This window comes from Marmota monax, unplaced genomic scaffold (assembly GCF_021218885.2).
Source record: "Marmota monax isolate L192 unplaced genomic scaffold, Marmota_monax_Labrador192_F-V1.1 WCK01_AAM20220418_F8-fsc00069, whole genome shotgun sequence".
Classification (NCBI taxonomy): domain Eukaryota; kingdom Metazoa; phylum Chordata; class Mammalia; order Rodentia; family Sciuridae; genus Marmota; species Marmota monax.
Genome location: NW_026695243.1, coordinates 7,313,214 through 7,385,302, shown reverse-complemented (window position 1 = coordinate 7,385,302; position 72,089 = coordinate 7,313,214). Strand labels below are relative to the sequence as shown.

The 72,089-nt window shown below is 38.0% G+C and overlaps 1 protein-coding gene and 1 pseudogene across 1 annotated transcript; both read left to right on the top strand.

The window, feature by feature from the left end:
* The first annotated feature begins 26,906 nt into the window (after positions 1-26,906).
* LOC131424042 (phospholipid-transporting ATPase FetA-like) lies at positions 26,907-71,637 on the top strand. The gene is given in 11 exon segments (XM_058578067.1): positions 26,907-26,982; positions 32,712-32,770; positions 41,413-41,526; positions 42,324-42,422; positions 43,936-43,997; positions 48,611-48,683; positions 49,047-49,117; positions 51,853-51,935; positions 52,757-52,915; positions 63,016-63,104; positions 71,398-71,637. Coding segments are annotated over 11 exon segments (1,095 nt in total). The 5' UTR covers positions 26,907-26,936.
* LOC124101454 (mortality factor 4-like protein 1) lies at positions 63,898-64,858 on the top strand (annotated as a pseudogene).
* Positions 71,638-72,089: the final 452 nt, after the last annotated feature.

Below are 72,089 nucleotides of genomic sequence, written 5' to 3'. Positions count from 1 at the left end.
TGCTTTTCACTACACTTTGTTCTCAACACAGTGGTCCAAGTGATCATTGTAAGTAGATCTGAGCACTCCTTTGCTTAAAACACTCCAATGACTTTTCCACATCATTCAGAATAATGGCCTATAAGGGCCAACATTTTCTCCCCCCATTCAACTTCCCTGACAACAAATTTTATTACTCTCTCACTACTAGCCTTTATCTATACAGCCCTCTTCGCTGTTCTTTCAAAATATCAAACAATGTTTCTATGTTTTTAAAGGAGGTAAATATTAATGAGCAGAGCAAGAAGGTGGCAATGTCCTTGCTTCTCCAGGAGTGAGGGACTCCCTTGGGCTCTAGACATTTCAGTGCTAAAACCAGGAAGGTCCTAGACAAACCAGAATGAATTGGTCACCCTAAGAAGATGATTGATAGTAGGTGAAAAGGACCAATAGCACAAAAGAGGGGGTAGGGGGTACTTGAATGTGGAACCAACTGGACAATGATGTACCTAGCTGTATTCAAGGATTGATGGGGGATAAGAAAAGCAAACAGTTCTCTCCCTTTTCAGAGGAATTTTGTGTTCCTCTATTGATTTCTTCCAAGGACAAAAAGGGAAGAGAAATAATCTAAAACAAAAGGTTATACTTTCGAGATTTTGCCAAATGATGTAAAGAAATATTTTTAAAAATTTGGATGTAAGGGCCTTTACACAGCAGGAACACTTGCCTAGCATATTCCCAGCATCATACACACAAAGAACAAAATAACAACAATTAAAATGTAAATGTAAGAAAATAAACAAGCTTTAATGTATTTGGATTAGGATCTGGGAAGTAATGAACACAATGAGACATTGTCTTTTAAATGTTAACCTTTCATTCCATTTAAAGCTCCCAAAGCATCTAAATCCCATCCATTAAGGTCCCACCCATCGTTTCCTTAGAAACGTTCACTAACTGCTGTGATTCAAACTTAAATATTCGGTGTTTGAGACACCATCATTTTTAAAAATGGAAAGTGATTTAAAAACCAGAAGCAGATTGTGGTATTCCAATGCTATCTACTTTCCTCTTTTCCATTCCTTCTTCTTCCCAATTTTTTCTTTGAAAAATTTGAAACTCACTCTCTCTCTTAGTAGTTTTAAGTTTTTGGAGTATCTGCTATATGTAGTATTAAGCTAAAGTAAATATGAAATAAGACACGAAAACCTGTCCTTGAGTGACTCACTTCCAAATAGGTCAATTAAGATCTTCTATTCCTCCCTTGTTTCTTTTCTTGTCTTATATTTTCATTATCAAGCATCTCTCTTACCCATCCTCTACCAGGTTCTGAAGCAGCACACAGAGCATAGAATACATATGGTATATTGGTGCCCCAGATGTCAGTAGAAGTACTCATCCTGTGAAGTAAAATAGAATTAGTTTGAATCTATGTCTTATGCAGTGGGAGCCCTACATCCTTCCCAGTCTTCCTGGAAATTTGAGATAGGGTAGCTTTTTTATTTCTATTAATTTTTAAAAAGCTTCCTCTGGTTCACAGTTTCTGCTTCCTCCAAATTGGTATCAATTACTGGTTCAATCTCTTCATTTTACCTGGTCTGTCATAACTTCAGTTCAGTCTAGGTGATCATCCTGATTTTTTGACCTCCCCCTTCTTTTTGTCCCTCTCCCTTTCCTTTCCTCACTCCCCACCACACATACACAAACACAGGCTTATTCACACCAGTATTTAAAATATGTCACTGTTTTAGTCAGCTTATTCATCACTGTGCACAAAAGACCTGATAAGAACAATATAGGGAAGTAAAAGTTTATTTTGGCTCATGGTTTCAGAGTTTTAATTCATCATCAGCCAACTCCATAGCTCTGCTCACCAGGGACAAAATATAAACCCCAAAGACATGCCCTTAGTGACCCATCTTCTTCAGCCACCCCCTACCTGCCTACACTTACCACCCAGTTAACCCATATCAATCAAAGCTAATAAGGTCAAAGCTGTCATAATCTAATCATTTTGCCACTGAACCTTCTTGCATTATTTCACACATAAGCTTTTGGGGGATACCTCATATCTAAACCATAACAATCACAGGCTTTGCTGAAAGTTTGGGCAGAACAAATGGTATTTATGACATTAAAGCAAGCAAATGAAAACTGAAATCTGAATATTACATATTTGCTCCTTTCAGTCATCTCACTGTGTTGCTCATTCTTTTTCCTATAAGACCCTTCACTGTAGGCTTCACAGAACCAATTCCCCTCACTTTCTTATTCAGAGATATTTAGTTTTTCATCCGCCCCCCCCTCTTAGCTCTGTGACTACCTTTACATATCCAAAGAGTCTTGTGATGTTATCTTTGAATGGATACAAATGCATTCTGGTCCTGAGCTTGGGCCTTGAACAGAGGTATTGAAATATCAAGTTCTTTCTCTTGGACATATGGGGTTGTAGCTCAGTGGTAGAGCACTTGCCTAGTACATGTGAGGCACTGTGTTCAATCCTCAGCACCACATAAAAACATAAATGAATTATTGAGAGGAATTGGGGATACAGAGGGGAAAAAATTACTGAATTTCAAAAGAGAGGTGAAGTCAATATTCAAGTCTAAGAAAAATTAGCACAAAATTGTCTAACCGTGCCTGGACTTCAACTTGAATCCAACCCCTAGCTACTGTTACTAGAGGAGAGGCAAGTCAATGTCTAGGTTCTTGACTTCTCAAAGAATTGAGCAAGACATACAGGAGAAGCAACAAGAGCATAAATTTATTGAAAGTGAATGTACACTTTGTAAAATAGAGTGGGCCTAGCAGAAGAGAATAGCTCTAGTCCCCAAGACCAGGAATATGGTGGTTTGTATCTGCCTTCAGTAGGGGACTTCAGAAGAAGTAGTACTTTGCCTCACTCCACTTCTCTTGGTCTTATTGATGCCTAGAACATGCGAGTTCCCATAGCAACATGGGCAGCACAAGCAGGTACATTGTCCTGTGACTTAGCTGACATCTTAGTATAATTTACCATTTTGTCATCCTTTACCTCCTACCTCATGAGATGTGATCCTGAAATCCCACCAGTACCAATAAAAATTTGAATCCTCAGCAGACAGGCAATTAGGTGCAATCCAATTGCCAGTTCTTTTGTGGGTAGGCTCCCTTGTGCTGAATGGGTTTATATAAAGGGTAATCTTCAGCCTCAAGTTATAATAACAGAGGGGACAAGCTTTATAAATTTTTCTCACCATATCTGTTATTTGAGACCCCAAAAGGGCCAAGTGGCTATTTCAAGGGTGGCTTCTCTTCCCTCATGAAAAGAATCTTGTAAGGACTTTCCATTGTAGGGATAGGTAGATAATATTTGGCCATCCTTTTCCCTACCAATCCCCATGTCTTTGAGCTCTGATCTATTTATCCTCAGGGTTGTAGACTGGGTAGAGCCTTTCTTCATGAAAGAGGAATAAGGCCATGACAGGGATTGTTATTTCCTCTTGAACCGCTTCCTTGGCTGCTTTATCAGCCATTTTTCTGCTGTGGATATATTTTTGTTAATTTTTTTTATTTGTTCTTTTTAGTTATACATGATAGCAGAATGTATTTTGACACATTGTACATACATGGAAAATAACTTCCCATTCTTGTGGTTCTATGGATATTTTTTGACATATTCCTCTGGTGCCCCAGCAATGGATAATTGCTCTTGCCTTGGGAAAGTGTAGTTGTAGAATTTTGTGTTTGATTGGGGATTTTTGACCTGTTAAGAGACCCCTTTCCTTTCATATGACTGCATGAGCATAAAACATCATGAAGGCATATTTAGGGTTTGTATATACAATAATACCTATTTTGTCTCTTTATAAGGACTCTTGTTAGAGGAATGGGTTTGGCCTTTTGAGCTGAAGTCTCTGGGAGCAGAGGGTTAGCCTTTATGGTTTTATGTACACTAACTACTAAATAACCAGTCCTTCTCTGGTCATTTTGGACAAAACTGCTACTGTGAGTAAACCATTCTTCAGGGTTATGGAGGGGTCTATCATACAAAATCAGGTTGACTGGTGTAGGTCTGAAGAACAACCTCTTCACAGGAACAATCTGTTGGGAGGTTGGTGGGCATTCAAGAGGCTGGGTTAAGAATGTTACAAGTCCTGGGGCTGGGGTGCACTTGCCTAGCATATGTGAGGCACTGGGTTCAATCCTTAGCACCACATAAATAAATAAGTAAATAAATAAATAAATAAATGTATGTATTGTGTCCATCTACAACTAAAAAAAAAAAATGTTACAAGTCCTGACTTCAGGATTAGCTAGGAGTATTGCCTGATATTTTGTAAGCCTTTCTCCAGTTATCCACAAGTGATATTTTATTCCTAGGATGTTTTTTTACTTGATGGGAAGTTTGGACCTCAAGGGAATGGTCTTAAGGAAATCTTAATGGCTTCCTCCAACTAAGAGAGCTATGGCTGCCAGTATCTGCAAGTACTCTGGTCACCCTGTTGCCTCTCCATCTAGTTTTTTGTTTTTGTTGTTTTGTTTTGAGAAATGAGCTAAAGGTCTAGGTTAATTGCCCAGGTTTTGAGTTAGGACTCCAGTAGCTATTCCTTTTTTTTCCTGCTGTGTAGAGGATAACAGATTTTGTCAAATTAGGTAATTCTTAGGGCTGGAACCTGGTTTAGAGCCTGTTTTAGAGATCTAAGGCCAAATTCATTTCTGGATCTCATTCTATAGGCTCTGAATCTGGTCCTTTGGTCCCCTCATAGAGAGATTTTTCAGTAAGATGAAGTTGGGGATCCAGATTCTGTAAAAGCCCACCATATCCAAAAAAGATCACAAGTATGGTTTGGTAGCTGGTAGACCTAATTCATAAATGGGTTTTATCCTATCTGGGGAGATTTGTCTGGTTCCTGTGGTAAGTATATATCCCAATTATTGATCCTGTTGTTTGGAGATTTAGGCCTTTTTTTATATACCTGATATCTCCCCTGTGCTAGAAAATTGAGTGCCTTAAAGTATTGTATTTGAAGACCTCTTCTGTCAAACTACATATCAGTAGGTCATCCACATCCTAAAGGATCCCTCCCTGCTCAAGTTGGAGATCCTTTAAGTCCTTTGCCAAGCCTCAGGTAAGGAAAAAAGGTCTATCCCTAAACCATTGAGAGAGGACTGTCCATGTGTATCATTATCTTTCCTTGTTAAATGGGGTTTTCCATTCAAAAGCAAAGAAATATTGGGTTACTAGGTATAGAGGGACTGAAAAAAATGCATCTTTGAAATTCCACACAGTAAACCAGGTGGTCTTTCCTGGCATTTAAGAGAATAAGAAATAGGGGTCAGTAACAAAGGGGTATATAGGGACCACGGCCTAATTGGGTAGTCCTCCACTGTTTTTTTTTTTTTAATTTTGGGAGTTTTGTTTGTTGTTTATTTGGTACCAGGAATTGAATTCAGGGCACTCTACCACTGAGCCACATTCCCAGCCCTATTTTTTTGTCTTTTGTTTAGAGACAGGGTTCTTCTGAGTTGCTTAGCACCTCACTTTTGCTTGGGCTGGCTTTGAACTCGAGATCCTCCTGCCTCTGCCTTTTGAGCTGCTGGGATTACAGGTGTGCACCACTATGCCCAGGCCCCACTGTTTTTTTTTTTTTTTTTAATATTTATCTTTTAGCTTTATGTGGACACAATATCTTTATTTTATTTTTATGTGGTGCTGAGGATGGAACCCAGTGCCTCACGCATGCCAGGCGAACGCACTACCACTTGAGCCATATCCCCAGCCCTTCACTTGCTGCAGTCTGGCTGGGCACAAAATCACGAGCCACTCAAGCAGGAACAAACTTTATTTCTGAAACTCCCACCAATGCCACGCACTCTCCCGGGAAATATGCCAAACCACACAAGCAGCGAATCACACAGGCAGCATTCTCCCGGGCCACACTACACCAACAGACAAATCCCTCCTCCGGAAATCCCTCCTACCGCACTTCCCCAACCAATGGGAACTCTCCGAGAGTCCCGCTAGAGCTCCAAAGTAGCAGGCCAATGCAGACAGCAGGGGTCTAATATCTATTTGAATGCAAATCTTAACATAATCATATCATCTCAATGGCTTGCTGGCGTCACCTTTCAACCAAAAATGCCGTGCATCATTCCTACTTGGCTATGGCTTTCAGCATTCACTGGGTTTTAATACAGGAAAAATTGATTGGCAATGTCTAAGAAGTCCATATTGAACTAGTTCATCTATGATGAACTTTTTTGGATTTTTCTTTTTTTAATATTTATTTTTCAATTGTAGTTGTACACAATACCTTTATTTTATTATTTATTTTTTTTAATGTGGTGCTGAGGATCGAACCCAGGGCCTCACATATGCTAGGCGAGCGCTCTACCACTGAGCCACAACCCTAGCCCTTGGCTTTTTCTTTCAAGGGATATTGTTTGTGTTAAGGTAATTGTGGGGTCTTTTAAGTTTATATATACCAGGTAGGTATAAATTGCCCTTCCCGTTATACCAGGCCAGTGGATTTACTTACAAGTCAATGACATTTGGTGTGGGAGTACTATCTGTAGCTATGAGAATGGCTTGGGGTCTGTATTCCCAGTTGTAAGATAATTCTCAGTTTTTCCATGAAGTTTTTTTTTTAATGGAGAGGGATTGGGGAGCTAGAAACTATTAGAAACTCACACATGAGAAGTTTTTGTCCAAATTGACATGATATAGGGGAGTAAAGAAATTTGTTTTGTTTTTTTTTCTGTCTATGCCTACCACCATGATGGTTTGGGAGGAAAGCTTTTCTGCATGAGTGGCTAGAACTGAGTAACTGGCCTCCATGTCTAAAAGGAATTAAATTGGCTTACCAATGACATCCAAGGTTACCTAGGATTCCTTGGAGGTGATGGTGGTATCTTTGAGTAGAGGCCTCAGCAACGGTCCCAGGCATCCTCAGTTGCTCATAGATTCCATTAGCATCACCTGTGCAGTTAGAGTCTTGTCTGACGGGTCCCCTTTTTGGAACGAGGGCATTCAATCCTCCAGAGCCAGGGGTTATTACAAATGCAACAAGGACCTGGCAGTGGTTTGGAGCAATCTTTGGTCAATGTCCAGCACCTTGCACTTAAAGCAAGAGATTTTTCTTGGAGCCTCTCCAGTTTTCCCTCGAGACACCTTATGGGTTCTGAGGGCACTGCCAATTATGGTTGATGTTCTGATTGCTGCCTTTCTTTAGTGTGGTCCTTTTTACCTTTCTCTAGATCCCTGATGTTGTAAAACATAAAGGTGAAGTCTAATAGTTGGTTCTTATTAGTCTGGGATCCCATTTGAAGTTTTCACCTAATATTTGGAGCTTACTGGCTGATGAAATATTGACCTAATAAAGCAACCCCTTCTCTTGAGGAAGGGTCTATATTGGTATAGTTTCAGAAATTTTCCTCTAGGCAATCATAAAAGTTTGCTGGATTTTTATACTTTTCCTGGGTAATACTCCTTAATTTTCATAATTAAAAGGCTTATTAATGCCTTTTTTCATTCCTACTAAGTGGGCTTCTATCATGTGCCCTACTTATGGCTACTTGAGTGTTATAGTCCTATTTGGGGTAATTGGCTGGGACATTTTTGGCCCTGGGGTAATTTCTAGTTCGGGTGTCAGCAAAGATTTTATCAGCTTCCCTACAGGCTGCTTCAGTAGTTAACTCTTTCTTAAAAAGGGATATATAGCACACTGTCAAAATAAATTGAATGTTCTTCCAGGTTATGGTTTAGATATCAGATGTCCCCCAAAGGCTCATGTGTGAGACAATGCAAGAAAGTTTAGAGGTTATATAATTTGATTATGAGAGCCTTAACCTTGTCAATGCATTAATCCACTTGAATGGATTAACTGGGTAGTAACTGTAGGTAGGTAGGGTGTAGCTGGAGAAGATGGGTCACTGGGACATATCTTTGGTGTTTGTATCATCTCTAGTGAGTGGAGCAGTCTTTCTCTGCTTCCTGGTGCCAAGTTCTGTTTTTCTCTGCTACATCCTTCCATCATGGTATTCTGCCTCACCTTGGGCTCAGAGCTATGTAGTTAGCCATCTGTGCATGGGACCTCTAAAACCACGAGCGCCAAATATAAGTTTTCGTCTAGCAGTGAAAAAACACTCCAGGTTAAATCAAAGGCCATAGATTTTGAAAACCCTCATCAAAATTATCTGGGTCCTTGGAATATTTTCCTAGCCTCTCTTCACATTGTTGGATATGAGCAACTGAGAAAAAGACATGCACTCATACTGACCCTTTGACTCCAGCCACTTCCCTAAGGGGTAAGAGTCCTTGTGTAGTACCAATGTAGGTAGTCTCACTGTGTATGTTGTTTGGACAAAGAGGGGAATGATGATCTATTTCCTTTATTGGGTGGTAAGGAAGGAGTTGTTGGTGTTCCCCCTGAGAGACTTGAGGGTGAATCAGTAAAGGGTTGTGCATGAAATCTGGATCAGAGATGAGAGAGCAAGAGTCTTTTCTGGGGACTGGTGGATTTTTGTCTTTGCATTGTAAAGGGCTTTTGTAGAAGGCCATGAAGGCTTGGATATATGAGATTTCTGACCATTTGTCTTATTTTTGCAAAACAGATCCAATGGAAGGATAGTTTTGGCTACCACTAAAGGGCCACTGTTCAGAGTCTCCTTTTATTGGGGCCAAACAGTATTGTAATAGAAGACGAGACATCTCTTCCTCAGATTATCAGTATTGAAACTATCCCAGGAATGGAGAATACAGCCAAGAGGGGATTCCTGTGGTACAGAGGTAGTTTCTCCCATGGTTGTCTATAAAAAAATTTTTTTTAAAAAAAGGGAACCCTAAGGATCTAGGGAATAGACTCCAAATTCCATCTGTTATGGTCTAGATATTAAGTGTTTCCCAAAATCTCACATGTGAGACAATGGAAAAAAGTTTAGTGGTGAAAGGATTGGGCTGAGAGTTTTAACCTAATCAGCACATTAATCCCCCAATAGAGATGACCTGTAGGCAGGTAGGGTATGTCTGAAGGAGGTGGGTCATTTGAGGTATGGCTTTGGTGTATGTTTTTTGTCTGTGGGGAAGGAGCTCTATCTGCCTCCAGCTGCCATGTCCCAGGTGCTTTCCCCTGCCACACACTTCTGCCATGATATTCTACCACCTCAGGCCCCAAGGAATGAAGTTGGCTGTCTATGAACTGAGACCTCTAAAACTATGAGCCACAAAATAAACTTTTCCTTCTCTAATTGTTCTTCTCAGGTCTTTTGGTCACAGCAGTGAAAAAGCTGACCAGAATACCATCTGAAGTTTCCTTAGGAAGAATGAGATATCTCTGACTTAGTTATCTCTGGGGCATCCTCTGGGGATCCTGGCCGAGGTGACCAGATACCTCTTGCCCTTAGTGAGCACCAGTGCCACTATTGAATGTTTCCTAGAACATATTTCTTCTCTAATATTGTGATTCCCTTCTGGTTCCTAAGTCCCTCACTGAGAAGATGGTTACCTTTATAGATTAGCCTGAGAGAAAAGAATTGATTACAAAATACAGGGAGTCAGATGAAACCTAGGTCTGGGAGATGGATAAGAAGTTGTCACAAAGGACTTGAAAGAGAAAGTCCCAGTTTATTTGTCTCTGGGGTGCTTTCTTAACCTCAGGATGAAGCAGAATTTTCTCCAATGACAATGGCTAACAACAATGCATGGGATTCCTGGATGTAGTACCCAGCTTTGGTAGTCATATCATATGACTATTTTCAGAATTCCAATGAAACTTGACCTCCCTACCCAAGAGGCTAAGAGGCACCCAGCCTGCTGTATCAGGAACTACTTGGCTGGAATACATCCAGGAACTACTTGGCTGTATTCTAGCAATCCAAATTCTGTTTCCACTTTTCTATTAAATTTAAGTAATAAAATATACAATAATCATCATCCTGGTCTAGTCCATGTTCTAATATGTGGGAAACTATCATAGTCAGTAAGCCCCTACCTTCCAACAGAGGTAGGGAGGATCTAATAGTGCAAAAGGGGAAGTCTGTCTCTAGAAGTAGGTATTGAGTATATCTCAGGAGAGAAGGAATTGATAGTTTGGTCATAAAGGTCTGGAGGAATCGAGAAAAGAAAGAAGAGTTTGGACTCATAGGGCCAGGCTTAATCACCACAATAGAAATGGAGATCTGTGGCATGATTTTCCATGGCCGAACTATGCCCTTGGATGGCCACAGAGTTGGGGTCGATGGATGTTTTTTACCATGTGCTTATGAGGATGAGCTTTGTCTTGAGTCTGGTACAGGCTAATTCTAACTATAACTCACAACTGGATTATCTTGATATGGGAGTCTTTAAGCAGTAGGCACCCTCATCAATCTTAACTATCCATCCCATGCCTTCTGATAGTATGACCTTTGGCCTTAGGCAGATTACCAGGAGAAATGTGGTGAAATAGTAGTAGTTGGCAAATATACATTAAAGTAGTGAGGGCAAGTAGACCTTCCACCCCATCAGGCAAATGATTGGTGAACTCCCCTTTTCCCAGATCTTTTACCCAGAGAGTTACCTGAGATCTCACAATTATCTGGGGAGAGTTTCCCATTGAAAGATCTAGCAGAGTCTTGGGCTCTTTACCCTATTGGACTAAAGATTTCTCACTGTCTCTAAAAGAGATGCCTTCTCATTGTCCTCAGGGATACCCTGGGAGACCAACTGCTCTCAGTCTGAGCATAGTAGCATCAGGGATTCTGGTTGAAAAACATAGATAAGGCAAGTAGATCAGTGAAACATAAAGACCTTAGAGGGCTTGGGGAGGGGTTAACCTCTTAGATGGCTTACCAGTTATATTACTGGAGGAGCCTTCAGTTGATGTCCAAGTTCTTGGCCTCTTAAGCAAAGAATTTAATAAGACTCATGGGAGAAGCAACCAGATTATAGATTTATTGAAAGTATTGTCTATAAAACAGAGTGGGCCTAGCAGGAGAGAATGGCTCTAGGCCCCAAGACCAGGAACCTGGTGACTTATATCTACTTTCAGTAGGGGATTTAAAGAAGGGGTGGTACTTGGCCTCACTACTTTCCTTGGTCTTATTGATGCCCACAGTGTGAGTTCCCATAGCAATGTGGTTGGTTCTATAAAGCCAGGGCAGGAGTTACCATATCAACCTGGGTGGTCCTATCAAGCCAGGACAAGAGTTCTCATAGCAACATGGATGACACAAGTTGGTACATTTCTCTGTGAACCAATCAGCATCTTGGTATATTTTGCCATCTTGTCATCCCTAGCCTCCTGCCTCACTACTGTCCCTCTATAAATATTAACAGCCCACATTAAGAGGTAGTTTTTCATTCTTGATACATCCCTTGGCTGGCGCTCTCTCTCTCTTTAAGTGTATAATCCTTGCTTTATTAAATAAATCTATTTGTGCCTCAGTATATGACATGTGCTGAAATTCTTTTCCATCATGTACATCAAAAACCCCACTCAAACTGGGAATGGAACCACCATTTGACCCAGCTATCCCACCCCTTGGTTTATACCCAAAGGACTTAAAATCAGCATGTAACAGCATGTAAAACACAGCCATATGTTTGTAGCAGCTCAATTCACAATAGCTAAACTATGGAACCAACCTAGGTGTCGATGAATGGATAAAGAAAATGTGGTATATATACTCAATGGAATATTACTTAACTTTAAAGAGGAGTGAAAATTTGGCATTTGCCAGCAAATAGATGGAGTTGGAGAATATCATGCTAAGAGAAATAAGCCAATCTTACAAAACCAAAGGCCGAATGTTTTCTCTAATATGCAGATGCTAATTCACAATAAAGCAGGGCGGGGAGCTCTAGAGAAGAATAGCATTACCTTAGATTAGGTAGAGGGAAGTGATGGGAAGGGAGGGGATGTGGGGATAGTATAGTAGAATAAACATACATTATTACTTTATGTATATATCTGACCACATGACCAATATAATTCTGCAACATATACACTCAGAAAAAATGAGAAATTATATCCCATCTATGTATGATATATCAAAATGCATAAATGCATTCCACTGTCATGTATAACTAATTTAAACTAATAATAATAATAATAATAATAATAATAATAATAATAATAAAAGAACTCCACTCATTCTGAGCTGAGATTCACCTCTTTGGAATCTCCTTGGGTGGCATTTTCTCTGGTGACATTTTCTCCCTAACCAGTTATTTGGAAATAAATAAAATGAACATATTTTTTCAAGGATACCATTCCCCATCTCACATCAACTAAGTCAAATAATCCTTCAAAGCTTGATTTTTTTTTAAATTTTGTTTTCCCTTTTTTTAAGAAAGCTTTTTATTGCCAGGTGTGGTGGTGTGGTGCATGTCTGTAATCCCAGTGGTTCAGGAGGCTGGGGCAGGAGGATCACAAGTTCAAAGCAAGCCTCAGCAATGTTGAGGTGCAAGCAACTCAGTAACCTGTATGTTCCTGAGTTCAATCCCTGGTACCCCACACCCCCACACCCCCACCACCAAAACCAAAAGCTTTTTATTAAGGAATATTTTAAATGTACTGAATTAGAATAGTATAATGAGCACCCATATATCTAGCATTTAGTTAGGCTCATCATCAACTTTGCCCTAGAAGGAAGCTTTAAATGAATAGTTTCAAGCGGTTCACTAGGGCTCAGACTGCTCCAGCCCCTGACTACTGCTCCACCACTGAGTACCTGCCAGTTAACTGGTTGAATCCTTTATTGTTCACCTGTCATTGACTCCATCAGATACTACTGGCTTCCCTCTACTTCCTTTTGCATAGATGTTAATACCATACAAACCTTACAAACTGTCCATGGGGCTCATCTACTTACAGTTTGGGACCCAAAGATACTTTGTCATCTAATGTTTGTTGTTTCTAGATTTTGTCAGTGAAATTTTGATTTTGCTATCCTTGTTGCACTCCTTTTGGGGGGATGGTGGGGAGGTATCGGAGATTGAACTCAAGGGCATTTGACCACTGAGCCACATCCCCAACCCTATTTTGTATTTTATTAGAGACAGGGTCTCACTGAGTTGCTTAGTGCCTCACTGTTGCTGAGATTGGCCTTGAATTCATGATACTCCTGCCTCAGCCTCAGGAACCATTACATTACAGGCATGTGCCACCACTCCAGGTGCACTCTCTTTTTTAATTGGGCAATTTAAGGAGAATATAAAAACTAAATCACTGCTACCATCTTCCTCAGTTTGACATATTTCTCTAACTTTATTTTGTGTTGTGTGGTACTGGGCCTTGTGCATGCTGAAACACAAGCTGTACCACAGAGTTATACCCCAACTCCAACTTTTTATTTTTAAGTAATTATAAGCTCACAGGAAGTTGCAAAATTCATAGAGTCTTATGAACCTGTCACAAGGTCACTGTGAGGATTAAATAAGATAATATACATACATTGTCTGATTAGTTTTATACTGATCATAGTGGTCACCCAATGAATGGTATCTGTTAGTATATTTTATTATTAGCATAAGGCCCAGTTGATCTGGATTAAAAGATAAAGAAGTTTAATTATTTATGGAGCTTTTTTCATGGAATGTATGGATAGAAACTAATATAGACCAATATAATATTTCACATAGATGAAACAATATAAGAAAAATACACCAAGGAGAACATATAATGAATGAGCAGGCCATTTTTCTTGGAGCAGGATATTTGTGTGAGCAAGAGAAAAAGATATCAATTTTAAAAGGCATTATTTGGAAGGTTACTTGAAAGAGTGAATTAAATGACATATCAAGGGGTATGGTGAGTTACTTTGGGTTTTAAGAGTCTCAAACAGTATTTTAGCAGAATTCATTTAGTGAGTTGTATATGTAGATTGGTTTAAATGAACAACTAGCTGCAGGGAAAGTAGTCCAGTATCCTGTATAGTTCAAATATAAATTGCTTAGAATTTTCACTTAGATTGCAAAGAATAGAGTAAATTACGGGAGAGTGTGGAGCAAGGATTATCAGGAGTTGGGGATATAGTGAAATGGTTAACAACATAAAGTCTAGCACCAGAGTGCCTAAATTCAAATTTAACCTGACTACTTGCTAGATCTAATACCCCCCCCTTTTTTTTAATCGATGTAAGCAGCAATGAGGTGTTTATTGAGAGCTAGCTCGGTCCTCCATGCACACACAGCAACTAGTGACGCTGAGAGGCCCGAGCCCAGGTTTGCAGCAGTTTTATACACTCTTTGGGGAAGGCAGGGACTTCACATACATCATAGCATCTCTTAGCAAATCATCACGCACCACGGGAAAATCATAAAACAACTCTAAAACATGATTAGCACATTCACTGGTGGGAACAAGTTGGGTAAGGGTGATTGGTTAGTATAAGAGTGGGATTCGTTTGAACTGATTGCTTTAAGCCACGAGGGGAGTACGTGCTGAACTCCATGGTTTCCCAATATGTTATCAACCACCATAAACTACTGGGAGGGTCAGCTGGCATCCCAGGTATTTTCCCCGTCTCATGCTGATTGGTGGCTGCTAGGGGATTGCTATGGGTCCCCACCTAGCCTGATTGAGTCAGGGACACCTGGCGCAGCAGATCTCTCCTGTTATTTGTAGATAAACAACTCAGCAGGGTGGGTATGTGCCTAGGAGTGCTCTGTGGGTCTTTCCGAGGACAAGGGTCACGCCCCCTTCCTCAGACAGGCTTTGCTCTGAGATAGAGGCTGGTTTTTCATTCCCCTCTTTGTCTGGAAACTTGGGAACCAATCATGGTTGGTTGGGGGCCTACAGCTGGGGGCCTACATCTTGGTAAACAGTAACCCTCAGGGAACAGTCTTCAGCTTCCCAGATTCACTCAAAATTGGCCTCCTAGATCCAACCTGACTTGATTTACCTATCTACACTGTCTATCTATTTCTGGCTTCATTCCCCTTCTAATTTTTGGAACTCCTTATTGCTGTAAGGAAAAGGGGCGATGGCTCGTTCTGGCTGCTTCAGAGCTGAAAGGGGGTGTTGAACGTGAGGGGGCTCAACGACATGGGGGATGACATGGGGCCCATAAGTTCCCTTTTAGAAAACAGTTCCATTTGAAGTCTGGTTGGGGAAAAACAAGTTGTCATCTGGGGATGGATACTTCTATGAGAGAAACAAAAACCATGAATACTGAATAAATGTTGCAGCAGCTGGAACATGTCACTGTATAGAAGTTCCCTCACCAGGCTTTAACATCCCCAGTTATCAGGACTGTAAACATAACACTTAACTTTTAGTGTTACAGATGTCCTTCCCCATAAGATACAGTTTAATAATTTAATGTCATCTGATCTTGCAAAATCCTTTTACTAGTGTGACCACTGTGTCTAATAGAAAAACCTTTAATTCTTTACTTAGGGCTGCATAATCATACTAGCAAACACCAAGCCTACCTGTGTAGGTTAGGAATATCTGTAGGCCTTAAACTAAAATTTCTCTGGCAGTTCCTCTTGATAGTTTCTTTTGATAGTTATCAGGCATTCCTGCCTAAGAATCTCTTTTGTAGCCTCCAGTCTTACTTATTCTTGGGGACTAACACAAGGTGTCTAATACCTTTAACAAGTTACTTAATCTCTTTATGGTTCATTTCCTCATTTTATTTTATTTATTTATTTTTCAGTTTCCTCATTTTTTAAATAGGAATAACAATATAGAGTTGTTGTGAGGATAAATTACTTAATATATTTAAAACATAAAAACTACTATATAAATATTTATAATTATAGTTTTCCTTCACAGTTCCTCCACACAAAAGGAATAAGGGGGCTAAATCAGGTTTGAAATAGGTGCTTTTAACACATTAAATGTCTAGATGTGGTGAAGAGAAAGTCAGTTTCTCATCCTGAGTACTAGGAAAGGGCTCCTTCCTATTACTTCTTGGTCTGTGATAGTTTTATACGTCAGTTTGGCTGTTTACTCAAATACTAATCTAGATTTTTTTGTGTGTGTGAGAATATTTTATAGATGTGGTTAACATCTCTAATCAGTTGACTTTCAATAAAGATTACCCTCAATAATATGGATGGGTCTCATCCACTTTATCTATCAAAGAGAGAGAGAGCATGAGAACTTACATCTTTATGATATTGACTCTTCCTAAGAACAATTGAATTTCTAAATTAAAGTCTTATTTAAAAATGTTTCTTTTTATAAGCCTTATGCATTAACTTTGTGCCTATGTTTTATCTTTTATGGGGGTTGTCCCTCTCCTAAGTAGGATTTTTACTGTATTTTATAACTTGATAACATGCCTATTTCTATAATACAGATACTGATTTTTTACTAATTAATTTATTAATTTTAAAAATAGGCACTCTGCTGAGTTCTCATACTGTTTAAAAATAGTTTTTCTAGTTTATTATCTTGTGTTTTCTGAGCACAAAATTACCTCACCTGCAAATAATGATACTGTTGCTTCCCCCTTTCCAATTTTTATCTGTCATTTCTCTAGTTACTTTGGGTATACTTCCAGAGCAATGTTAAATAATAGCTCCTGTAAGAGAGATCCTTACTGCTTTCTTGTCGTTAATGGAAATGCTTCTAATTTTTCAGCATTAAAACATGATGCTGAACACTCATACATTCATGGTGGGACTGCAAATTGGTGCAGCCAATATTGAAAGCAGTATGGAGATTCCTTGGAAAACTGGGAATGGAACCACCATTTGACCCAGCTATCCCTCTCCTCAATCTATACCCAAAGGACTTAAAAACAGCAAACTACAGGGACACAGCACATCAATGTTTATAGCAGCACAGTACACAATAGCTAAACTATGGAACCAATCTAGATGCCCCTTAGTAGATGAATGGATTAAAAAAATGTGGCATATATACACAATGGAATATTACTCAGCAATAAAATAGAATAAAATGATGGCATTTGCAGGTAAATGGATGGCATTGGAGAAAATAATGCTAAATGAAGTTAGCCAATCCCCAAAAAACAAATGCCAAATGTTTTCTCTGATATAAGGAGACTGACCCATAATGAGGTCGGGGGCAAGGGGAGCATGGGAGGAATAAACGAACTCTAGATAGGGCAGAGAAGTGGGAGGGGAAGGGAGGGAGCAGGGGGTTATCAAGCATGGTGGAATGTGATGGGCATCATTATCCAAAGTACATGTATGAAGACATAAATTGGTGTGAACAGATTTTATATACAAACAGATATGAAAAATTGTGCTCTATATGTGTAATAAGAATTGTAATGCATTCTACTGTTATATATTTTTTAAAAATAAAATCAATTTTAAAAAACATGATGCTGAGGGCTGGGGTTGTGGCTCAGTGGTAGAGCACTCAACTAGCATGTGTGAGGCCCTGGGTTTGATCCTCAGCACCACATAAAGATAAATAAATAAAGGTATTGTGTCCATCTACAACTAAATGTGTGTGTGTGTATGTGTGTGTGTGTGTGTAAAACATGATGCTGAATCTTGGCTGTAGATACATATTGCTAAGGAAATATTCATCTACCTATCATTAAGAATTTTTTACAAGCATGGATGTAAAATTGGTGACAAATATATTTTCAATGTCTATGATATGATTGTAAGACTTAAAATTTGATCTATTACTATAATGTCTTATATTGATACATTTTCTAATGTTTGGTTCTCCTGAATGGTTTGCTTTATATTGGAAGATTTTTGACTTTTAGTCGTTTGCTTCTGCCTACACTATAGTTTTGACACTGACAGAATTGACAGAATTTGCTTCCTGTTGAAGGAGTTTCAAAAGTCATACCTTCTTGTTCTTGCCACTAAGTCTGCTAAGCATGGATTTCAGATTTCTTACTCATAGCTACACAAGAAAGGACTTAGATTTTACCCCAAAATAACTAATCATATTGAAAGTCCAAGAGAATTTAACAAATAAGTGCTATACAAACTATCAACATCCCAGGTACTTTCTTTTTAAACTATAACATTGCTATATATTCATAGTCCTTTGATTTCTAAGCATTTACTTCAGAAATATCCAGATGTTTTTAACAACAGAAACTAGTTTTTCAGTAATGAAACTATATGGAAAATTCCAGATAAAAGCAGTTATTCAATTGAGAGAATTTTCTCCTTTACCTCCTCATTCCTCTTTACCCTAAACTCAACTTCAGGCCCTTAGAAATCTCCATGCTCTGCATAACATGATTTGAAAATCTCTGCTTTATATTATTTTCTTGGGTAAGGAAAGGAAATGACAGGTGTTTGCTTTAGATACAAATGACTTAGAAATCCAGAATAGAAAATGAACTTTCTAAACTCCCTGTCAGTGCTTTCTATTATCTCACCCTTGCTTCCAATTTTAAAACCAATAAAATTTGTTTAAGGGAAAGCATAATAATTTCTAAAATTCCATTCAACAAGCATTTGTTAACTACCTACTATGTGCAGAGCAGTTCAGACTAGCTTAGTAAACATTAACTTGTTTTTATAGACTAAAAGAAGAAGGGAAATAAGTTATCCCAAAGCATCAGTATCATGCCACCTGATAAGTGGAACCAATCTAGATGCCCCTCAGTAAATGAATGGATTAAAGTGGAATTTGTGAGTCTGATAAATTACAAGTGCCTGGAGGATATTGTATGGGTTCCAATATCTGTTCAGACCTAAGTAAAAGCTCAAAATGAAAAAGAAAGGTCTTCTTATCTCTCACCCTAAACATAAGTCAACTCAATATGGATCAAAGACCTTGGAATTAGACTAGAAGCTATGCAACTCCTAGAAGAAAACAGGGCTAAACATTCTGGCTTTTAGGCACAGGGAACAACTTTCTCAATAAGACCCCTAAAGCTTAGGAAACAATGGCAAGAGTTAATAAATGGGATAACATCAAAATAAAAGCTTCTGCACAGCAAAAGAAACAATTAGGATTGTGGAGAAAGAACCCACAGAATGGAAGAAAATCTTTGCTAGCTACTATTCTGACAGAGGATTAATATCTAGAATATATAAAGAACTCAAAAAACTTTACACCAAAAAATCAAACCAATTAATAAATGGACAAATGAACTAAACAGACACTTCTCAAAAGAAGAAATACAAATGGTCAACAAATATATGAAAAAATGTTCAACATCATTAGCAAAGGAAATGCAAACCAAAACTACACTGAAATTGCATCTCACAGTAGTCAGAATGGCTGTCATCAAGAATACAAATAAGGAAAAAAAAAGAAAAAAGAATAAATGCTGGAAAGGATGTGGAGAAAAAGGAACATTTTTACACTGTTGGTGGGGCTTTTAAATTAGTATAACGACTATAGAAATCAGTATGGAGGCTCCTTAAAAGATTAGGCATGGGACCACCATATGACCCAGCTATACCACTTTTTGGTATTTATCCTGAAGAAATGAAGTCATCTTAATACAATGATACATGCATACTCATGTTAATATCAGCAGAGTTCATAGTAGCTGAACTATGGAACCAGCTAGGTGTCCACTAGCAGATAAGAAAATGTGGTTTATATACATAATGGAGTTTTTTCAGCCATTAAAAAATTATGGCATTTGTAGGAAAATGGATGGAACTAAAGAGCATCATGTTAAGCAATATAAGTCAAACTCAGAAGGTTAAGGGTCCTATGTTTTCTCTCAGATATGGAAGCTAGAGAGGAAAAAGGAAAACAAAGGTGTGGGTAGATCTCCTAAAAATCAAAGGGAAATCAGTAGAGGAAAGGGTGGGATGGTGGGAGGAGGAAAATCTGGGGAGATATCAGCCAAATTATACTGTGTCCATGAACAAATGTGTAACAACAAATCCCATTGATATGTACAACAATAATGCACCAATAAAAATGTGGGAAAGAAAAGAAAAAGAGGGGTCTTTGTGGCACAATGCTGCTTTCAAAGCCTGTCTTATAGACTGAACAGATAATTCCTGAGGAAGAATATGAGTTTGAAAATATAAAAAAATGTGGTAGCTAAGAAATTGTAATGTTTTGCAGGTTCCTCTCTATTCCATTTTGTAAAAGAAGTTGTTTTATATTCACCTCCAGCTCTTGGCTTTAAACCTTCTGAAATCAAAGCTGAGTTTACTGAAAAGTTATTCGGGATCCATGAACCACCTTTGGGAAAAAGAGGTTTTTTTTTTTTCTAATTTGTTATGTATGACAACAGAATGAATTATAATTCATATTACACATATAGAGCATGATATTTCATATCTCTGGTTGTACACAAAGAAGAGTCACACCCTTTGTGTCTTTATACATTTACTTAGGATAATGATGTCCATCTCTTTCCACCTTCTTTCTTAACCCCAAACCTCCTCCCTTCCCCGCCCTCCCCTTTGCTCTATCTAGAGTTCTTCTAATTTTTTGTTTTTTCATTTTCCATATCTAGAGAAAACAGAGAAACTAAAGAAAAAAAAATCACAACACAAGAATTCAGCAAGTTCCCCAGAATCAGCTAGAAATAGTAAACTGATGCAGATATAGTCATTTGAATGGTTTCATAGACTAGTAGATATTTTGTCACTTACTCCCTTACCCCCAGTTTTAAAGTTCCTATGTTTAGGAGGTCTTTGTTTTCATAGAGTAGTCTGCTATTAGAAAGAAATTATGTTGAAATAAGAAAAGGGATAAAAGGGGTAAGGCAGGGGCTATAACTGAGAAGAGGTACAGTGCGCGGTGCCAGCAGATGTAGCGCTGTGACTCTTCAGCACTTTTCAGGGTAAGACATGCTGTTTGGTTTGGGGGTTCTGTTTCATTTTTGTACATGTGTTCTGTTTTATTAGAATTCTAAGAAAAGTTGCCAACTTTGCTGAGATTCTGTGGTGGGAATTGAGATAGGGAAGCCTTGGTTTGTGGAATAACTCTGGGGATTACTGCATTGGGTAGAAGAGTGAACTCAAAAATCTGGTGAGCCCGCGCAGTGGCACACACCTGTAATCCCAGTGGCTCACAAATTCAAACTCAGTGAGATCCTTCCTGTCTCTAATAAAATACAAAATAGGGCTGGGGATGTGGCTCAGTGGTCGAGTGTCCCTGAGTTCAATCCCCAGTACCCCACCCCACCCCCCACACACACACACAAAAAATCTTGTGAGAGGAGACTAGAAGCCTTTGTGATTTTATCAAACAGTTTTGGGGAAATGTAGCTACTACTTTAGTCAGGGAATGATAGGCACATCTGCCTCAGTGAGAGCCTTTCCTTGAATTCTCAGTAGTGTTTAAGCCGACCAGGAATTTGTTCATTTGTAATCTCTGCTGCTCTTTTAATGGTGAATCCTGGAAGACAGATTTATTCATTGAGAGCCTACTATGACTTGTGTGCTTGCACTCTATGATATTCTAGTACTAAGTCTTTGGAAATGCTAGCATCACAAATATCTCATTGCTATGTTCCACTGTGCTTGTTATATTTTATGTAGTTCTCAGACTGAGCTAAATATAAGCTTAAAGGCTTGTCCTTAAAGTCTTCCCCCAAAATATTTTACTTAGCAAATTTATCAATCTTTTGTGTTATTAAGTATGGGAGTGGGGGAATAAGATGCTGACAGCAACTTATCTGTGACTTGGGGGAACTTGAAGATGGTTTGAAATGTGATGCCAATTAGAAAATTATAGGCTTAATCAATAGATTGGTACTGTGTCCACAACCCCAGTTTTCAGGTTGTCTTCATTTCTATTTCATGCTGGGGAACTATGAACTCAAAGTGGGACAGGTTATTTCTACCTATGGACTCTCATGTCTAAATGAAATGGCTTTAGTACCTGTAACTGTGTCTTACAGTGGCTAGTTCTATTCCTGGGCTTTTCTTTGATAACTTTCTTATAACTTTAATGTTTCTCAACATCCCTCTTAAAATGTTATAACTGTCCCTGAAAACAGTAATTAAAAAGGGAAAAATAGTAACTTTACAATACAGTCCTGGTAGACACCATCTTAGCCAAATAACCTGAGTTCATATCATCAGGAATATGTACCAACAGCATGTATCCCCTACTATCGTTCACTGAGAAGAGAACATCAGACAGATCCAAATAGTTACATTCTATAGAACAATTAACTAGTATCCTTCAAAAGTGTTGAAATCACAAAAAACAATGAAAGAGTGAAAAATAGCCACAGGTTGGAGGAGACATAACAACTAAATGCAATGTGTAATTCCAAGAAGGGATCTTGGAACAAATAAATAAATAAATTTCAGTGAGTGAAAATACACATCCACTCCAGTTAGTAGTATTACACCAAGGTTAATTTCTTAATTTTTCTATGATTATGCTAAGATGTTAACATAAGGGTAATGTGGGTAAAGGGTATGTGGAAATTCTCTGTACTGCTTTTGAAATTCTTTTGTAAATTTAAGATTATCTCAAAATAAGACTTTTTAAAAAAACTTATGACTCAAATTGGACCTACTATTTTAATACTTATTAAAAATTACTTTCCTGGGCTGGGGTTGTGGCTCAGTAGTAGAGCAGTTGCCTAGCATGTGTGAGGCCCTGGGTTCGATCCTCAGCACCACACACACAAAATAAATAAAAAATAAAATTTTAAAAAAATTACTTTTGCGCTGGGGATGTGGCTCAAGTGGTAGCGAGCTCGCCTGGCATGCGTGCGACCCGGGTTCAATCCTCAGCACCACATACAAACAAAGATGTTTGTCCGGCGAGAACTAAAAAATAAAAAAAATATTAAAATTCAAAAAAAAAAACAAAAAAAAAATTACTCTCCTGAGTAAGATAGAAAGAATATTTACTTCAGTGATATATTCAGTTTATTTTTTTCAGTTCTTTTTATTATTATATATTGAATTGATGTAAAAGTTCATAGCAAATGTGTAAGTTGTAAGGAATATAATAGTACAGGTACAGGGGTAGCTTGAAGCTCTCAGTATCTCTGTTCAATCCTTTTTTTCTCTCTTTAACCTCCATCATGAATTTTATATTTTTCATTTCCTTACTTTTATTCATACTTTAATGTATGAAGTATGTATCTAATAATAATATATTTTCACATTATCTTTAAATTTGTATAAAAGGGGTAAATAATACTATGTGTATTCTTTTATAATGTGTTTTTCCCTAAATATTTTATTCCTGAGATTTATCAATTTTGATGTATGCTGTAGCTGCTTTATAGCTTTCCTTTGTATGAACATACCATAAGTTACTTCTTCATTCTACTGTTAATAGCCATTTGGTTGGTATCCACTTTTGCTGTTAAAACAAAATAAAACAAAACAAAAGAGCTACTTCACACATCCTTATATATGACCTAAGAGTCTTCCTAGTGTAAACACTTAAAAATAAGACTTACTGTGTTATAGGGTAAGTGCTTTATCAACTATATTATATAAAACCAAATTATTTTCCAAAGTGGATATCTAACTTTTAATACCTCCAATGATATATGTGTTCTAGTTGTTTCACTTTCTCCCTAACATAATATTATTAGACTTTAACTTTTTATGAATGTGGTAGATATGTATATTAAATTTTTAAATATTGCTATTGACTGATTACTGTGGAAGGCAATTGCATACTTCACTTAATTTTCTCACAGTTCTTTCATTTTTTAGTCTCATAATGGAAACTAATGTTGTACTTTTTTAAAAAAAAATGCATAATTACCCTTAAATTTCTAACAAATTTATCCCTTAAAAGGCTTTTGTCCATCCTGTATCACTCTAACCCATTTCCTGTTGTTTTTTTTTTTTAATGTAATTTTCAGCCAGGTGCAGTGGTGCATGCCTATAATCCCAGCTATTTGTGAGGCTATGGCAAGGAACTCACAAGTTCAAGGCCAGTTTAGGCAACTCAGAAGACTCTGTCTCAAAATAAAAAAACAAAAAGGCCCAGGAATGTGGATCAGTGGTAGAGCACCCCCTGGGTTCAATCCCCAATGGGGTATTACCAAAATAAAGGGGGGCTTTAAATTTTTATTTCTCATTTTAGAAGAAATTTGAGGCAGGAAGTGGTTAAAAACTTTCCCCAAGTCACATTGTCATTAATTCGTAGCCAACTATAAAATAAAACACAGTTCTCTGCTCCTACTCCATTTTTTGCTTCATCTCTTCTCTTTTCCTCCCATACCACATTTATTCCTCCCTTCCCCCACGTTTGTCCACTCTTCCTCTGAATTTAACAGCTTAGCTATACTATCCGGGTGGCTTGCCATGTAATAGATGTGTATGCTAAGAGCAGTATAAGATTGTGTGAGCGAGGGCCTGGTTCCAGCTGAACAGTTGTAGTACTCAGTCCCCGTCGCTAGCTAAATGCTTCACAACCTTTTTAGTTTTCAAGCTGTGTTGCCTGTGAGTATTTGGCCTGCTACCCTCTCACAGTTGCTGATAGCCCTGCAGGGGTTGAAGAGTATCCAGAACTTTGGGCCATCCTATCCTTGGCTCTCCTCTTTCAGCAACAGTAGGAACCCCAAGCCTACTGTGGAAGCAAGGAGGGGTGGGACTGGGTGCCCAGAGAATGATGGCATGGGAACTGCTAACTTGGTTATAAGAACACAGATTCTGTTGGCAGAAGAAAGATGCCTAAGATTGGAGTAAAAAACTGTCAGTCCACAAGCACAAATTATGTTTGGCTCACCCTGTATGTAAATCTCTCTCTCTTTTTTTTTTTTTAAATCTGAATACCTATTTATTTATTTATTATTTTTGTGTGGTGCTGAGGATGAAACCCAGTGCCTCACACATGCTAGGAAAGCTTTCTGCCACTGAGCTACAGCCCCAGCCCCTCATTTCTATCATTTTAAGGAATTTATATTCTGAAGATGACGCAGATGAATGTTCTATTTACCCTTTTGAGCTACTCCCTGCTAGGACTACTATTTTTTTTTTTTTTAAGAGAGTGAGAGAGAAGAGAGACAGAGAGAGAGAGAGAGAGAGAGAGAGAGAGAGAGAGAGAGAATTTTTAATATTTATTTTTTAGTTTTTGGCGGACACAACATCTTTGTTTGTATGTGGTGCTGAGGATCAAACTCAGGCCTAGCGCCCGCATGCCTGGCAAGCGGGCTACCGCTTGAGCCACACCCCCAGCCCAGGACTGCTAATTTAATTAGATTTTGTTTTATTTTTCTCAATAGTCATTTCCATATAATTATTTAATATTTTCTAGTAATACCATGATTTTTCTTCAAATTATTTTGTATTTTGGATATTATAAATGAATAGATTCACTTCTAATGCAATTTCTAAATTTCTGTTTATTTTTCATGAAACAGAAATTCAGTCATTTTTTAATTTTAATCTTGTAACTATTTTAATCTTATAAATATCTGTCTTTACTGAAGTAATATATTAATTAATTCAGTAAAAACTCAGTGAATAAAATCTGAATACTTTTCTAGGAAGCATGCACTTGCTTATTTGTCACAATGCTCAGCACTTCATCTATCTGCTGTTAACTACCTGGCACCTAAAGTTAGTTGATGCAACTCTGCCTAGATTACTGAAGTATGAATTTCATACAAGGTAACTTGAGACTCACAGAGGACAGAACTGGAAATATATTTCAGAGTGATCACAGTTGTCCAGGGTTTTTGTTGTTGTTTGTTTTAATGTCTTTATTTTTGTTTTTTGGTTTATTTATTGTGATGGAGATAAAATCTAGGGCTTTGCACATGCTGGGTAATGCTTTACCACTAGCATCACCAGCCCACCAGAGTTATTTTTTTCCCTGGTAGTTGAATAGCTCTGGATAGGGAATACCCTTTTACTTAGACCTTACTCCCCCCACCTGCCCCTGCTGTAATCTTGTATAGGATGATTAAGGTGAAACTTTGCCTTTAAAGTTTTCTAGTCATGGGCCGGGGATGTGGCTCAAGTGGTAGCGCGCTCGCCAGGCATGCGTGCATGCAGCCCGAGTTTGATCCTCAGCACCACATACAAACAAAGATGTTGTGTCCGCCAAAAACTAAAAAATAAACATTAAAAATTCTCTCTCTCTCTCTCTCTCTCTCTCTCTCTCTCTCTAAAAAAAAAAAAAAAGTTTTCTAGTCATGGCTTATCCATACTTAGTGATTTATAGGACCTGGAAGAAATTGATTAGAATAAATCTATTTTATTGACATTTTTCGAATTGGTTTAAGGATGGAGAGAAAGAAGGAAAGGAAAGAAGAATTTGTTTATATAGCAAACTTGTGGTGTGATAAAATATAATTTTCAAAAGGTTAAAAAACATGATTTGGGGGGCTGGGGTTGTGGCTCAGTGGTAGAGTATTTGCCTAGCATGTGTGAGGCACTGGGTTCAATCCTCAGCACCACATATAAATAAATAAATAATAAAGGTACCTCAAAAACTAAAAAATATTTTTAAAAAACCATGATTTTCATATAAATATAAAAATACCAGGTATCAAAAGTTTTATTTAATTCATTAACTAATGAGAGAATCAATCAGATGTTAAGACCAGTTCAAATGAAAATTTTGGAGCTAAATGTTTATAGGAAATTTAATAAAGAAATGTTAAGATTTCTGAATTACATATAGAACTAAATAATGTCCTAAAGTGAAATATGTCATAATCTTTGGAGTTCTTTTCCATAAGACAAGAAATATTTGTATCTCTACTGGATAAAAATCTACAAGTTAACCTGTGCCTCAAGCAATTATAAAATAGTCCAAAAATAAATTGGAAAACTAATCAAAGATATAAACCCAAAATTGCATTAAAAGATCACCCAGTAACTTCATTCACCTGTTTCTAAGTTTCAGTTGCCTTTTATGGATGGGTCACAGTCATCAATTTAGACTTTGTTGCCAGGAAGTGCAATCTGTTTCTCAAGCTTTGAAATTTTAACTTTTTGATGAGGATAAATGAATGGAGTGAATTCTAAAACCTATCATATGTATGTTAGGGGGTATTATTTTGGATTTCAAAATTTCAAATTAAATGAAAGAGTGTCAGCTTAAAAAAAAAATCTCATTCCAAATATTTTTATTTTCTTTGTAGAGATTCCATGGGATTGCAGTAGGTACTACTCTGCAATGTCTCTAACAGAAACCCAAAGTGAGCATGGATTCGATGGAAGAGGTAGGAAGACTCAGGAAAAGAAATAAAATCAAATCTGTACGTTCTTATTATTGCCTCTGAAAAGTGTTTGTGTATATACGTATGTGTTTATGGCAGGTAAATAGACTGACCAAACTACTAACCTACCAAACAAATGACCAGAAAGGGAAATATATTTTGTAGAAGTAACGAGTTCCTCTGTTTTGTCATCTAAGAATTCTAATTTGAGTAGTTGCAATTTCTCATCTTTTATAATTTTCCAGAGTTTGTAGTTTCACAAGAAAGCATTGTATTCCTTTCCTCTCTCTATCCTTCACAACTGTCTCCTGCTAAAAAGAGCTGGTCAGGATGAAAAGAAGTTACTGAGGCATTTAATGTCCTCTTGCAGTCTTTCTGTGGGCAGAACAAATGGATCTGGCTGTGTTGTTAGGGAGGATTTCCATACCATTTCCATGATTTCCTTTGGGGAATCAAGATACTAAAGGAAACTAGATTAATCATACTCAAGCCATCTTTCAGAATGGAACTACCTGGCATGTAAAAATGTTTTTAAATTCTGACATGAAATTTTGAAAAAGCAGACCAGAATGTAGTTTTAAGTGTAGGCTTCCTCTTAAGGAATGACGATAGATGGTGCAGAGATTGAAATTAGTTCACTGAATAAAGGCCACACTGTACCATTTTTGCATTTTTGTCATTGAGTAGGTTATTCCTTTCTGGAGAGTACTCATTCGAAAGGCCCTGGTTCCAGGAGGAAGTCAGGAAATGCCTCAGAGGGAAAGCCAAGGGAGTCCTTTCTCCCCTCAGGAGAGCCAAAGGAGAGAGATCTGAGGAAAACAGGGTTAATTGACCAACTTCTCCAACATCTTCTTATGGGGAAAAAATATGGAGAACAGAAATCTTTCAGGAGTAGTAAGTTCTCAGCAAATGAAAATTATGAATATCATCAATAAGGACTAATTAATTCATTCATTTATTTAACAAATATTTATTGATTACCAAATGAGTGCCAGCCATTGTGCCAGGTGCAGCATTACAATTAGTTTGCGTAACTGGTTTAGACAATTAGTTTGCTTAACTGTGAAGAAACTAAAAACCACTGAATCATACAGTTTAAGTAGGTAGATTGCAAATATCTCAATATTTGATAAACCAGACATCTAAAGTCTCTAGAACTATAGAATTGTTTCTTTACAAAATTTGAAGTAATTGAACTAATATTTAAGAACTTTTCCTGACCTCAGTAATACAGGCTGTATTCCAGATAAAATACAGGATTTCTAGTTAAATTTGAATTTCAGATTTTAAAAAAAATGACTTCTAGTATAGCTGTGCCCCATGTGATATTTGGGTACACTTATTTTAGATATCTTTGCTTTTTATTTACTATATTTGGCAACCCTAAAAGGGGATTAAGTTTTGCCGCTTTTACAGTTAAATTGCTTTAGCATCACCAAGGCTTTTTGTTTCCAGCTAATAGATTTTAATTTCCACTTCATGGTTCCCATGCCAAGGAAGGTTTTATAATTGAGCAGCACCAAAAGCGATATCCAGTAGTTCAGCAAGTAGGACTCATTTTTCCTTTTACTACATTAATGAGAAATCATTGGTCCTATGTTGAGAGCCACAGCCAAAGGGGCCCCAGCAAACTTCCAGCTGCCAGCAGCTGGCAGCTGGAAGTTTGCTGGGGCCCCTTTGGCTGTGGCTCTCAACAGTCCTATATTCCAAATGAGGTCAGAATAGCAAACAAAGTACTTCAGCCTTTGTGAAATGTTCCTGTGGGCTGGGGCCTCTGCCTCAAAGAGGAAAGGGAGAGACCTAAGGTCTCTGAGGGGTTTAGGGTGGGTACTTTGTCTTTAAGGGCATCCTGAGTTATGCCAGTCAATTTTCTATGGGACTCTGTTAAGGAAATAGTTATTGTTTGTTTTTGTTTTGTGTTGTTTTGTTTGGCTTTTATGACTGTTTTGATTTTCTATAGGACCTGGTCTTGTTTTCACTGTATTTGGCCATATGAATCAGTGATCCTCTAGGGGATGGAGTTGTGAGAGCTCAAGGTTTGGACTTAGCTTCTTCTGCAGGCTTTTCTTAACACTGAATCTACATATTGTCTTCAGCCATGCTTAACAGCCTCCTGTTTACTGACTTTAGCTAAGGTTAAAAAAAAAAAAATTAGCCTTAGCTGAGCTTCTCTCAGCCCAGCTGTTCTGTGATTATGCAGATCCTTCCACAGGAGGAGGGGATTATCCTCCATTGGAGGGGTTTGGACAGAAATCTAACCTCAATTTGGCAAAACACTCTTGTAACCATCTTTTCAGTTATGTGCTTGTTCATTCAACAAATCTTTATTAATCTGGGGACTATTGCTGAGCTAATTTTTCTTATTTTCCCTTAAATAAGAAAGGGAAAAAAAGACATGGTCTCCATCTTTTTAAAAAAATTTGACAAAAATATATATTTATTTTGTACCTAATGTTTTGAAATATATATTCCAATACATATTTAAGAATATCATATACATACATATATCATATAACAACATATATATGTATATTATATATGTGTATATATATATATGTGTGCATTGTGGAATAGCTAAATCAAGCTAATTATATCATATATACATATATAAATATCATATGTATATGTTATATTTATATGTGTATATATATGCATTATGGAATGGCTAAATCAAGCTAATTAACATATTATCGTTTTTTGTAATGAGAACACATAAAATCTATTTATCATTTTCAAAGTTGCTATATACTACTATTAACTGTAGTCACCATGTTGTAAAATAGATCTCCTCCCATCTGAAATTTTGTAACCTTGAATTAACACCTACCAACCCCTTTCCCCACCACTGCCCCAAGTCCCTGGTAACCATCATACTGTTCAGTCATAAAAAGAAGGAAAATATGTCATTTGTGACTATATGGATGAACCTTGAAGATATTATGTTAACTGAAATAAGCAAGGCATATAAAGACAAATACTGAATGATTTCACTTATACGCAGAATCTAAAAAAGTAGGTCTCATGTTCTCTGTCTTTAAGGAGTTCTTTGTTGAATGGGGGAAATATGGTATTATAAGTGTGACAAAGGATTTGACTATAGATCATAGGACATAGCATTATTAGCTATGTAATGAAATGAAACTGTGGTGAGAAAGCAAATTAGTTATTGCCTCTCCTACAGGGCAATAGGTCCTGGCCTTACCCATGATCTCTCTGTCATGTCATTTAGCTAGGTTTCTTACCTTTTTCGGGGCGGGGGGCGGGGATGATAATTGGGTATTTAACCAGGGTACTCTAACCACTGAAGTACATTCCCAGCCTTTTTTAATTTTAACTTTGAGACAAGGTCTTGCTAAGTGGCCTGGACTTATGATCTCCTGCCTCAGCCTAGGATTAAAAGCATGCATCGCCATGCCCTGCTACTTCTTACCATTCTTTATGAGAAGATATCATCTGCTGCACTCCAGACATCTGGGAGTTTAGACAAGGTTATAAGCCATATGGTAAACTAAATCTGCTAGCTATAATGTTTTAGATTATGTGATTTGACTACCTAATGTAAATTGATTCCAACTTAAATGGACCAAATATCCATCCCATTGCAGCTCTCCTCACTTATTTTTTTAGACAAGAAAAGAGGGAAAGAAATTTCTATCAAGGCATTAAGTGACTTGGCAGAAATCCCCTAGGTCATACAGCAGGGAGTCATTCCTGAGTTTCCCTTGCCAACATTTGGTCTTAACTGAGTTGTCAGTATGGATAACTATAAAAAGCAGAGGCCTTGACTAATATACATTCCTGACAATCATCTCATTTTTAGCTGGAAAATCTCATTTGTGATCCATTTCCCATTATAAGCAAGGGGATATTTGCTCAGAATCTTCTAAGCATGATTGACAGCTGATCAACTGAATTTCTCTCCTTTTCTTCCTTCCTCCTTATTCCTCTTAGTTACTTACTTTTCAGTGGGTCATTATGCATAATTTAGAGTATACAGGAGGATGTATATAGACAGATTATGTGCAAATACTACACCATTGTATATAAGAAACTTGAGCATCATCAATTTGGGTATTCACAAGGGCCCTAGAACCTATCCCCCACTAATACTGAAAGACAGATCTATACCTTTAAATTTTTCATAATATATCAATAACCTCACTATTTCTAATAGTTGTAAAACCTCTGTTTTTTTAAAGTATTTTTTTAGTTGTCAATTGACATTTATTTATTTATTTATTTATATGCATTTTGAAAATCCAACCCAGTGCCTCACACAAGTGAGTGCTAGGTAAGCACTCTACCACTGAACTACAACCCCAGCCCAACACCTCTGTTTTGATAGGATGATTTTGTCTTATATTGTAGTTATCAGACTCAGACCTACTACATTAAAATTTGATATTCTGTCTTATTCATTCGTCTTTTTATCCCACCACAGCACACTGGCTTCTGTGTAATAGATGCTTAGTGATGATTTAATAATTTAAATTTAGTTAAGCAAGCATGTCAGAGAAAACAGTCTGTCTGTCTGTTTGTCCTCTGCTTTCATCACAATCCACAGAGAAGACTTCTGTGACCTCAAAAGGTATGGGGATTGCTCCCTACCAGTAAGCAATTGATTTTGCAGCAGCAGACATAAGAGCTGAATGCACTCTAATCCAGTTTAGTTCTAATACTATCTCCTCAGGTTTGTCTAATTTGCTAAAGCATCTCACAGAGCTCAGAGAACATATTTAAAATTTCAGGTTCATTATAAAGGATATTTCAAAGGAGACGAATAAGTGTCAGATGAAGCGATATACAGGGTAAGGTCTGGAAGGGTCTCAAGCTCAGGAGCTTCTGTTCCTGTGGAGGTGGGGTACAACATCCTCCAAGTGTCTATATGAATCCTTGTTCACCTTGCTGGGATTCTCCACTTGTTCATCTGTCCTAAAGCTCTCCAAACCCTATCCTTTGGGGGTTTAATGGAGACTATTGCATAGGCATGAAAGCTAATAGACTTAGTGGGGAACCCCAACAAGGCCTGTCTGTGCAGCATTCCTTCCTCCAGAGTATGAGGTAGGAACCCTCTGGAATGAGGTGGGGTATTATGACTTAACTATTAGACAAGGTAAGTCAGAGAAATTTTTTATGGCCAGCTCCAGAAAGATTAGAATTTCCACAACCTTCCTTTGGAAAGAGACATTTTAGTTTCTTTGGCCTGCCTTGGAGAGGGAGTTAAGAGCCAGGAACTATGGATGAAAAACAAAATAAACAAAAACCAAACATGTTTATATACATACATATATGTGTATAATAAATATGTATATATTTCATACAGGAACAATATCATGAAAAGTTTAGGAAACCTGGCCTGGAAAAGAGCCTCAGTTATCCTAAGACAGGTTGTTGGAATTGATTTGTGAGGGAGGGCTGGATTTCTGTGTTTAACAGTTATGATTGCAGAGACATAATCTAGAAAGCACTTACAAAGGATTAATGTGTAGACTCTCAGGATGTTCTTGTCCTGTTTCTTCCAGAAAGCTTGAAGACTTGAGGATTTCCCCCTTGAAATATATTTCTCATTTCTTTGAATAAAGAGACAAAAATCCCATTTTTAAATAAATATCCTCAGCAAGAAAGTGTTGGAACCTAGTAAAGTCTTCACTAGCAGCCAGCATCCCAGGTTGATCTGCAGAGGTCCATCATTCTTTCTTATCATTTCTCTTCTCCCCCCACCCCACCCCCAGAATATGAGAGATTTTTGCAAGCCAACAACAGAGAATTCAACGCTCTTTTTGGATATCCAGTAAGTATCCCACCTTGGGCTATTTCAGAAGGGGGTTAATATTTTGTGTAATATTTCTCTTTGTTAAGGAAACAGGGAATTCATTATAGATGTGAATCCTTCAGTATAAAGTCTACTTTCTTTTAAGTTCCTATACAATGTGTGATACAATGAGGGTTCAGAAACCAAATTAATCCAAGTACCTAAACTCAGGGGAGAATATGTCTCAGATTTTAGATTTATATATGACAACTAGAAAAGAAATACTGTAGCTTTTTGTTTTGCACAAATGAAAGCTTAGTTCCACAATTGTCTTTTTTCACTTAGATATTAAGACAATACATGTAGATCTACTACACTCATTATTTTCCATTATATTGATAAACCTTATGTTATTCAACCAATTTTCTATTGATGAACATTTAAAATTTTCCAGCATTTTTCTATGATAAATAGTCCTGCCAAGCTCAGTGGCACACACCTGTAATCCTAGCTAATCTGGAGACTGAGGGAGGAGGATCACAAGTTTAAGGCCAGCCTTGGCAACTTAGTGAGACCCTGCCTCAAAATAAAAAATAAAAAGGACAGGGGGGCACTGGGGTTGTGTCTTAATGGTAGAGCACTCGCCTAGTACATCCAAGGCCCTGGGTTCCATCCTCAGCACCACATAAAAATAAATAAATAAATAACAAATAAATAAGTAAAGGTGTTGTGTCCAACTACAACTAAAACATGTATATAAATAATAAAAAGGACTGGAATGTAGCTCAGTGGTGAAGTACCCCTGGGCTCAACCCCCAGTACTAAACGAAGAAAAAAAGGAAAGAAATCTACAATAAATGATCCTACATGACCAACATTATATATGTGTATCTGCATAGATATATAATATGTATATTCCATATATAGGTATAAATATATATAGTTTGTCACATTTGTATTCATATATGTTGTGAGAACTTCCTGGAAGTGAATTGGCTAAGATAAAAAGAAAACACATTAAAAATTATGATACATACTGTCAGATTGCCCTCTAAAAAGATTATATCCTTTTATAGTTCTGTCTATAGTAGAGATCTGCCACGCGACCAGCACGAGCTTCATAAAAGAAGGTTCAATGCACAAGAAATTGCTAGTGAGTTTTAAATTAAAGAGAGAGACTCTCGTTACCTTTAACCCCAGCTCTAAGCCCGCTTCTCCTAGCTACCGCCTCCAGCCACCTAATGCTGTGGCGAGGTTTACAAAAGAAACAGAGAGAGAGAGAGAGAGAGAGAGAGAGAGAGAGAGAGAGCGAGAGCGCACACGCCAGGGAGTGAGCTTTTATTGGGGAACAAAAAATTCAAGGGAAAAATCCCATCCAATGAAGGTTAAGGGGGGCAGCATCCCAAGGTCAGGGCCAGCGATTGGGTCTTCAGATCAGTGGCTAGGCACACCTCTGCACGTACAAGCCCTCCTACCTGGGACAGGGTGTGGGATGGCTTTAACACCGCTGTGTCCAATGCCTTTCATCCAGCCTGGGAAGTAACTCAAATCACATGCGAGGATGGCCTCCCACATAGAGATTGTCCATTTTTCTACATTCCTGCAAAACTGGTTATTATCAATCATTTCACCTTCAATGAAAAAAGACTCTTAGATGAAAAATGGCATTTTGTTGTCTCTTCTTCCTTAATTTTTAAGTGTGATTGATAATCTTCTTGTGTTAGCCATTTATATTTCTTTTTCTGAAAACTGCCTATTAATGATCTTTGCCAATTTTCTACTGGGTTGTTCATTTTTCACCTACTTATTTGTTTATGAATAAGTAGTTCATTGAAAAGATATATATTGAGAGTTTTCAAGATGGCAGAATAGAGGAGGTCGCTTTCCTAGCTGCCCCAAGGAGTGAAACCAAGAAAGCAGATAGGCAGCTTCTCAGAAAGAATGGGTAAACAAAAAAAGTGGGGTGACTTTACTGAACTGGCACGGGCAGAAGATATTGTTTGGAGACTGAACACAAGACCAGGAAACATGGGGTCAGAAGGCAAGGAAGGGGACTAAGAATTGGTTCCCCCACTACTCATCCCTGGGGTACAGTCTTCCAGTGTGGACAAGCAAGTACTGGGTACTGGAGGTGCACTGATTTAAAATCTCCAGACCTATCTGCATTCAGCAAAGAGCCCCAAACAATGGAGCATCCAAGCCAAAACCCTGCCTCCAGGAACTCTGCTTACTGGTTAACCTCTCTCCCTCCAGCAATCCAGAGGGTCTAGAAGACCCCCACCTAAAACTGCTGACAAGGGAAGCTGAGAATATTTTGAACCCCAACAGAAAGAATTCTTTAACTTTTCATCAAGATCTTTTTTTAATTCTTTTTCTCTGTATAATTGTGACCTTAATGGTACATGGACATTTATACATATTCATTTTTTTCTCATTTCTAGCATTTTTGAAGCCAATTATTTTTTTATGGATTAGTTATTTTATGAACTAGAATGTTTGATTAGTATGTTTTAGTTATGTTTTGTATTCTTTTATTTTTATTTTTTAAAAATTTTTATTCATATATATTTTTTCTCCTACTAGTTTTCCTTGATTCTCTCTTTTCTTCTGATAACAGCTAATCTCTATTGTTCTTTCACTCTTCCTTTAATTTTTTACTTCTTCTTCTCTCCTCCTCCCTCATAATCATCGCATCCTATATCACTTCTGTTTTCTCCCTGTCCACCATTTGAAATTATAAACCTTTTTGCAAACTCGCTGTTTTTATTGTAGGCAATAACTGATCATATCATTTCTGTTTATTGTGATAATTAACATTGGAAACATCATAGTAGGAACTATTTGGTTTAATGCTGTAATTGTTTGCATTGGTTGTTATTATTTGTCTCCCCCTAAATAGTGAAGTACTGGAAGCCTTCAGGGACACTAAAAGTCCAGAGTAGAAATTCTACTGCCTCAGATCCATACTGTTAGATGGGTAGACACACAAAGAACACAAGAAAAAAGGGGAACAAATCATGTCAAAGAAAGCAAGATACTCCAATAACAGAATCCATCAACACAACAGTAGAATAAATGTCAGAGAAGGAGTTTAGAATGTACATAGTTAAACTGGATCTGCAAAGTAAAATACGGTATAAGGAATGAAATCAGAGAGAAAATGCAGGAAGTGAAAGATCACTTCAATAAAGAGGTAGAGGGCTAGAGGTGTGGCTCAGTGGTGGAGCACTTTCCTGGCATGTGTGAGGCATTGGGTTCAACCCTCAGCACCGCCTAAAAATATGTGAATAAAATAAAAGTATTGTGTCCATCTACAACTAAAAAAAAAAACTTAAAAAAAAAAATAAGAGGCAGAGATTCTGGAAAAAAATAAACAAGCAGAATTCCTTGAAACGAAGGAAACAGTAAACCAAATTAAAAATTCAATTTGCATCACCAACAGACTACACCACTTAGAAGACAGAACCTCAGGCGATGAACACAAAATATATAATCTTGAAAATAGAGTTGACCATGGAGAGAAGATGTTAAAAAAAAATCAACAGAACTTCCAAGAACTATGGGATAAACTGAAAAGGCCAAATTTAAGATTTATTGGGATAGATGAAGCCACAAAGATACAAACCAAGGAATGCACAATCTTTTCAATGAAATAATACATGAATATTTCCCAAACCTAAAAACTGAAATGGAAAATCAAATACAAGAGGCTTACAGGACGCCAAATGTACAGAATTACAACAACCCACACAAAGGCACATTTTAATGAAAATGCCTAACATACAGAATAAGGATAAAATTTTAAAGGCTGTGAGAGAAAAATATCAGATTATGTATAGGGGAAATCAATTTGGATCTCAGCTAACTTATCAACCCAGACCCTCAAAGCTAGGAGGTCCTGCAATAACATATACCAAGCTCTGAAAGAAAATGTTTGCCAACAAAGAATCCTGTATCCAGCAAAATTAAACTTTAGATTTGAAGGTGAAATAAAAAACTTCCATGATAAACAAAAGTTAAAAGAATTCACAACTATAGAACATTCTCAACAAAATATTCTATGAAGATGAAAGGGGAGGGCTGGGGTTGTGGCACAGAAGCAGAGTGCTTGCCTTGCAATGTGAGGCACTGGTTTGATCCTCAGCACCGCATAAATACAAATAAACAAAATAAAGATTAAAAAAAAAAGGTAAAAGGGGAAGAAAAAAGTGAAAACCAGCAAAGGGAAGAACTACACTAAAAGAATAGTCAATCAAAGGAGAAACGAATTCAAACTAAAAACTAGAAATAAACCATGACTGGGAATACAAATCATATCTCAGTAATAACCTTGAACATTAATTCAGGGGCCTAAAATCATCATCAAAAGACATAGACTGGCAGATTGGATTAAAAAGCAAGCCCCAAACAATACGCTGTCTCCAAGACACTCACCTTGTTGCCAAAGACATCCATAGACTGAAGGTATAAAGATGGGGAAAAACATATCATTCACATGGATCACATAAACAAGCAGGGTTTTCTATGCTCAGATAAAGTGGACTTCAAGCCAAAGCTAATCAGAAGGGACAAAGCTCATTTCATACCCCTTAAGGGAATTATATATCAACAAGACATAACATTCATAAATATTTATGCCCCAAACAATGGAGCATCTACAATACATCAAACAAACCCTTCTCAATTTCAAGGATCAAATAGACCACAACACCACAATACTGGGTAACTTTAACATGCCTCTGTCACCACTGGATAGACCTTTCAAACAAAAACTAAATAAAGAAACTATAGCAGTAAAAAATACAATTGATAATTTAGACTTATCAGATATATATAGAATATTACACTTTCTTCTCAGCAGCACACAGATCCTTCTCTAATATAGACCATGTTATGTAAGCTATCACATATGTTGGCATACAATTGTAATAGTACCTTAATATATTTTTAGCATCTGTAGGGTTATTTTGATAGCTCCCTTTCCATTGATACTAATTTTTGTGTTCTTTTTTCTTGATTAGACTTTTTGATTCTTATCAAATTTTAGCCATAGTATTTATATATATTAGGAGTAGGAATATATATATTCCTTCTCCTAATTTTTCTTCCTACTACATAATTTGAAAATAATTTGTTAATCTAGCTTTTTTCTAATAAAAATACTTTAAGTTATAAATGTTCATCTGACTACTGTTTCATCCTAGAGATCCTGATATTTTAAGCTTTTATTATCACTTAGTTCAGAGCACTTTTTATTTATTTTTATTGTGCTTTCTTCCTTGACCTCTGAGATATTTATAAGTGAGCCATTTAATTTTGAAATATTTGACATGTGGGGGTGGGGTTCTGTATATCTTAAGGTAATGGATTTCTTTTTTAAAATTTGTTTAGACATTGATGACCTTTATTTTATTAATTTATTTGTATGTGGTGCTAAGAATCGAACCCAGTGCCTCACACATGCTAGGCAAGGGCTCTACCACTGAGCCACAACCCTAGGATGATTGATTCCTAATGTAATAAATCATTCAGGAAACAGTCTGCATGATTTCAAATTTAAAAAAAAAGTAATGGAAATGCTTTTTATATTGATTATATTGGTTATATACATGTCAAAACTGATCAAATTGCATATTTCAAATATGTATATTTTATTGTACTTCAATAAAGCCATGGGGGGACTAGTAATAATCTCCAGCTTCATTCAGCAAATGCTATAATTTCATTCTTCTTCATGACTGAGTAGTATTCCATTATGTATACATACCACATTTTCTTTATCCTTTCATCTCTTGAAGGACACCTAGGTTGGTTCCATAGCTTGGCTGTTGTGAATTGAGCTGCTGTAAACATTGATGTGGCTATATCACTGTAGTATGCTGATTTTTAAGTCCTTTGGGTATAAACCAAAGAGTGGAATAACTGGGTCAAATGGTGGTTCCATTCCAAGTTTTCTAAGGAATCTCCATCTGTTTTCCAGAGTGGTTGCACCAATTTGCAGTCCTACCCACAATATAGGAATGAACCTTTTCCCCCATATAATGTAATACACACACACACACACACACATTTATTTATTTTTAATGTGGTGCTTAGGAGCAAACCCAGTGCCTCACATGTGCAAGGCAAGCTCTCTACCACTGAGCCACAGCCTCAACCCCACCAACAACATGATTCTATATTTAGAAGACCCAAAAAACTTAATAATTGCCATTCTGACTGGAGTGAGGTGGAATATCAGTGTAATTTTAATTTACATTTCTCTAATTGCTAGAGAAGTTGAACATTTTTTCATATATTTACTGACCACTTGTATTTCTTCTTCTATTAAGCGCCTATTCAGTTTCTTTGCCCATTTATTGATTGGTTATTTGTTTGCTTGGTGTTGAGTTCTGTGTATATCCTGGAGATTAATGCTGTAGATAAAGTGCAGGTGGCAAAGCTTTTTTCCCATCCTTTAGGGTCTCTCTTCATGTTCTTGGTTCTTTGCTGTGAAGAAGCTTTTTAGTTTGATATCCATCCCACTTATTGATTCCTAATTTTACTTCTTGTGCTTTAGGAGTCTTGCTGAGGAAGTCAGTTCCTGAGCTGACATGATGGAAAGTTGGCTCTACATTTTCTTCTAGTATGCACAGGGTCATGGGTCTAATTCCTAGGACCTTGATCCACTTTAAGTTGAGTTTTGAGCAGGATGAGAGATAGGGGTTGAATTTCTTTTTTTTTTTTTACTGGATCCAAGTTTATTTTTATTTATTTTTTTAATTTTTTATTGTGGGTTGTTCAAAACATTACAAATTTCTTGACATATCATATTCCACACTTTGATTCAAGTGGGTTATGAACTCCCACCTTCACCCCATACACAGATTGCAGAATCACATCAGTTACACATCCATTGAATTTCATTCTGCTACATGATGTTGTCCCAGCACCATCTATTGAAGTGTCTATCTTTCCTCCAGTGTATGTTTATGATGCCTTTGTCTAGGATGAGATAACTGTAAGCATATTAAAAAGATAGTGTACCATGATCAAATAGGGTTCATCCAAGGGATGTAAAGTTGGTTCAACATATGGAAATCAATAAACATAATTCATCACATCAATAAACATAAAGATAAGAATCACATGATTATCTCAATATATGTAGAAAAGGATTTGACAAAATTCAGCATTCATTCATGCTCAAAACACTAGAAAAACTAGGGATAGTAGGAGCATACCTCAACATTGTAAAAGCTATATATGTTAAAGCCAGAGCCAACATCATTCTAAATGAAAAAAAAAAAAATTGAAAGCATTCCCCCTAAAAACTGGAACAAGACAGGGATGCCTTCTTTCAGCACTTCTATTCAACATAGTCCTTGAAACTCTAGCCAGAGCAATTAGACAAAAGAAAACAATTAAAGGGACTCAAATAGGAAAAGAACTATCCCTGTTTACCAATAACATGATTCTATATTTAGAAGACCCAAAAAACTCCACAAGAAGCCTTCTAGAACTCATAAACAAATTCAGCAAAATAGAGTATATAAAACTAACACCCATGAATTAATTGTGTTCCTATATACCAGTGATGGATCAGCTGAAAGAAAAATTAAGAAAACTATCCCATTCACAAAAGCCTAAAAAGAAAAAATATAGAATCAATCTAACAAAAAGGTGAAAATTCCAATGACATTCTTCATAGAAATATAAAAAGCATTCATGAAATTCATTTGGAAAATAAAAGGCCCAGAATAGCCAAATCAATCCTTAGCAAGAAAAGGAAAGCAGGAGGCATCACAATACCAGACTTTAAATTATGTTACAAAGCTATAATAACAAAAACAGCATGGTATCAGCACAAAAATAGACATGAAGACCAATGGAACAGAATAGAAGAAACAGAGACAAACCCACATAAATATAGTTATCTTATAACAGCTTCTTTTTTCACCTGCTTAGTATTTCTTCCACAAATTTACCACTGTTTATTTAAACACTTTCAGTCTTTTATAAGTATAAGCAATGGTTTTATACATGTTATTTAATGCATGTGTATAACACTATGTGTGTGTGTGTGTGTTTGTAGTTTATGTGGTATGTTAGTTTATGATTTCTGAGAGTGGTTCTTGATAATAATGTTCAATGTGGTGCAATGGAGCAGGATTTTCCCTCTCTCTATTGCCCAGACTTACATAAGAAGCAGTAGGATACAATAAAAGTAAGTTTTGGTATCACACAGACCTGAGTTTCAATGCAGTTCTGCTTCCTTACTAAAACAAGTCATTCTGACCTTTAGTTCTTTTATATATAAAAAGGGCATAATAAAATTCACCTTACATGCTGGTCATAGCATTGTGAAAATGTGGCTTCTGTTTCTCCAAGAAACTGTGCTCCATGTGATTATAAAAGATTGAAAACAATACAATGTCCATGTACAAGGAACTGTTTAAATAAACTATGGTAAATATGCAGAAGAAATATTGTGCAGCTGAAAAGGACTTGTTTCATTTACCTCTGTATTCATGGTTCCTGCCCCCAAGTTGGCACATAGATAATATATGCTGAATATTTAATAGTGAATAAATAAGTGCTGAATATTGAATGAATAGATTAACCCAGTTTTAAGCTGTCATTTGTCTCTCTAATTGTGCATGATTTTTGTTGTTGTTGTTGTTTTTGGTTTTTACTCATAGAACAATGCCATCAAGACCTCAAAATATACTATTTTGAACTTCCTGCCCCTGAACCTATTTGAACAGTTCCAGAGACTTGCAAATGCCTATTTCCTGGTATTGCTAATTCTACAGGTATTGCCTCATGGGCCCTTTTCCATGGTGTTTTATAAACTTTTCTGGGGTCAGGTTGTATAATCAGTCCCTAAACTGAGGGATATCTTCTCTCTTTAGACAGAGGCAAATGAACAGGTGGTAACTCAAGCTAGTCCCCTAGAATAGCTAAGGTTAGGATTAGCCAATGTGAATCAACCCTCTGCAGGAGGGAGACAAGGTCACCAAATTCCAAGGAATGGGGGTTCCTCACGACTGCATGGCCCCAGTTCACCTAGACCATAGGTGGCCACAGACTCTCCATCCCAACACCAACTGCAGTACTATTCCTCTTTCTCATCCTAGACTCCACAACAGGAAGTTGATGTGTAGGAGTCTGAGGAAGGAGGATTATTTAGAATATAAGACTGCTAGCACAAGGAAAGCAGCATAGGGTAGGCCCAAATTAGAGCAGAAGACAGATCATCTGAGGTCTCCTTGTGCGGAAGAAGTGTGGGAGAGTGTATGGTTCCCCACACCCACTCTTACTCCAGTATCCTTTGTTATCAGAAAAGAACTGGCATTTTTCCATCAGGACAAAGGTTGTGAAGCTCAGAACAGATTGGTAGCTACTGACAGTCTTTCCTTCCTTATCCTCCCTTGGGAAATGTTTACTTATATCCTGAGGGTTACAGGAAAACTAAAACAGTGAAAGCAACAGGATAGTTGGATTTATTATGAATTTAGGGAGTGGAAATGTTGGTGGAGGTAGGGAATTGGAGGAAAATATATTGTCCTTTAAGTTTTCTGACCCAAGATTCTCCTTTTCCTTCTCTCAGTTGATTCCCCAGATCTCCTCCTTGGCATGGTACACCACTGTGGTACCTCTGGTGGTGGTGCTGTCCATAACAGGAGTGAAGGATGCCATCGACGACTTGGTGAAGTGGCTTCCTGGGCTTCCTTCACTGTAGCTCGACAGGCTGTGGGCAATAAAACTTCCCAGAAGTATCTCAAGCCAAGATGCACTGAATGGAAAAAGATGTTTCCCTTCTTTGTTTCTTTATGTATCTCAGAAGGATATGTAATTCCCATCCGCCTAAGGCTGGTTCTCTTTTCACAGCCAGAAAGGGACAATGCAAGGCCTTTCTCTGCCTTCGGGCTGCCCATCATTTTGAGGCCCTCCTCCAGGTCTCCTTCCTTTGGCTCTGCCACTCCCTCACTCTTCCTTCAACCCTTTTAGCTTTCTCTGGTTTCACACTCATCCTTCTCCCTCTGTGCCCCCTTCTCCCATTTTATATTCTCTTTTCCTTCCTCCCAATACTCTGCTCCTCCTTGTTCCTGTTTTTCCTCGTTCTTCTCCTCCTCCTCCACATTTCCCTTCTCTCCAATTCTCCCTATTTCCTTTCCAGCTTTCAGTTCTATTCACGCACAACTAGGAGCCCTCTAGTTTAGAAAGCCTCAGACACAGCTCCTTTCCTTAATCAAGTTAACAACTGGTGAGAAAAAATGGTTCGCAGCTAATGCTTCTAGGGGGAAAACCCAGCCCCACATCTGTTAGGGGGATTCAGGACGTCGATCCTTGCAATTTCCCCAAGAGAATCCTGATTTTGCCTATCTAGGTTTTCAGACCAAAGCTTGAAAGCATGTTTCTCCAACTCTTTAATTGTAAAACCCAAGCTTAGCACATTTGATGGTTTAAATTTTAGTCACAACTTAGATGTGCAAAAATGTAACTATTTCTCTATAACTGGACTCATTTTAATTCATAACCACTCACAAATCCCACCCCACTCTTTCCAGGAAAAACAAAAGTTGTTGATTCGGGGTAATCCAGCTACTTCTGGTTTAGAACCACCTCTTTAGGATAAATATTTGGACAATTATGAATTGTAACAAATTCAGAATTCTCTCTGCCCCCTGCACAGTCCTGCCCTTTTTTCAGTCCTGGCACTGGGATATAGCCTATATTTGTTCTCCTGCTATTTGGACTTTGAATATAAGCTTCCTTCTTCATTCCATCTGCTGTAGAAGTTTCTGTATGTCGACCACATTTGGGATAGGGATGGGAGTATGCTCAGCAGTACACTCCTTTTTCCTGCATCTGCCAAGGCATATGGGACTCTCTAGTTCTGCCTGTCACTCTGTATACTCTGTATACTCTGTCCTCTGTGCCTTTTGATATAGTTACCCCAGGCTTTGGCCTTTGTCTTTCTTCTTCCCAGGTAATTTTTCTGACCTTCCTTCTCAGCTTACACGTGGCATCAGGTTCTTAGCCTGATTTTAGTGGTAGAAAGGGCTTTGGAATGGAAGAAAGGGATATTACAAAGGAGGGAATATATAAATATGTGTGTGTATGTGTGTGTGTGTATATAGGGTAATATTTCAAAATGTTAAAATTTTACATGCAGTTCTATATATCTGTTTCCTGAACATCTTCTTGTGTGGTTTTAGAAAAGGCACCAAAGTGACAATCAAGTTAACAACTGTTCTGTTCTGCTGCTGGCAGATGGCAGGTACGTTTTTTAAGGAAGTCAATTTAGGTAGGACCAGTCCCAAGAGAGGGTCAGCCTTATTAAAGTGTGATGTCCTGGGTACTTGGGAAAGGTAGTTCAGGACAGTGAAAAGAACCTCAGATTTGCACAAAAGGAATTTGTTTCTAGATGTCATTGAGTATGCCCTGAACTTGCCACCTTACTTCAAATGTCTCTGGGACTAATTTTTCTTCTCTTTAAAGTGGAAATAATATTTTTCACTTAGAAGATGCCTGTGAAGATGAAGGAAAAATAATTTATATTAAAGCAATTTATATGTTATAACATGATACTAAATATACAAGTGATTATTATCAGTGTCATGGTTAGAAAGAAGACATTTGAGTTTATAACATTACTGGATTTGAGCCTTTGGTCAGGTTATCTTTCCTATTAACAGTCTAAAGAAGTATTTGTGTCAACACCATTGCTCTGGTGTTTGGTCTTAGGCACCTAAAGTGTTGGCAAGACTGAAAGGAGACAAACATGTTCCTATGTAAGGCAAAATATGAAGATATCATAAGAGGTACAACAAATTACTATAATAATCATAGCTGGCAAAAGAAATCAAAGAAAACTTTCTGGAAGAGGTGATATCTGTACCAGACCTTGAAGAATGGGAAGAATTCAATAAAAGGGATTGTGTGAAAAGAAGAATGGCCAGCATGAGCAGAAGCACAACTGCAATAAAGTACAAACCTGAAGGAAGTCAAGGTTGAGGTTCAGCCTTTCTCATGGTGGCCTTACAGCTCACTTGTATCTGTAATTTTTATCATGTAATTCTGTCATCTGGTGTTCTAGGCATCTCATCCTATTGTTTATTTTGTCTGCTGGTTCTTACTTACACTAGATTGTTTCCTTGAGTATTTAGAACTGTTGAAATCTCCCATAAGACACCAAAAAGGGCCAGGCATGGTGGCACTTGCCTGTAATCCCAGTGGCTCATGAGGCTAAGGCAGGAGGATTGCAAGTTCAAAGCCAGCCTCAGCAAAAGCAAGGCACGAAGTAACTCAGTGAGACCCTGTCTCTAAATAAAATACAAAATAGGGCTGGGGATGTGGTCAGTGGTCGAGTGCCCCTGAGTTCAATCCTGGTACAAAAAAAAAAAAAAAAAAAAAGACACCAAAAAGGACGTGTTGTAATTAAGAAGAAAAATAGAAATAAAAAAGAAAGAAAGAAAGGGAAAAGCTGAAGTGTATTAGTAACTAGCCAAGGGAGTTGCTGACCAAATGAATTTAGTCAAATGAACACTGTAGCTTGAGCCCTTGGATTTTATAAGATTATTGGAGGTAAATTTGTCATGGAGTTATTTTAGGGCAGAAGTTAATTAGCAAGGCCCTGGTTAGACTCTGCATCCAACAAGAATCTGATGAATTTTACACACAGAGGTGAGGCTCATTGTTGAAGCTGTCCATCTTCCAGAAAGCAGCTTTCCTTTTTCTAGAATATGAGTCTGAGCATTGCTGCTACTGCAAAAGCTTGTCTGTTTAGCAAGTTGAGATTTTTGTCATTTTTCAGTTATCAATAATTTTGTGGACAAAAGTAAACTGAGTTATCATTCTAGAAGGGTTTTATGTTTGCTTCTGTCAGATGACTCAGTGGTTTCATCTGCCAGGACCTAATTTGGAAAAAGTATAAGGGTGAATGAACCCCATGTCACATGAGGATTCAGATTCTCAGGGGAGAGTCCTCCATTCACTGACCCCAACCTTCCATATTAAGGTAGGTAGACTGTCTTGCCTGTGGCCAGTTTACTTTTTAGGCCACCCTTTCACTAATGCTGCTGTCCTTAAGGGTTCTGACTTCATGAGGATTCTTTTTCTTTTCTTTTGCTTTTTTTTTCTTTTTTCTTTCTTTCTTTTTTTTTTTTTTGTAGTTGTAGATGGATAGCATGCTTTAATTTATTTTCTTATTTTTATGTGATGCTGAGGCTCGAACCCAGTGCCTCACACGTGTGAGGCAAGCGCTCTGCCACTGAGCTACAGTCCCAGCCCTATGAGGGGTTTCTAGTTCCAACTGACTACCTCTTAAGATCATAAGAGTTCACCACTTGTCCATGTTGTAGGATAAATTAAAACTTAGGTTACTAGATCGTTAAAACTAGAAATCCCCTTCCTCACCCCAGACCAAAACGGCTTCAGTACACTCTCCCAGTTCTAGATTTAATTCTCTCTTTTTTCTGGATCCTTACTTTATGGCAAAAAAAAGCCTTGCTTTGAGAGTGAGCAGAAGGACTGGGCCTGAGAGGCTTGAGGCATGGGACAGGGGACAGGGAAGGTGCCACTGCCAGCCACACCCCTAAAGGGAAAACAAAAACGAAAAAAAACAAAAAGCCTTGCTTTTGAGAGTGTTGACTTTATTTAAGTATTTGTTGGAAAGTATCAGTGTGTTTCAGAACTCCACAGATATCATTCATGTAAAACAGAGAGTGTAAGTGAATGGTCTCCCCTAAAGTCAGAGCATTGCCTTCTCTAGCTCTCTGGCCATTCTTCCTAAACAAAGCCTGGAAATAAAAATGTACTTATGGCATAACAGGATTGAATATTTTAAATCAGTAAGGAATTTATCCACTCTCCCAGATCTAAGATGTATGTTTATTATAATGTCCAAGAACAAATTGGTACTAGTTTGACAGCTCCTTATGTAATAAAATATAAGCCTTTATCCAGGTGCATTGGCACAAACCTGTAATGCCAGTGAAGTGGGAGGCCGAGGAAGGAAGATCATAAATTCAAGACCCTGTTTCAAAGTACACAATTCTTAAAAGGGCTGGGATGTGGCTCAGTGATAGAGTATCCCTGGGTTCAATCCCAAGTCTCACAAAAAAATAATTTATTTTATAAACAAACACTTTTATTATCTGTAAACATATTTTTAAATTTCCAGGAAAAGTAGAAAGTTATATCCCTGCTTTCTGCTTGTGTTTCATTGGTGAAAACCATGGCAGATAGAATGCTAGAGAACCCACAAAAGTAAATGTCAAATCAAGACTAAATAAAGAAAGTCCCAGCTGTCTTTCTCCAAGGCTTGTAGCTACTACACTTCAGTTCTATCAGAAAATTCTCTAAATGAAGGTGAAATTTATATTAAAGGATTTTATTACATAAAAGAAATTTGGCCCTTCTCAAAGAGAAGATTTTCTTAGAAAAGTATACCTATGGGAATTATGGCTTTGTGTGTCTGGCAAAGTGCTGATGTATGTCATGGCCTACAGGTGACAAGACTGCCTACAGAGATGAACTGTGGAATGATTTCTAGATGTGGCCTCTGTTTCTCGGATCTTTGGGCGCTTGGTATAATAGAATTATTTAAGGGGGTAGTTAATGTTTCCAAATGTTTGTGGATATACACACACACATACACATATATATATCTTCTCCTTATCCTTTGTCAGAAAGGCAGGACTTACAAATTCTATGCAGTTGGGGAAATTGAAGCACAAAAAATGAGGGAGTAAAAGAAGTATTATTGTAGAACCTGCCAGGATGCTTTTTATGGAAAATGGGGATCTGAGAGTCAAAGGTAATTTGATTTTAACATAAAGAAAATTTGTATAGGGCTGGGATTGTGGCTCATTGGTTTAGCATGCGTGGGGCACTGGGTTTGATCCTCAGCACCACATAAAAATAAAATAAAGATATTGTGTCCACTTAAAACTAAGAAATAAATACTAAAAAGATAAAATTTGTATAGCCATATGATAGAATATATTTTAGCTATTCAAAATAAATACTTCTATAAATACTTTCCAAGATATATTACTAAATGAAAAATGCAAAGTGCAGAAAGCTATGTCTTTAATGCATAACTTTTAGATGTATATATTGTATGGAATTTTGTGACTTGAGGGTTTTGGGGATTTTTTTGGTACTGAGGATTGAACTCAGGGGCACTCAACCATGGAGCCACATCCCCAGCCCTATTTTGTATTTTATTTAGAGACAGGGTCTCACTGAGTTGCTTAGCGCCTCGCTCTTGATAAACCTGGTTTTGAACTTGCAATCCTCCTGCCTCAGCCTCCTGAGCCACTGGGATTACAAGCAAGTGCCACTGTGCCTGGTTGAGTTGAGATTTTCTAGAAAGAAACACACACAGAAAAATTACAGTGGCTACCTTTAGGGAGTCTAACTAAGGTCTGTGGATAAGGGAGACTTTAATTTTTCCTTCTAAATTCTTTACTGTTCTGTTTCACTTAGAAAATAATCTTGTGGGGCTGGGGTTGTAGCTCAGTTGTAGAGTGCTTGCCTAGCATGTGTGAGGCCCTGGGTTAGATTCTCAGCACTGCATATAAATAAAAATAAAGGTCCATTGACAACCAAAAACTACTTTAAAAAATAAAATAATCATGTGCATGTATGTCTACATATACATGCATGATATGTAGACCCTATGTCTGTGTACGGGGTTCTAAGAAATGTTTATAACCTGAAGTCAAGAGAAATGGGTCCCATTCTTGATAGCAGGGAGGATGCACCACAAACCAGTTTGGTCCTGTCTTCTTTCATCTCAGCCTTGTTTTATGTTTTGCTTCTTGATTGTTAAAACAGAGCTTTGGAGAATTTACAGAGCAGACATTTAAAATCATTATCTTGCAGGGTAAAGGAGGACAAATGGATGAATGTCCAAGTGGGAGATATAATAAAACTAAAAAATGACCAGGCTGTCCCTGTGAGTACCTATTCTGGCTGTGGCTTTTTCTTTTTTGGCTTGAGCGGGATCCTGGGACCCTTACATCCCTTTTGCTGCCATTGCTCTTGGTGACCTTCATCTGCCTCACTTTGCATCAGAGATGAACAACTCCTAGAGTAAGAAACTTATTCCTGTCCATCCTTCCCCAAAGCTACAGACAAAGTATGAGTAGCTTTGAGAGAGGTGTGTGGTAGCAGTGATGGGTCCCAGACATAGAAAGTAAACCAGGTGTCTATAAAATTCTTAGGGATGCCTGTTCCTGAAGGACTGCTTTTGTCACGCCGTAATGTTAAAAGCCTGCCTTCCTGCTTTCCTTAGCTTCTCTGACTTTTCTAATCACAGGCAGATCTACTATTACTCTCCAGCAGTGAGCCATACAGTCTGACATACATAGAAACAGCAGACCTGGATGGGTAAGTGTTCCTCCCTGATATTCCATTAAGACAATTTAGCCAGCTCTGAGTGGCGTCTCACTGAGAGAGAGCATGATGCAGGTAAATGACCTTATTATAAGGTAGAAGTGGTAGTATATCAGCCAGAGAGCCTAGAAATATCCAAATGAGAAAAGACAGGAAACCAGATCCTTGGGATCCTTAAAATGAAGGCCAAGCCCTTGGCAGCAATGATTGAGCCCCCACTGGGTACAGAATCTGGGCAAATAAACTCCATGTTCTCCATTTCTACACTGGAAACATTCTCTCTGACAGTAGTCAGCCTTCCATATCTACAGGATCTGTATCAGTGGCTTTGACCACTCAGAGATGGAAAATATTTGAAAAAAAATTGCATCTGTACTAAACATGTACAGACTTTTTTCCTTGTCTTCTTTTGCTGAATAATTAACAAGTATTTACATAGCATTTACATTATATTAAGAATTATAAGCAATCTAGCCAGACATAGTGGCACACTCCTGTAATCCCAGCAATTGAGGAGACTGAGGCAGGAAGATTGCAAGTTCCAGGTTAGCCTCAGCAACTTAGCAAGGCCCTAAGCAATTTAGTAAGACCCATCTCAAAATAAAAATAATAGAAAGGACTGGGGATGTAGTTCAATGGTTAAGTGCTTGTGGGTTCAATCATCAGTGCCAAAAAAGAAAAAAAAAAGAATTATAAGCAATCTAGAGATTATTTTAAGTATGGAGTGTGTGCAAGGTTATATGCAAATATTCTATCATTTTATATAAGGGACTTGAGGATTTGGGTATCTTTGGGGGATCCTGGAATCAATCCCCTGAAGATATTGAGGGACAGCTGTATTTCATAATGCTAAGTAGCAGGAAAGAGGTTAATAGAACTATACATTTTCTCTTTTTTAAATATTTTAAAATTTTATTTATTTCTTTTTTTATTTCTTACATGACAATAGTGGAATGCATTACAATCATAATTATCCATTCACAACACCATTTTTTGTGTAACTCTGTATATAAAGTATGTCCACCCCAAATTATGCCATTATACATGAGCTCTCTAATTATTATTTTTTGCATTAAAATTCTAATACACCTTTATACCACAATTTATCATATCTCTGATTGTATATAAGGTATGTTGACCCAAATTCACATCTTCATACATGTATTTTGTATAATGATGAGGGTCTCCTTTCACCATCCATGCTATTCCCCTTCTCCCTTCCTTTCCCTCCCACCCCTATTCGCTATCTAGAGGTAATCTTCCTCCCTTGCCCTCCCTCCCAACCCCATTTTGAGTCACCCCCCTTATATCAGAGAAGACATTCAGCATTTGTTTTTGGGGGATTGGCTAACTTCACTTAGCACAATCTTCTCTAATACCATCCATTTCCCTGCAAATGCCATGATCTTATTCTTTTTTATTGCTGAGTAATATTCCATTATGTATAAATGCCACATTTTTTTATCCATTCCCCCACTGAAAGACATCTAGGTTGGCTCCACAGTGTAGCTATTGTGAATTGGGCTGCTATAAACATTGATGTGGCTGTGTCCCTATAGTATGCTGTTTTTAGGTACTTTGGGTATAGTCTGAGAAGAGGAATAGCTGGATCAAATGGAGGTTCCATTCCCAGCTTTCCAAGGAATCTCCATACTGCTTTCCAAATTGGCTGCACCAATTTTCAGTCCCACCAGCAGTGTATGAGCGTACCTTTCCCCCCCCCCCGCATCTTTGCCAGCACTTGTTGTTTATCTTCATAATGGCTGCCATTCTTAATGGAGTGAGATGGTATCTTAGCGTAGTTTTAATTTGCATTTCTCTGATTGCTAGAGATGATGAGCATTTTTTCATATATTTGTTGATCGATTGTTTATCCTCTTCTGAGAAGTGTCTGTTCAGGTCCTTGGCCCATTTATTGATTGGATTTTTTTTTTTTTTTTTTGGTGCTTATCTTATTGAGCTCCTTTTATACCCTAGATAGAACTATAAATTTTCAGAAGAGAGTTCCAAAGTTTCCAGGGGGAAAAAAAATGAATGTGGAAGTAATTATTTACCAGTAAAATGCCATGTTCTGTGAGTCTTTGCAGTAGAAATTCACTAATGTACAAGAGCTAAAGTCTAGGAGGATAGGGGCCATCTGTAGAGATCTTGTCTTATGGAGATTTGTGTTTATCAGCTTTTTCTTTTTCTTGTGACTATCTCATTGTCCCTCCACAAACTTTTTGAAATGTGGCTTCTATTTTTTCTTCTGTCTTTGTATATTCCTGTGTCAGCAAATGGTTATTGGGACTTCTTTGTGGGGCCCTATGCATACTTATGAGGTCAGGAGTATGTTTCCTCAGAGGTTTGTGCAGGCTCCTACCAAAATCCACTCTTTTTTCTTGAAGGGAGCAGGTGCCACCTCCAAGTTGCTTGGTGATGTCTCTTCCACTTGTCTAGATCATCTGGCCAGCTAGATCTCCTGGGTTGGTTTAAGTAGTGATGACATGTTGCTGGGGGGAGAGGGGAATGAGTGGGTTAGCACTCTGCTTCCTTGCAAAGTTGTCTCACTCAATACTGCCCGCAAGAGTAGGGAACAGTGCAAGGGACTCCTACAGCTCAAACCCTTAGCCCAAACTCTGTTGGCAACATCTATTTTTCAAAACCCTTTGAAGAAGTAGGAAAAATGGTCCTGTGCTGCTTCTGTGTTTATATCCTATAGTCTAGTGATCCTGTGTCCTTTACTTTAGTGAAACCAACTTAAAAGTGAAGCAGGCCATCACCAGTACCAGTGACCTGGAAGATAATCTAGAGCTGCTTTCTGTCTTTGATGGTAAGTTAGGAAATAGGTTTACCCACCCAAACTTTCATCAGGAGAGGACTGGCTAAATAAAATACAACACATCCATACAGGGAATTCTACTCAAGTCATTACAGACAATATGCAAGTTGATGTTTGTTTATTTTGCATTGCTGGGAATTGAACCCAGGGCCTTACGACGCATGCTCAGCAAGTACTCTACCACTAAACCACATCCCCAGCCCACAAGTTGATATTTATTGACATAGAAAAATAGTTATGCCATATTAGTAGGAGAAAAAATGCATGTAATGAAAGACTGCATAGTATATGTAACATAAACCTATTTGTGGAAACATGAATGTTTGATGTATAGGGGAAAAAACTTGAAAAGATATTCTTCAAAAGGTTAATAGCACTTTTCTCTAAACAATGGATAGATTTTACCTTATCATTTTAAGTATAGCATAAATACTTACAAAAGATATATGTACTAATCAGGAAGATGTTAAATTATTTCCATTTTGAAAAAAATACTAGGTTTTCTTTAAGTATTTTTTTTCGTTTCTTCACATTTAGAGATCAACTGATCTGGCAGTACTGATGATAATAAGTTATGTGAGTTTTCCTCTCTTGATGATCCATGTCACATACGTAATTATTTTTCTTTGATGTCCAGAAACCTTTATTTGCTTTTCTGAAGGGAGCTGGTAAGAAATAGGGAGCAGCTGAGACAGAATAGGAAAAAAATGTCATGAGTTTTCTTTCTACTTTTCTGTTGTGTCTCCTTCCATCCTGTTAGGAAAACCTAAATATTACAGAGCCAGAAATTTCACTCCTTTGTTTTTCTGCAGGAGAAGTGAAGTGTGATCCTCCCAATAACAAGTTAGATAAATTCACAGGAATCCTGACCTATAAGAGGAAAAGCTACCCCCTGGACCATGACAAGCTGCTGCTCCGCGGCTGCATCATCAGGAATACAGATTGGTGTTTTGGCCTGGTCATTTATACTGGTACGTTTCCCTGAAGCCATAACCAGACTCTCAGCCTGTTGGAATCTGTTGTGGATAGTTAGTTTTTAGGATATGGATATGACATCAGCTGTATATCAGTACTCTATGGTTTAGAAATAGGTAGCTACAGAGTGGTAGATATGTGTATGTAAAATTTTTTTATTTCTTAGAAAACAAAGTGACTTATGTTTTCCAGGCAGTGAGCTTCCAACATATCAGCTCCACCTTTGTTAGAGAAAGGCTTTGTGTTCAAGATCACAGAGCATTCATGAGTCTTTTCAACCAAATGTGGATACAGTGAAGGGTATACATACAGAGAAAGGAAGAGAACTTGCATATGAAAGGGGAGAGATTCATTTGGACTACTCTCATGAGGAGATAATAGAGATAGTGCTCATTATGGAAAAATAAAAGTATAATATGAAAAGTTCATATCAGAAGGTACCACAGTTAGAATCACAGCGCATAATACTTAGAGCAAGAGATGTTCTTGGATTATATTATGGTTCAGGAAAGTAAAGGAAGCCTCTGTGATATGTCCTCAGTGATAATTGACAACTGTGTTAGTTAACTTTCTTTTTAAAACTCCCCCCCATGTCCCTCCTGGGCAGTGGAAAGGCTGGCAGCGAAAAGACCACACGACATGGAAGTAATTTTTTATAAAGCGGGGCAAGGCAGCTCTTTGACCTTATAAGCAAGAGAGAGAGCATGAGCCCACGGTTGGTTGGTTGATTTATTTATTTATTTATTTATTTAAAATTTATTTATTTTTTTAGTTGTAGTTGGACACAATACCTTTATTTGTTTTTATGTGATGCTGAGGATCAAACCCAGGGCCTCGCACATGCTAGGTGAGCACTCTATTGCTGAGCCACAACCCCAGCCCTACGTGTGGTTTATTTTTATATGGGGGATACACAAAAGGCTTTTCCATAGAATATTCTTCACCAAATCAGGCAGAGAAAGTCTGGAGAAAGCTATGAGAAAGCAGACTTCCTAGCCAAGGGAAGGCAGTGATCACCTGCATTGGGCAGAGTGGGAGGAGCCCCAGGGCAATGCCAGATCACAACCTTCTTGGATCAAGGCTGAGTGAAGATGCTATCTATAATAGCTGAGGGGTGGCCTCCCACAAAAAAAATATTTTTAGCTTGTCCAGGGAGGCCCTGGTGGAATGTCTTTCCTTGGTTTTTTACCTGACATGGTAGCTTAGAAGCTAGTTCCCAAACTCAAAAGATGTAAAATAGACTTATTTTCCTTACTGTACTAAAAGTACAGTTTTCACTAACAAAATATTCATTTTTGTGAGGATGGCCTTAGGCCCGAGCCTAAGCAACTCCATTTTAAAACTCCAGATTGCAAACCTGCAGTCTGACCAGCCATGCCTCATGGAGCCTTCCAGTATGGCCCTCAGACACAAACAAATCACTTCTCCCCACCCTGACAAACTCAGAGTGAAGTCTCTGGCATGTTGTCCTCACCCTGATAAGGGAGAAAGGCAAGAAAATCAGGGTGGAGACCACCAGACCAGATGCTTTAACCTGAGGATGAATGATAGCAGCTGATAGGGATTGAAAAGGGTGGTCAGAAGCCCCAAAATTTAGTATAATGATGGAGCAGATGAACAGACATTCAGCCAGCCAACACTGATACACACAAGCCTGAGAGCCTGATGAAGACCTGGACTGACATCCCAACTCTTCTCATCTGCCTGATCCCTTCTGCATTGCTCTCCCCGCTCTCAAACTCTACAGCAGCCTCTTGACTCTGGTGAGAAGAGGACTTTTCCCTATGACCACCTCCTCAGCCAGCCTCAGCTCCACCCCAGGAGAAGCCTGCCTTGGTTCCTGATCTGATCACCATGGTCTGAGTGAGTGTGCATCTGCTGGACTTAGAGCCTAAGGCTTGAGACTTATGACCTGACACTTGAGCTTAGCACGCAGAGGGAATGTCTGTCATGAGCCTGTCATGATTAAGTGTGTTTGCAGTGGTTAGAATTAATATAGAGTTATTTGCTGTGAATTGATTATGTCTATTGCAGTGCCTAGCATTAAGGGTTGTCATTTCCTTGATTAAGAATCTATAGAGTGAAATTGTATTGAGTGATTTGAGAGAATAAAGCATTGACAAAGGCGGAAGTGTGTGGACATTCTTTATTTCTCCCCCTTGTCTACATAAGCCGCACCTTTTGCCATAGCGACAGTTGGCTTAGTCGGCAGTCAAGGAAACAAAATGTCTGGGAGAAATGTCTTGTCCTGCCTGTGTGACAACCACATATAAAATTCAGAAGCTTTTTCTAAACACAGTGAAACTTGTTATAATACTTACATTGGTAATCATAGCAATAAACCTAACAGGACATTACACCTTCTGCAAAGACATATATCAAATTGGTAATAATACCACACAGATACACCATCATATAGCAAATTACACAATCTGCTTCCTAGACAGATACATTCAATAACACAGGAACTGGATAGAGAAGTGCTTACACAGACACCTAGAAAATCAAATTGCAAAAGCACTACAGCGGGCTGGGGATGTGGCTCAAGCGGTAGCGCGCTTGCCTGGCATGCGTGCGGCCCGGGTTCGATCCTCAGCACCACATACAAGCAAAAGCACTACAGCATATAGAGACAGATACATCTTTTGTGTGGTTTTGTAGAGAAAAGTATATTAAATTAGTCTACAGCATATTGGCAAAATGAGGAAATTCAATAACATCTTTAAAAAGAAATAAAGTAACCAGGAACTTAGTTCTGCTAGTCCCTGTAGAGAATTAGAAAGAACAGTGCAAGGGAAACTGCCAGGATTTAACAAGGTAACTAAAGGAATTGATATCCTCCATCCCACCTGCCAGGTTTCTGTTCTCGCGACTAAAAGGCTCAGGGGTCACTCTAGTTAAACTAGGCTAACTGGGCTGCACGAAATAACCACACAAGAGACACAAATACCTTTTTCTTTGGGGTTGCTGTGATGGCTCCTCTGACCTTAAGGGTCTGCAGAAAGAGAGAGAGAGAGAGAGCACGCGCTGACCCCTTTTATTGAGGAGAAGCTATTCAAATGAGGCAAGGGGTTAGGTTTCAGGGGGCTGAGTCTATCTTCATGATGTCCACTGTCAGCAGGTTGACTGACACCTGGGTAGGCCACACCCAAGGGCACAGTAAGAGGAGGGGACACACACAAGGCACTTCCATGGAAGATTCTATCCTAAACAGGGCAAGGGGTTATATTACAAAGGAACAGGTGAGCATAGCTTCACCCATGGGGCTGTAGCAAGACACACCCATTTCTGTGACTGAGCACCTCAGCACCCAGCTGGGGAGTGTAACTCAGTCACCCGTAAGGTTGGCCTCCCACACCCACCCAGAGGTAGTTCAGCCAATCATTGCTAGAGCCACTTCAAAAGAAATCCCGGGATTGCTAGTTAAAACTATTAATGACAGATGAAGACAGGACAAAAGGTGAAACCTTAGTAAGAAAGGCCCTGGATAGGCAGAAAACTCACCCAGATAATCGGGAAGTTTTACCGGTAACTACACGAAAAATGACCAGAACACCAAGGAAAAAGGCGTCAAAAGATACTGATAATGAAGAGGAAGTTGAAGTGAGAACTTTTAGTAGAATAGAGCTGCATCAGTTAAGGAATGAATTTGCCCAGATGGGGAGCAAGATGTAGAATCTCTACTAAGACTTTTGGAGCATGGAGCCCACGCAATTAGAGTTAATGGAGGTGAAATGCATATAATAACCTCTATAGTAGAAAATGAATCTATATATGAGGCTTTAGTGGCTGACACTAGTGAGAAAAGATTGCAGGAACACACTATCCTGGAATGGGTAGCATTAGCATGGGTGAGGGCATTTCCTGTGATGGATGTAGGCAGTTTTGAATCACAGATACAATGGACTACACACCAACAGGCTATTAAATTAACTAGGAAATTAAGAATATACTTTATGATATACAATATACACACATGTAACACGCCATCACAGGCAGAGCTGTTACCTCAGATGAAAAGACTAATAATTAGAGGTGGTCCACCTCATCTCAGACTAACTTTTAACATCAGCACTCGAAGGCAAGCATATATTACAAGATGTAGTTACTTCTTTTAAAGAAGTCAATGAGCTGGATGGTGTCAGATCTTTTTCTTTCCCAACTCAGCCCTCACCACACCAGTTCAGTTTTCCAGCTCAGTCCTCACAAAACAAAATTAGATTTCTTACAACAGAGAGCAAAGGCAGCCTTGGGTAAATACGGAGCCTCCCAGACAAAGGGCCCTATGAGGGAGGAGTTCCATACCCAGGAGGCCCAGAAGCAGTACACCATTTAGGACAGAAATCCCAGTCAGGAGACAGATTCCCTTCGAACAGATGACCCACATCAAACAACAGACAAAGGACACAAAACAACAACTTCCCCAAACACAACAGCAACTTCAGACATACAAATACACCAATTTACAACAGGAACATGACATTCAACAGCAGGGAAACTCAGGAGTCAAGACAGTATTTTTTATATTGGAACAGCCTGGGGATAATAGAATATATATAGATTTACCCTTAATACTCACAGAAAAAAAAACAGGAAAAATAGAAACACATAAATTCCTAATAGATATAGGAAGCCAAGTAACTATTTTGGGGGTATCATTTAATAGGAGTAGAGAATATAGACATTAATACAAAATGGAAAATATAACTATCCTTTTATGGGACAGAGAAGTCTTTAAAACCAAGATACTTTTAGATGAAATACCTTTTAAGGTTCTAGGGATGGATCTTATACCCAGAATTTTCCCATCATGGATAACTTACAAAAAGTTTTAAAATATTATGACTAAGTCTCAGGCACATCTAGCTTCATTACTGATGGACCCCATAGTACTCCCTAAAATTAAATATAGCTTTACAAAACAATACCCAAAAAAAGGAGGACACACTGAAATAACCAATAAAATTGAAGAATTGTTGAGGGAAGACATCATAGAAAGAACTATCTCATTTGACTAAAATAGCCCAATTTGGTCTGTTTTAAAACCTAATGGTAAATGGAGATTTACAGTAGATTATAGAGCAGTCAATGCACTGACACCACAGATGCCAGGAGACCTGTCAGGCATTACCACAATATTACAACATATACACTCCAACAATTTTAAATTTTTTGTAACTATAGACTTCTCAGATATGTTCTTTGCCATCCCTATAGCAAAAGAATCCAGGGAGATGACCACATTTACATGGAATTCTGTGCAATATCACAAAATATTCAAAAGATTACCACAAGGCTATAAAAATAGCCCACTAACAGCTCATATTGCACTATCAGAATCCCTTAAGGATCTTAAAATTAAGGATGTCTCAGTATATACATATGTAGATGATATACTAATAACAGGATATGATAACAAGATTTGCATGAAATGTCAGAGGAAATAATACTTGATAGCAAAAGGATGGACAATCAACACAGAGAAAGTACAGGGACCAGATCAAACAGTAAAATTTTTAGGGGTTTTGATCACAGCAGAAGGAAGGCAAGTCCCAGATCAAATTATAGATAGAATATTGGGACTACAACCTCCAACCAATAAGAAAGAAGCACAATAATTGATAGGAATATTAGGATATAGGTGCAACCATATACTATTCTTAAATCTCATTTTATAACCAATATATGCAATAACAAGGAAATCATAAGACTTTATCTGGGAATCACATCACCAAAAAGCTTTAGATGTATTGAAACAGTATATAACAGAATCTAGAAAACTGCATAACATCCAAGGAACTTATTATTGTGGACATCATTTTCACACCGGACTATGGTATATGGGGACTCTATAATAACAAAACTAAGTCCCAACCAATAGGATTCTTTTGTAAAACATTCCCATATGCATCCAATAAGTATTCATTATTTGGAAAATTAGCATGGGTTGCCTTTGAGGCACTGAAACAAGCTAAAACTATGACCAATGATCACATTATATTAAGAATTCCAATTTCACTTAAAGACTGGTGTAGACGCACCCCCAAAGAGACACAAAATATTATATGGGAAAAGAAAGTCCTGATGTGGCAATGGTACCTACAATAATTTTTACAAGAGGAGGATCCCAAAGTAGGCATATTTAATAAATCCAGAAGAAGTAGCAAAGCCACCATTTGCACTAGTACCTGTTTTTCCAACACAATCCACATTGAAAAATATAGGCACATGGAGACCTGAATACAATGAAAATATACAAAATGCATGGTTTATAGATGGATAAAGTACAGTAATGAAAGGAGTTATTAAGTGGAAGCAGCAGCATATAACCACATAAGACAGGCAAAATCTTGACAGAGCAAGGGGAGCACATGTCAGCACAACATGCAGAACTAATATCAGTTGCATTAGTCATTAGAGAGGCCTTGTTAAAAAAATGTAAGGAAATATATATTTATACAGATTCATGGTGTGTTGCTTCTTCAGACTTCTATATCAGTGGAAAACCGTTGTGGTCAAGAAATATATGGAAAGAACTATATGAAGCCAGTACAAAAATTAACATAAAAGTTACACATGTAGATGCACATACGAACAGAGACACAGACACCAGTACACTTAACAACACAGTAGATAAATTATCAAAAACAGCTACAATCAAGCTAGAAAGGAATTGGGAACTAAAACCTACCAAAGATCCTTTTAAACTTAAATTTAAGGGAACATGGGAAAATATCAAACCTGAAAATACAATAATAGACATTGCTGAACATGATATTATAAAGTTACATGAACAATTAGGTTATATAGAAGTACATGCATTATATGACTGGTTCCAAAAATGGAACTTAGATGTAAAATGGATTGCTATCAAAACTGCTGGAATGAGATGGACATCACTACCCTAAGTATGAAGAAGACACGAATGGTGTGAATATACTTTGTATACAAGCAGAAAGATAAAAAATTGTGCTCCATATTTATAACATGAATTATAATGCATTCTGCTGATATATATATATATATATATATATATATATATATATATATAACAAATTAGAATAAAAATGTTAAACACTTCTGTATGCAGATGTACTACATGCCCCAAAATGAAACTGAGATTTAATCTACATAAAATTCCCCAACCAGATCTAGAATATAAAGATTTTATCTACAGAAAACAAATAGACTTCATAGAACCCCTTAAGGATTTCCATAATAAGTATGTTGCCACATTAGTGGACACATATACAGGTACTGGAATGACATTTGCAGCTACCAAACCAACATAAAATATGTCAGAGAGACTACCAGTACTGGTAACAAGTTCATTCTATAGGCTCCTCAAGTTTGACACCTTGTGCTGGCACATTCCAAATTGCCAAATTCCATTACTTAAAAGAAAGTGGCCACTAAGCACTGCTTATACTCATATTCATGATAGCCTTAAAAACTTCAGGATACATGCTAAACGGAATACAGAAATTAAAACCAGAGAAGAAAAACTTAAGAGCATATGAATATGTTGCAGATTACTTGGAACTTCCTGCTTAAAAGAACACCATTAGATGCTCTTGTCTGTGTCAACACCTATCTGGAACACAAGCAGATGGAAACTGGTATTGTAATAACCTATGTTTGTAAAGCCAGTGTGACGACCCACATTCTTTTATTTTAGCCAATATCTGGTTTCAATTTGTATAGGATCATTTGATAACCTTGTAGTGACTATTTGTATCAAATGGAAAATGTAAAAGAAATGATTCATTGGGACTTATATGCAAGACAGATTTACAAATGTCTCAACCCTATTGAACCTCTTGATTATGATTATATTGTAATTATAATCCCTGGGTACATTGCTACCACTTTGATCTTAACCAGATGTAATTGGACTGTGGTCACTATTGGTGGTTATGGAATGATACAACAATCCATAATGAGAAGTGACTTTTGGACATATGTGGAGTCCAGCCTTTGGCGAGTGGAATAGGCGATGCCTCTGTATTGATTTGCAGCATACACTTAGGGCACCCCCTGAGCGTGAACACTGTGAATCAAGGGGGTAGACTGTAAGGATGGCCTTAGGCCCAAGCCTAAGCAACTCCATTTTAAAACTCCAGATTGAAACCTGCAGTCTGACCAGCCATGCCTCATGGAGCCTTCCAGTATGGCCCTCAGACACAAACAAATCACTTCTCCCCACCCTGACAAACTCAGAGTGAAGTCTCTGGCATGTTGTCCTCACCCTGATAAGGGAGAAAGGCAAGAAAATCAGGGTGGAGACCACCAGACCAGATGCTTTAACCTGAGGATGAATGATAGCAGCTGATAGGGATTGAAAAGGGTGGTCAGAAGCCCCAAAATTTAGTATAATGATGGAGCAGATGAACAGACATTCAGCCAGCCAACACTGATACACACAAGCCTGAGAGCCTGATGAAGACCTGGACTGACATCCCAACTCTTCTCATCTGCCTGATCCCTTCTGCATTGCTCTCCCCGCTCTCAAACTCTACAGCAGCCTCTTGACTCTGGTGAGAAAAGGACTTTTCCCTATGACCACCTCCTCAGCCAGCCTCAGCTCCACCCCAGGAGAAGCCTGCCTTGGTTCCTGATCTGATCACCATGGTCTGAGTGAGTGTGCATCTGCTGGACTTAGAGCCTAAGGCTTGAGACTTATGACCTGACACTTGAGCTTAGCACGCAGAGGGAATGTCTGTCATGAGCCTGTCATGATTAAGTGTGTTTGCAGTGGTTAGAATTAATATAGAGTTATTTGCTGTGAATTGATTATGTCTATTGCAGTGCCTAGCATTAAGGGTTGTCATTTCCTTGATTAAGAATCTATAGAGTGAAATTATATTGAGTGATTTGAGAGAATAAAGCATTGACAAAGGCGGAAGTGTGTGGACATTTTTTATTTCTCCCCCTTGACTGCATAAGCCGCACCTTTTGCCATCGTGACAATTTTTCAGCCAGAATTCTTTATCTTATCCAAAGCAATAGCCATTAGGTTGCTTACTCTCACAACTCAGTTAAGGTTTCCCTCCGATTCTTGGTTGGTTACATGGTCATGAGCAGCTTTGGGAAGCTCCACACAAAGAACCAATGCTACCAAGGGCATCCTGAGGTACTCAGTACAGAGTTTAGTTTCTGTTCCTGCTGCATGATGCCAAGTTCTACCATGATCTTCACCTTCTTTTTGAAACCCAGGTGAGTGGGCCCAGTCTTTCTAAGGACTATGGAAGATATGGTCTCTGTCGCTTCCAGGCTCTGAACCAAATTTTGCATTACTTCAAACCCTTCAAGGAATGCTTCAGAGGAAAGAATGGCACATTTTATGTTGTGCACTCCCAGTGTTGCCCACATTCCACAGTAGTTACAGTTCTCCTGTGGGGAAACATGAGTGAAATTCCCTCTGTAGAGCACATGTAAAAATAATGATCAGATGGTAAAAGGCTAGAGAAATTGCTACCTAGTGTCTTCTATCCTCTTATACTTTCTCTGAAGCCATATCTCTAATTAATAATTTGTAGCTCTAATCTCAATGGCTATTAATCACTCCTTACTTCTACTTACTATCTTCCCTTCCATGAAGAAACAGGTTCTCATCTCTCAACCCCACAGAAGCTTAGCCTCCAGTTCATACTTCAAGTAAGATCACTGCCATTGCCTCTTCCTTTATTCCATTCCCAGTTAGAAGCTTTAAGTATATCCTGGCCCAGCAGTGGGGTTACTAAAAAGAAGGCAGAGATCTTTGTATCAGGAAATTCTTTCCCTGATCTAAACAAACCAGGTGGTAATAAGAGAGAAGCTTAAGAATTCCTATTCTGAATTAACTCATCTCAAAAAATATGTCAGAACTGTCTGAGGTGCTAAAAAGAGAGGAGTCAGCATGAATGCACTTCACAGAAGTAGTCTGGACTATCCTCAGAAACAAATGTTCCCTTTTGGAGTTACTCGTACCATCTGTGATCTTTTCTTCAGAGCTTTGCCTCCTGGAATTGCATAAGAGGTTAGAATAGGTAATCATAGAGTTATATTTCAATCCAGTTTCAAGACTCTGAGTCTGATATCTCTCTGTTTTACTTAGGGCCAGACACCAAATTAATGCAGAACAGTGGGAAATCCATCTTTAAACGGACACATATTGACCATCTCATGAATCTCTTTGTGATCTGGGTAAGTTAAAGACTTTTTTCCTCTGCTTTTTTTTCTTTGGTGGTGATGGTACTGAGGATTGAATATAGAGCCTCACACATGTGCCATTGAGCAACATCTGCAAACCTTTTTATTTTTTATTTTGAGACAGCATTTCACAAAGTTGCCCAAGATGGCATTGAACTTGCAATCTCCTGCCTCAACATCATGAATTGCTGGGATTATTAGTGTTCCCAACTTTCACTCTGTTTACAAATAGACTTCCACAGGAGTAGCTAGATTTCCAACTTGTAATTTAGTTGTTTGAAAGTCTCAAGTTTTAGGACTCTACAGTGTAAAGTCTGAAGCAGAAAAGAACAGAACCAATTTACAAAGGATTCTAGTTTATACTTCTGTTGTGGAGAACAGTGAAAATTTGTTTAATAAGATATTACACTTTGGGCTAGGGTTGTGGCTCAGCTGGATAGGGTAGAGAGTAGGGGGCAGTAGTCGGGGGTGGTGGGAGAAGGAGGAGGCTGTGAATCACTTATAAATAGTGCCCAAGCAAGACCCGAAGCCGAAATTCCAGGAGGGTGAGCGAGTGCTGTGCTTTCATGGGTCTCTCCTTTATGAAGCAAAGTGCGTTAAGGTTGCCATAAAGGACAAACAAGTGAAATACTTTATACATTAGAGTGGTTGGAATAAAAAAAAGTGCTGTGAGGCCCAGGCGCTCTGAAAAAACTTTGAAGACATGTGAGGATATTGTAGCCCTTTTTCCTGTTCCTGAAGGAGCTCCCTCAGTACACCACCCCCTCCTGATCTCTAGTTGGGATGAATGGGTTCCAGAAAGCAGAGTGCTCAAGTACGTGGATACCAATCTGCATAAACAGCGAGAACTCCAAAAAGCCAATCAGGAGCAGTATGCAGAGGGGAAGATGAGAGGGGCTGCAACAGAAAAATGTTGAAGTGAAAACCAAAAGGAACAAACAGAAAACACCTGGAAATGGAGATGGTGGCAGTACCAGTGAGACACCCCAGCCTCCTCCGAAGAAAAGGGCCCGGGTAGATCCTACTGTTGAAAATGAAGAAACATTTATGAACAGAGTTGAAGTTAAAGTAAAGATTCCTGAAGAGCTAAAACCATGGCTTGTTGATGACTGGGACTTAATTACCAGACAAAAACAGCTCTTTTATCTTCCTGCAAAGAAGAAGAATGTGGATTCTATTCTTGAGGATTATGCAAATTACAAGAAATCTCGAGGAAACACAGATAATAAGGAGTATGCTGTTAATGAAGTTGTGGCAGGAATGAAAGAATACTTCAATGTAATGCTGGGCACTCAACTGCTCTACAAATTTGAGAGACCACAGTATGCCGAAATCCTTGCAGATCATCCTGATGCACCCATGTCCCAGGTGTATGGAGCACCACATCTACTGAGATTATTTGTAGGAATTGGAGCAATGTTGGCCTATACACCTCTGGATAAGAAGAGCCTTGTTTTATTACTGAATTATCTTCATGATTTCCTCAAGTACCTGGCAAAGAATTCTGCAACTTTGTTTAGTGCCAGGGATTATGAAGTCGACCTTCCTGAATACCATCTGAAAGCAGTGTGAGGAGGTATACTTCATTCACTTGTGTTTGGATCTCTGTAAACACATTTTTGTTCTTAGTCCTTCTCTTGTACAAATGATGTACTTTGAAGATGTTAGTGTATAACAAAATTGATGTTTGTTTTCTGTTTGAATTTAAACAGAGAAAATAAAAGGGGTTACTGCTCCTTTTTTCCTTTCTTTCTTTTAATTTCATTTCAAAGTTGCTACTAGTGTATTCAATGATGGACAACAGAGAAACATGCTGTAGAGTGTTTGCCTAGTTGACAAAGCTGCTTTTGAATGCTGGTGGTTCTATTCCTTCGACACTACGCACTTTTATAATATGTGTTAATGCTATATGACAAAATGCTCTGATTCCTAGTGCCAAAGGTTCAATTCAGTGTATATAACTGAACACACTCATCCATTTGTGCTCCTTTTTTTTTTTTTTTAATGGTGCTTAAAGTAAAGAGCCCATCCTTCGCAAGTAATCCATGTTGTTCCTTAGGCATTATATCTTTGCTCAAATTGTTGAAGAATGGTGGCTTGCCATGGTTTTTGTATTTGTGTCTTATGCACATTTTAACATGATAGATGCAATGCATTGTGTAGCTACAGTTTTCTGGAAAAGTCAAATCTTTTAGGAATTGTTTTTCAAAACTTCAATAAATTTTTTCTTTAAATTTCAAAAAAAAAAAAAAGAAAGAAAAGAAAGAAAGAAATGGCTGTAGCCCTCAAGTTTAGAACCCATTGTGGGGAAGGCCTCAATATCAATATGTGCCAGTTGCTTTACATGTATCATTTTATTCAGTAATCACATCTATTCAACAGACATAACTCTTCATCATCAATGTTCTTTCTGCTATACTTGCTGTTTCCTTGGGGAGACAAAATTAAAACATAAGGCAAATACTGTTTAACATGGCAGATTAACATGTAAAGAAATTATGAAACTAAAAGGGAGATCCTAAAGGTTTCCAGGGAGGAAAAAAGGTCATACACAAAGATCAGGAATCAGAATAACATTTGACCACCTCAACAGCAAAGAGCAGAAGATACCTATTAATGCTTACAAAAGTCTTCCAGGAAATTATTTGCAACTTTTAAGTCTAAATCCAGTGAAACTATCAGTGAAATTGAAGTGTAAATAAATATTCATATATTTTTATTTTCTCATAATCAATTTTACTCATGATCACTTTAATAAAGACTCACTTGAACTAACAGAACACCTTATTTAAACTGATGATTTTCAAATTCTATTTTCTTAGAAGAGTGCTGCATGGAGAATAGGAGAGGTCAAGTAGGTTTTGACAAAGACAAAAAAAATTTACTCATCAAATATCCTTTCTCAGCAAACTTCAAGAATGCATACTCAAGCCAGGTGTGGTGGTATACGCCTGTAATCCCAGCAACTTAGAAGGCTAAGGCAGGACAATCACAAGTTCGAGGACAGCGTAAGCAACTTAGTGAGGCCCTAAGCAACTTAGTGAGACCTGTATTAAAATAAAAAAGGAAAAGACTTGGGGATATAACTCAATGGTAAAGTATCTGATAGACACAATACCTTTATTTTATATATTTATTTTCTGGTGCTGAGGATCAATCTCTACTCAAGCTAAACAGAAGATAAGACAGAAGTATAAACCAAGAAGGAAGCAGCTAAGGAAGCCAGGAAGCTTGGCCGTAGTGGAAGGAAGCCCCGGGATGGGGGCCAAACAGCAGGCCTAGAAAACAACTAGTAAGATCAGAGTAGGCTTGGAGAGGGATCTGTGTAGGTGTCTTCAAAGGATGTGGGTCTCTGCTCAGGCTCTCAGCTAGTAACTGCTGCAAAGGCCCTGCATTTGTGAGGTCCTTCATAAGGATCTTTCCTTCAGGAAGCATGGGATGTTTTCTGAGGTAGTGAGTTCACTTCAAGGCATCCAGTTGAAGAAGGATGTGAAGACTTCCCATTCAAGTTAAATAATATGACTGTAAAGAAATACAAATGGAAAATAAATACCTAACATTTGGGACACAGAATAAAGACCTATCAGCAGACCCGAGATGATTTTGGCATGCAAATAGATTATAAAGCAGAGTAAGGAATGCTTCCATAGAAATACATTCTTCTTGGTAGCACTTAAGAGTGGCTCCAAGCTGGAATCAGCAGGAATGGAGAGCAGTGTGGGATGTGGGGCAATAATTAGAGTAATTAATTTTAAAAATGTCCATAAAACAACATGAGCAACAGCCAGGTGTGGTGGTGCATGCCTTCAATCCCAGTGGCTTGGGAGACATAAATTCAAGGCCAGCCTCAGCAAATTAGCAAGGCCCTAAGCAACTTAGTGAGACCCTGTATCAAAATAAAAAACAAAAGGGTCAGGGATATGGCTTAGTGGTAAAGTGCCCCTGGGTTCAATCTCCAGTACAAAAAACAAAAAACAAAACATGGGCAACAGTTGTACCTTCCTACTACCTATATAAACAAATATATTTGCCTTCTAGTCCTAAAATAGAAAACTGTTTTTGAAAGAAATTTAACAACCTACCTGAAGAGGGCTAGAGATTTTGTTTTTTGTTTGTTTTTAGTTATAGATAGACACAATACCTTTATTTTATATATTTATTTTCTGGTGCTGAGGATCAAACCCAGTGCTTCACACATGCTAGGCATGTGCTCTACCACTGAGCTGCAGCCCCAGCCCTTGTTTTTGTTTTTTTTATGTCTGGTGCTACTGGAGAACTCAGGGCCCTGCATGTGCTAGGCAATTGCTTGTATCCCTGAGCCACATCCCAAGGACTACGGCTTCTAGTGTGTCAATACTTCAGAGTAAAACCCACTTAATTTTAAATCAGGGAGGTTCAAATGTGCCTAAAAGTTCCCTGTGTACCTAGGAACAATATGTTCTATCTTCCTATTCATGGGTCTCCATTCAGAAAAATGCCCTACTAGGGAGACAAAATTTACCAAAGAAAGCAAAACCTACACCAGAAACCTATAATGATCAAACTATTTTTTTAATTATTTATCTTTATTTATTTATTTTTTTGTGGTGCTGAGGATTGAACCCAGCACCTCGCACGAGCTAGGCAAGCGCTGTACCACTGAGCCACAATCCCAGCCCCCAAACTATTCTTTTGTTCATATTTTTAAGTGGACTGGAGGAACCTGGTAGCACAAAAAGAAGAATAAGGGTCCAATAACTGACCCTGGAATAAACAGATTATAATTCAAGGAGAAGAACTTTCAAAAAAATTTTGGACTATTTTTAGAAGCAGCAGTTGCATACGAGAAATAATAAGTTGCTTGGAGAAAAAAGCAAGATTAAAAGAAAAGAAATTATAAAAAGGAATTTTAGAAAGTAAAAACAAGACTATTAATGTTAAAAAGCCAGAAAACGTGCTAAAATTGAGCCGGGAAACTCCCCTGAACCATAAAACAAAGAGACAAAGAGATATAAAATATGAGAGGATTTGTTTGTTTTAACAGAGGACCAAATAGAAGAGTTGGGCAAGGAGGTGCCGCAGTCTGGCTGGGCACAATCAGGAGCCACTTGTCAAAAGAAACTAACTTTATTTTTAGAACCACACACGCCAAACAAAACAGCCTCTCAGGAAAAACCCTCAGAGCCTCAACTGCCACCACCGGCTTTCCACAAGCCTCTCTCTCCCACACAAGCTTCTCCCCACCTCCCACAATCCTCCTGCTCTTGAGGCCGATTGGCTGGGTCACGTGGGCGGAGCCAAAAAAGTCCCCCAATGAGCAGCTCCGTGGTCGGAAAGGGCAGGGAAACAGCCCAATGAGCATCACCGCAGAGGAGCCAATCAGCTAGATGTTGCTGGGGCCGCTGTGAGCCAATCATCAGCTGGCAGCTGGAAGTTTGCTGGCAGCTGGAAGTTTGCTGGGGCCCCTTCGGCTGTGGCTCTCAACAAGGAGGGGTCCCTCATATATTTTCATAGGGATAAGAAATAAGATGGTGACAAAAAGAGGGGGACGAGGCGGGGGGGGGAGAAAAAGAGAGAGAGAGAGAGGAGAGAGGAGAGAGAGAACCAGATTGGCATGGGACTTCTCATGCAGCACTGTGTCCTAGAAACCAGTAGGTACATTCCTTCACAGTTCCTAGTGAAAATGACTTTGACTTAGATATTTGACATATATATATATATATATATATATATCTCCAATTAAACAACAAATCAAGTGAGAGAGCAAACTTGTTCCTGCCTTAGGATGCTTACCCTTGCTGGCAATGTCTGCCCTCAAATCTGCATGGCTTGCATCTTTTCCAACATTTCAGAGAAGCCTTCTGGGCACATGGGTTCATTGACTATTTATATACTTTAATGTATGTTTGAAATTTTTCACAATAAAAGATTTTTTAAAAAAAAATCTCAGTTTCTAAGAATGGTCCCAGTCAGACCTGTTTCTATTTCAACCTGCCTTGCTATTCTTATCTTCAAAGATTTCCTCATCAGTGGTACACAGATAGGACCTCTGATCATCTACCAATGGGTTGCCTTGAACTATCTAAACCTGTGACCAGAATCACCAATTTGAAGACCACTGGGTAGACTTAGAGGTCATTCACATAATATCATGCATGTCTTCTCTATAGGCATGTGAGCATACAGTATTGGTGAGATGTAAAGTGGTATAAGCACAGTAAAACATTTGGCAGTATCTTAAAAAGTCAACATTAATTTACTGTAGGATTTACTAACTCCACTCCAAGTTATTTCCAAAGGAAATGAAAGCTTATGTCTTCGAAAAGATTATTCAGAAGTGTTCACTGCAGCTTTATTTGTAATAGCCAAAAACTGGAAACAACCCCAATGTTCCATAAAAGGCAAATTAGTACACAAATTGTGCATTAGCTATACAAAATAATACTATTCAGCAATATAAATGAACCATTGATAGATGCAAAAATATAGATGAATCCCAAAATCATTTTGCTGAGTGAAAAGAAGTCAGACCAATAAAAAGAGTGCCATGCTAATATGATTCCATTTACATGAAATTCTTAAAAAAGAAAACTGAACTGGGTGTTGTGGCACATGCCTGTAATCCCAGTGACTTGAGAGACTGAGGCAGAAGAATCACAAGTTGAGGCCAGCCTTAGCAAATTAGTAATGCCCTAAGCAACTTAGTGAGCCCCTGCCTCAAAAAGTAAAAAGGGCTGGGAATGTAGCTCAGTGGTAAAGAGCCCCTAGAATCAATACCCAGTACCCGCCCTCCCGCCAAAAAAAAAGAACCAAACTGATCTAAAGTTGTATGGGGATCAGAGGAAGAGAAGAGTGGGAAGGAAGAATTATAAAAGGGCACAGGAAACTAGCCAGTATTTTGTTACCTTGAGTAGGATAAAGGTTTCATAGGCATATGTGTATATATGTGTGTGTGTGTGTATATATATACATTATGTACATATATACTTATGTACCTATATATCAAGTTGTATTCTTTAAGTATGTACAAATTTAGGGGGATAGTGACTAGAAGGGGGACATACAGTGGGTTCTGGATGCTGGAAATGTCATCTGATTGTTAGTTTAATTAGTGTGATGACTTTGGGAAAATTTATCAACTTACATGTTTGTGATTTCTTTTTGTGGAGGGATACTACAACAAAACTACATCCCTAGCCCTTTTTTTGTTTTGTTTTTTTGAGACAGGGTCTCACTGAGTTTCTGAGGCTGGCCTTGAACTTGGGAGCCTCCTACCTCAACCTCCCAAGTAGCGGAGATTACAGGCATGCACCACTGTGCCCAACTATATGATTTTTGCATGTGTGTTCATGTTCATTAACAATTAAATGTTAAATAATTTTAAGTAAAGGGCATGAGCTGGGCATGTTGGCACATGTCTGTAATCCCAGCAACTCAGGGTATTCGGGCAGCTGAGGCAGGAAGATCACAAGTTCAAGTTCTAGGCTAGCCTAGACAACTTAGCAAGATCCTGCCTCAAAATTAAAAGATAAAAAGGTCTGGGGATGTAGCTCAGTGGTAGAACACCCAAGTTCAATTCTCAGTGCTGCCCCCCCCCCGAAAAAAAAGTCTTGAGGGATTTTTTCTCATTAAACTTTGTTTTAATGGATCTCAAAATTCTGTGATACATTTTTAGTCGAATTGTTTCCATTAAAAAGTATTGATTTTAAATGCAAATAACTTAAAACTGACACACAAAAAAATGATCCACAAAACATTCTTCTTTAAAAGAAATCTAATTATCATTATTTTCAAATGATATGATCCCATACTTAGAAGATCCAAAAATCTCACCAAAAGACTGCTAGAGCTAATAAACAAATTCAGCAAACTAGCCAGTTACAAAATCGACATGCAAATTAATAGCTTTTCCATATATCAACAATGAATCTGCTCAGAAAGAAGTCAGGAAAATAATTCCATTCACAATAGCTTTCTTTTACTTCAAAAATAAAATAAAATACCTAAGAATAAATCTAAAGAAGGAGGTGAAAAACCTCCACAATCAAAACTATAGAACATTGAAGAAAGAAATTAAGTAGTACTTGATATAATTTATTTTCAAAACCCCAAGAATGGTTCATGCTGGACTTTCTTTTCTGTCTTGTGTACTAATGCCTGGGGCCTATGAACTATAGGACTTCCTTGTCCTATAAGGAAAGAGACATTTTACTGAAAGATAAGGCTCCATAAGTTTGAACTGAAGCAGCATGTATCTTGGATGAAATGTTCATTTAATTCATCTCTTTTATTTTCTTTTGTTATATAGATTTTCCTGATTTTAGGCGTCATGTGTATTATCCTAGCAATTGGGCATGGTATTTGGGAGACCAAGAAAGGCTACCACTTCCAGATTTTTATGCCATGGGAAAGTTATATCTCTTCATCAGTTATCTCTGCCATGTTCACTTTCTGGTCCTACTTCATTATTCTCAACACCATGGTGCCCATTTCTCTTTATGTAAGGTAGGTGTCTTTGATCATTTGGGGTTATAGGGAAACGGGTTGACTTCATACTTCCTGCTTAATTCTCCAACTAGAGCGTGAACTTATAGAAAGAATATACTACATGCTGTTTACTCTTTACTTTCCACATGCATGGTATATAAAACATTCTGAGAGATATATGGAGAGTACATAAATGCCTTCCATGTCTAGAATACTGAGCTATATACTACATGGTCTGTACAAAAAGAAAACCATCTCTGCCCTCAAATAAGCTGCGAGTGACTAAAAAAGACATACAAACACACGAAACAATTTGAAAAAAGACACAAATTTTGTGATGCTGAAGCCAGGCCAGGCAGCGTCTATTACCAATGAGATAGGATCTAAACATTCATTCATATGTCAGTCACTTAGTACTCAGGAGTATATTTTCCCATAGAAACAAGATGGCAAATGGTAGATAGGTATGGTTATGATCTAAGTTCAGTCCCTAAAAGTTAGAGAAGAGGAAGG